The 72089-nt window shown below is 43.1% G+C and overlaps 1 protein-coding gene across 1 annotated transcript; it reads left to right on the top strand.

Annotated features, from left to right (window-relative positions):
* Positions 1 to 17195: 17195 nt before the first annotated feature.
* Positions 17196 to 64167, top strand: LOC149452881 (phospholipase A2 inhibitor gamma subunit B-like). The gene is made up of 5 exons (XM_089688869.1): positions 17196 to 17357; positions 49541 to 49660; positions 51562 to 51714; positions 60138 to 60281; positions 62865 to 64167. The coding sequence occupies exons 1-5, from the start codon at positions 17306 to 17308 to the stop codon at positions 63050 to 63052; spliced, it is 657 nt and encodes a 218-aa protein (XP_089544995.1). The 5' UTR covers positions 17196 to 17305; the 3' UTR covers positions 63053 to 64167.
* Positions 64168 to 72089: the final 7922 nt, after the last annotated feature.

The following is a 72089-nucleotide window of genomic DNA, read 5'->3' as shown; positions in this document are numbered from 1 at the left end:
AACTACACCCCCCCCGGGCCAGATAGGGGAAGGAGCACTCTGGTGGCAAACCAGATTAGCAAACCTGCTGGGACTGTCTCTTTTAAATTGGCAGAACTGGATCCCTTGTCCAGGGATTTCCTTCAGGCAGCCAGATTGAGGCGTTTTTGGTGTCTGGAAAGGTACACTAGGAGATGCTGGCTAGCTCTCCAATGGAGACTGTGTTGCAGTGGACTTGTAAATAGTTCCAGGAAGTTGTTTTCAGTTCACCAGTTCCATTGGGTATCCCATATACCACTTTCCCCATTCAAGTTGATATACCTTCAATAAAATATCAAAAACAAGCTCAAGGACTGATTTATGACTCCTGGATGCAAGTCTGTGAGAAATGTGTGTTGCCTGGCTGTGCAGGACTATAGGGGGACCTAATGGGGATCGTGCTACATATTTAAAGGTTTCAAACATGTCCCTCCATTTCTTTCTTTCCTCATTGCTCCACATCAAGTTTCTGCAGTCTCTCTTTATATCTTTTGTGCCTCAAACCTTTACAATTTTTGTTGCATGTTCCTAGATTTGTTCTGTCTTCTCATTATCTTTTTTGGAAGTGAGATCTCCTGAACTACATGTAGTGCTACCCCAGTAGGAGCTGCTGTATGATTGCCCAGGGTTTTTATTTTCTAATAGTTGCACCACAGCCAAGCACATAGTTCCTCTTCAGGCTTATTAAACAGTCTAGGCTAGGGGTATGTTTTTTGATGCCTTATTGGAATATTAAATTTGGATAAGTAGAGGGTAACTGTAGGTTACTCCAGTAACTCCTAGCAATGAACTTGAGGACACTACTATTCCTCTTAGAAATGTGAGCATGAGTACTTGCTTGCAACAAATACTGGACTGCCCTTTTCAGGAACACTATAATAGTGCATTCCCTTTAAGTAGAACAGATATAAGCTGACTCTAAAGATATAGCAGCAGCGCACAGTCTCAGGGATCTCTCACACAGGTCTGTATTCACTAATGTACTTCTATAATTGGCTGTCTCCTTCCAATATTTTCCAGACTTATTTTTTAGTGATACCAGACTAGATCCCCGAGGAGAAAAATCTTATTGGTCATCTTCAGCAAAGTAACTGTAGAATAGGTCCCCAAACCAGCAGGGCTGGGACCCTGATGAGTAGCAGAAAGCAGAAGAACATGCTGTCTGCCCAATAGGGCAGCATGCCCTATAGGCTGGACTTCCCCTCTCCAGGACAAGACATTTATACAGTTTCCCACAACCCATCTGTGCAATCTTCCCACAGAGATAGTATAAATAATAATGCTGCTCATTGACCTTGCTCCACACCTATGTTCCAGTACCATCGAGTAGGTTCTAGAATATAGAAGAGTAATCAAATTTGCAGCCTGTGAAACATAAAACAGACTCAAACAATTTCATGCAGCTGTACTGATTAGTCAGCTAGAACTAAAATTTCCTAACCCAGAAATTGCAATCACACTGGTTATAGTGAGCCAAACTGAATTTAACTAACTGCAAGAACACAACTCCACTGGATACAGTCAGCCAGAACTAAATCTGTCTGCTCCTAACACCTATCTAGGAGGGTTCCACATATGTAGCGCTTACACCCGTAGGAGACGTGGGAATTTTGCCCAGGTTCTTCCTCAGTGGATTGCCCTGCAGCCAGGAACTTAAACACAGTCACTCTTTCCCTCAATAACCAGTCTAGGGGTGTTCTTTTTATTTTTGGAGAATTGGGATAATGATGAGGGAGTTGAGTGGGATACTCCAAAAACAAAAACTATGTACAGATTAAGGATGGTGAACTCCTTTCTGTAAGGCTGAAGTAGTACTCCTTGCGTATAGCAAACTGTGGACTTGGCTTGTAGTAAAACCAGTAAAAGCACTCAGACCTCCTTCTTAGAGCAACAAGATCAGTAAAGCACACAGGCTTCTTTCTTTAGAGCAACCAAGAGCAGAGTCCCTTTACTGTGAACGTGACAGACTAAGCTCTGCAGGGCACCAGCTGATGTCCCTTTTAACAAACACACAGCTCACTCTCTAGCACAGGGTTTCTCAACCAGGGTTCCTCCAGAGGTTGCTAGAGGTTCCTTGAGCAACAAGCAATATCTGCCTCTCAAATAGGTTCCCGCTGACACCATTGATGTTTTTAGCTATCTATAAGGGGGTAATTCTTCTCAATGACCACTAATGTAAGGAAAATTCTTCCCACTGACCATCACACGAATGTATCATGAGCTGTAGATACAGTAATTTGTAGCAGGGGTTCCCCGAGACTAAAAAGTCATTTCAAGGGTTCCTCTGTGTTGAAAAGGTTGAGAAAGTCTGCTCTACAACATCAGGGGTGGGGTGGCAGCAGCCCAAAAAGTCTCTAAGACCTCTCAGCAGTCTGTACTCAGGTCCAAGGACAGTTGGTCGCCTCCTTCCAACTTCCAAGCGATACTTCCCTCTAGAGATACCAGACTAGATCTTCAGCAGACAGCTGCTTAGTCAGCTCTTAGCAGCCTCAGCATCCACACCCTCAGTTCACCCACCGCTCGCTCACCAACAGCAAGCACATGGCAGAATAGCCCAGTGGAGCAAGCAGCCCCCCTTCAGCTGTGTTCCTCTCCTGCAGGAAAAGACGGAGAGCTCAGTGTGCTCAAAGAATATATACTGTTACCCAGTATCCTTCAGGGCCCAGCTGCCAGTGATTGGCCAGGGCTGTATAAATATTCATGCTATGATCTGCATACACACCTATAATACAGAAGGTTCTACTGATTTCTGGAAAGCAGAGAGAGCTATTAGACTGGCAGCAGCTGGGAACATTGAACTGACCTAATTAATCAATTGCAGGCACACTGAGTACAGTAAGGCAAGCTAAATTTACCTGACAAAAATACACAGAGCTCCACTGAACACAGCAAGTCAGCGCTAAATGTATCTAATGCTGGCACCTCTAGGAGGGTGCTACACATACATACAGTATTCTAAATGAGATCTAACTACAGATATATATAGGCAAATCAAGACCTCTTTCCTCTTGATGAGTATCTCTCTAGAGATAAATAAAGATCTGTTCAGAATAATCAAGACCTCCTTCTTGCTGCTGGTGATCCATCTAGTGGTAAAAAAGAATCAGGTCCTCCTTCCTCCTGTTGATGGGCAGCACAGTGGGTAAATGGTTAGCACGTCCACCTGGCAACACTAGGGTTGTTGGTTGAATCTCAACCACTATACCACCTGCACACAGATTTGTGTGGCATAATAAATCCCCTAGATCAATGGCTTCCAAACTGTGGCCCTGGGGCCAGAAGCGGCCCTTTTCTTGACTTTATCTGGCTCTGGGGCACTTAGTCTCCCACTGACATGAACGATGGTGTACTATTCCTTCCACTGACACCAATGATGGGGCACTATTCCTCCCACTGATGCCAATGATGGAGCACTGTTCCTTCCAGTGATACCAATGATGGGGCACTATTCCTACCACTGACACCAATGATGGGGCTCAATTCCTCCTACTGACACCATTGATGGGGCACACTATTCCACCCACTGACACCAATGATGGGGCACTATTCTTTTCACTGACACCAATGACGGGGCACAATTCTTCCCACTGACACCAATTATTAGACACTATTCCTTCTACTGACACCCATGATGGGGCACTTTTCCATCCACTGACATCAAATATTCCTCCACCTAATACTAAATATAATGTGTTGTTTACTCTCTTTGATGCCAGGACATTTTCTACTCCCGCAGGCCATGGTCTGTCCCCTCAAAAGTCTGGAGGACAGTAAACTGACCCTTTGTTTAAAAAGTTTGGAGACTCCTGCCCTAAATATTCTAAAACTATTTTATATCACTCTCAGAAAAGTGGAAGTTTTTGATTATCACAAATTTAGCTATCTAATTTTTGGCTTCTCGATTCAAGGGTTCCGTGACTTAAATGTGAAAGTAATGCTATTTTCCCATATTATCTACCCAGTCTGTTATGGTCTGTTATGGTCTACAGGACCTTCAGTACAGGAATTGCTGAAACGTAACTTATCAGTAGGTCAGACACTTAAACTTTGGCATCTCTATAAAGATAAATAACATTTGATCTCTAAAGTTTCTCCATGGTCCTCATTCTTGGGAGTTCCAAGATTTGCAGCAGCATTCTCAAGACCTAGTGACTTTCTTTGGTGGCAGTCCCATGCAGTAACCAACCTTTCACATTTCCAAGAAGGTTCCTTGTTAATATCCTTCTCTCAGCTTCAACAATTGAATGCTACCCCCCCCCCCCCTGTTATTTATGAAGAAGACATTTTTCTGCCACACATTGTGCACTCTCTCCTTCAAACTCTTATACTATGTATGAAAATATTTGTCAGATGTGCCCTCATAGGAAAGGACTGATATTGTCTCTATATCAGTCTCTTACTTCAGACAACACTACTTTATAAGGTTTCCTACATGGTTAAATGGGAGGAGAAGCTTGGTGAGCAATTCATGGAGCAAGAGTGGGATACAATGTGGACCAGCCTCAGAAAATATACCAAATTGTTGATGGCCCGAATATGGCACCTAAATTGTTCACTAGGTGGTATTATATCCTGCTGAAACTTTCTATCATTTATACTCAGATACTGCCTCACTGTTTCCGTGATAGCTCTCAGGCTGGGTCATTTTTGCTTACAGTACGTTTTGGACCTGTGACAGAGTAGTCCTGGTTTGGGCTGAACTTTTTGACCTTGCCTCCAAACTAGCTGGTAAACAAATCACGTTAACTCAGACCCATTGCTTGTTACTTTCCACTATCCCTGAACGCCCATGGCCCTTGTAGAGATGAATACATACTTTGTGTGCATTGGGTTATTGCATATCAATTGAAGTCATTGTCTGTACCCTTTACGCAGATCATCTCCAGAATGGATGCGATTGTGTTGATGGAAGAAATTTTTTATGAAATTCAAGAATCAAAATCCCATTTTGATTCAAAATGGGATCCATGGTCTACCTTCAACAGAGTAGTACTATTTAGTTATTCTGTAGTAGGCGTTCTAGGTACCTGACATACCTCATGCTATGTCTCCTTTTGGTATAATTACCTATTTTAAACCTTTGTGTGCATTTATGTGGTCGCATACAAGCACCTGGAATGGACAAGAGGGGAACAATGGAGACACTCCTTGCTTGCCTGGTTTGCTCTGAATGCAGGGGGAAATGATAGGGAAGAGTGGGGATGCAATCTACCCATTAGCTGCCTGCAATTAATGGATAGAATGCGATGGAACCTTTGGTGATCCATCTAGTGATAACTAAAGATCTATATAGGGGAATCAGTACCTCTTTCCTCTTGCTGGCGATACTGATGGTGATAATCAGGATCTATATAGAGGAAAGAAAAGAAAATGAAAAAAAAAACAGACTAAGGCTCAACCTCAATATATAAAGTATCTACTGTATCCCTGAGATAACTATGTATATAGTGGACCCAGAAAGCTACGTGACACATGCATATATAAAATATATATCATTTATTGAAAACCTAGAATATACCAAAACCCACATTCTAACTTGTGAAACCATAATTGGCCAATTATTAAAAATCCCAACCAAGCAGCTGCAGGAAAAATATTGAAACTTCATCCCCAAAAAAAGACATGTATGAATAAGCAGATATGAGCCCCAATAGGGGGCATCATTCACCTGTACTATATGTTTATACACGGTAAACGGACCTCTCCCCCATATTGATGTCCACAATTAGACCTCTCCATATGTCCAAATGAACCCTTAGAGTCCATCAGGGATTCATAGGATGGAATATATCGTAAAGCCAGACCACACAAAAGCAATATAAAGCTAGAGCAACTTATGGCAGCTATTATGTTGTAAACTCATACCGCACATAGGCAATATGGAGACAGAGTAACTTATGGCCGTTATTTCAAAGATCACTGGAAGACTCCAAGGAAAAAAAATGTCCATATTAGAACATTTATCCTTATATATGGTTGATAATATAACACATTGAATATTTCTCTACTGGCAATACATCTTCATATGAAGGATTTCCAAACTGTTTAATGCATAGCTTACCATTGTCATATTAAGGGAGTCAGTAGTTATATCAATTAATGTTCCAAGCCATATAGCATTCAAATAACGAAGAGATACTTAGCCGTCCATGTCTGTCTTGAAAAGTCCCAGTGGTTTCCAAAGGTGGTGTGGTCTATAAGTGTATATTCAATATCTTCTGTGAGTGGAGGAGGTCAGGGGAGAAGATTCAAGGAGGCTGGCATCATGGGAGGAAGGCTGGAAACCTAACCGGTTTCGCCTGTCACGCTGGCTAATTTTCTTTTTCTCTTTTCTTTTCTTTCTTCAAGTATATAAAATCTGGGTTCCCTTGTGTTAATAAGAATAATTTCTTTTTTTTCTGGGTCTTCAGAACACATTTTAGCTCAATTTAGTTTTGATCTAGAGTATATACTGTAGAGGAATCAGAACCTCCTTCTTCTTTCTGGTAAACCATTTAGTAAAAACTAATAATCTAGATAGAGGAATCAGGACCTTCTTCCTCCATCCCTCTAATGATAAAGATCTATGGAGGGGATTCAGGACTACCTATTGGTGATACTTCTAGAAATATTTGAAAAATATTTGCCAAGGTAGTCATAGACCATACATGTCTATTGATGAATCTAGAGATCATGATAGGTATATAGCCACTGGCAGACACACACCACCAGGTGGAAAACCAGAGGAAGAAAAGCAATTGGAGAGGTTACAGAAGGAGGAGTAATCTTCATGTAATTTCCACCTGACAGCATAAATATGAATGCTTGGGCAAGCTGAGTGCTTTACATCTGAAGCTGGTCCTAAACAATTATTTTGGGATATAATACCTTCAACAGCCTATATGCTTCAGGAATGTGAGCAATATTTAGTCATGTTTGTTAAAGTGACACAGTCCCAGTAGGTGCATTGTGGTGCCACGGTAGTAATAACACAAATCCCAGTTGCAGTAGGACTTGTAAACTTGTATTGAAGAGAATGCCAAACTACAAACAACCCCAGTGGGAGAGCGCCAATTAGGGTATAACTCACAGCTCAATTCAATGCTGAAGGGAAAGTGATAGCAGTATGGAAAGATTCCAGACCAGTAGGGACAGGCTAGGGACTCGCAATCCTGCAATGAAGCCTACCCTTTGGGACTGGACCGGCCAGGCTGCATTCCACCGTCTGAAGACAGATGCTGTTGATGCATCTCTCCCTGCTGCATCTCTATAAGTGTATATACACATCGACAGATGTGTATATTGGAATTAGCCTGTGTGAAATAGTGTGATGCATTTTTAAATGTGAGTGCATAATTGGAAGTTGGTTTTATGGATAATAAATTGCTTTTTAAAAGTATAAAACACTATGTTTGGTGGTTTTTCTCTCTTTATTCATGGCTGAGGAGGATTGCTAAGTGGAGTTGGAACAACATAAGAGTGAATAATATCTAAGGAGAAGAAGTGAATTCATCTATTTGGGTATGCTATGAGTCCTATTTTTTTTTTTATCCGTGCGCAAAAACAAAAACCTGATACGTGTACAATAAAGGCGCAAGTTCAAAAACACCAACACAAAAAAGTGCACTTAGGGGTGTGTTTTTAGTTCACCCCCCGAAAGGGTTAGAACCTCTACCCTGATCCCCCAGGGTGCAAGGCTCCCAACAGGGACAAAGGGATTCTGACATGGTCCACATTGCCAAAAGCCAACCACTAAGTACTTGGTCACGGGGCTCTCCCAAAGGGAGACCCCCCAGGGATCGGGGGAGGAAGAAAACTAATGGCCACACATCCTCCCTCTAGACGTCAAGGTAGGCCCAAGGACCCACACCCTCCATCCAGTGAGGAAAGAAACACACACATAAGTGAAACAAACATGAGGAGAAAAATAAATAAATAAGTGGTCATGCAATTGTGCACTGGCTAGGCCCTGAGGTCTGTAGCAAAATAATTGCCCTGTACTTAGCCAAAAGGCCTTGCCCTAAAAGGCACAGTGCAGAAAAAGTGTTTGGATCAGTGACCATGTGCACTTTTCACACGTGGGATCACATCTCTATGTATACTAAGAGCACCCCTAGGGCGACCACTCCTAGGGGGCACTGCTCCGTGGACTCTCTGCCTTCTTAGCCCCTGGTCAGACAAGGTAGACTCATTCAAATCGCGAGGAACTGGGCCCCTCCGGTTTTCCCAGGGGAATTACTCCCAGGCCCCAACAGCCTGTGGTCACCATGGTTTCTCTTCCAGCCGGTACTAACCTTCAGAGCCCCCATCATACCAGCAGGGATACTATATAGCCGACCACCAAAAGGCAAGAATGATGGCGGTGCACCCCTACTGGACACTGATAAGAACAGATACTACACTTGATCTTAGCGAAAAGGCTGACTATGAGTACTATATGAGGGACACAAGTGTTATATGACCTTACTTAATAGTTCAGTCATATACTCCAGGTGAAAGTACAACCGGAGGAGGGTATTCACATCACTTATAGTATTTTGGCACGAAGAGGTGATGGAATAACTGAAGGAGTGACGCCAGTTTAATATCAAAAATAAGAAGTGGCAAATTATTGGGTGGTGGATGGTGCACATATAGAACTAATACTGGAATGAGTCACTTATATTTTGTATTTGTCATTTTTTGCACATTTTATGTAAAATCTGTTTTGTTTAGTGAGTGAAGAGTGGCACTTTTTGAGAAAAATTTGTTACAGAAAATACCTGCCTTTTTAAAGAGCAGTTTCTAACGTGGCCTGGGTCTTGAAATGCTGCCACTTCAGCGTTTCCTGTCTGTTGTAGGTTTACCACAATTCCCGGTGAGTGAATACCTGCTCCTCCCATTGCAGTCAATGGTTCCTTCCTCTTGTATGTCACTACAGGATAGATTAGCCAGCAGGAGGAACCATTGCATGTGGCAGGGGGAGCAGGTATTCAACCTATTCGACTGGTCAAATACCTGCAGTAATTGGAGAGCAGCGGTGTCTAAAGACATAGACCGCCAGGAAGGTAAATATGTTGCCTGTTCTTTTTCCGACTTGTAGTGATAGGGTCAATTTAAGAAAAAGCATGCGTGGGGTGAAAAGATAAGGACCTTTTAATCTCCAACCTAGGCTGAAAGTAGGAAATATTGGCCCTCTATGGTAAAACTACAAATCCCATCATGCGTCTGCCTCTAGGAGTCATGCCTGTGGAATGCCTCATGGTGCTTGCAGTTCTACAACAGTTTGTTGCCTACCCCCCATCCTTGGGAGTCTAGTAATCCTCATCAGCTTTTATAGAAGTAATGCCATCCCGGTCTCGGAGCCAGAGGCAGAATCCACATCGAGTCTACAATGGGAGAAGACAAGAATATTCAGTTTGCACTTTAAAATGAAGAGGAAGATTTCTGCCAGATCCATGCATCGGATTAAGAGAGCAGCTGCTAAAATACCATTACATAGCAGCAAACAGATATTTGAAGCTGCTGGTGCCTCTGGAGTCCCACAGACATCAAGATGTAGAGTCCTCCAGAGTCTTGCAACTGTGCATAAACCTTCTATTCAACCACCACTAACCAATTCTCACAAGCAGAAATGGCTGCATTGGGCAGAAAAATACATGAAGATTAATTTTCAAACAGTCCTGTTCACTGATGTGTGCCGTGCAACCCTGGATGGTCCAGATGGATGGAGTAGTGGATGGTTGGTGGACGACCACCCTGCTCCAACAAGGCTGCAACGTTTTGTCTTTCCTCAGTCAGAAAGGCAGTGGTGGAGTCATGTTTTGGGCTGGAATCATGGGGACAGAGCTGGTCGGCCCCTTTAGGGTCCCCGAAGGTGTAAAGATGACCTCTGCAAAGTATGTGGAGTTTATCACTGACCACTTTCTTCCCTGGTACAGAAGGAAGAACTATGCTTTCCGTAATAAAATCATCTTCATGCATGACAATGCACCATCTCATGCTGCAAAGAATACCTCTGCATCAATGGCTCCTATGGGGATATAAGGAGAGAAAGTCATGGTGTGGCCTCCATCCTCCCCTGACCTCAATCGTATTGAGAACCTTTGGAGCATCCTCAAGCAAAAGATCTATGAGGGTGGGAGGCAGTTTACATCCAAACAGCAGCTCTGGGAGGCTATTCTGACATCTTGCAAACAAATTCAATCAGAAACTGTCCAAAAACTCACAAGTTCAATGGATGCAAGACTTGTGAAGCTGCTATCAAATAAGGGGTCCTATGTTAAAATGTAACGTGACCTGTTCAAATGTTTAAAAAGTTAAAATGTTGTTAAAAGTTTGATTAAAATAGCTTTTGATTTCAGTAAATATGCTGCAAACACAACAAATGACAATTTTCAGTTCTTTACAACCTATAAAGTGTTTTGAAACTTACTGTGCGTAATAATTTGGAACAGAGCATTGGAAGTGTTTTATGTTTAACAAAAATCCTGTTATCATTAGGAGGTTTGTTCAGTAAAATGTGAATTGTACTCTTAATAGTTGATAACATGAGAATTATGCTGACTGTTATTTACATCAATTATTTAGGTAAATGAGAAAAATATAATTTGCATAATAATTTGGAACACGGTGTATTTAGGTTTTGTGCTGCCCTAGGCAACACACAAATTGGATGCCACCTCCCGGAGAGAGGCTGACACCAACCAACACCAGACTCCCTAACCCCCCTCCCATTCCCACAGAGAGAGCCTGACAGTGACCAAGAACACCCCTGCCCCATCCCCCCCCACCCAAGAGAGCCTTACACGAGCACCCACCAACACCATCTCGGGTTCCACCTGGTCCTCATGAGGCATATGTCCCTTCTTCCCGGGGACAATGATGCCCCTCTATAAAAATGCCGCCCTAGGCAATTGCCTTGGTTGCCTTTTGGTAAATATACCCCTGCTGGGAGGTGGTAGCAGGGGGAGATAAGCTGCTGTGTTAATGCTGGGAAGGGGAACAGGATGAGCTGAGCTGCTGAGTCACTGTTGGGAGGAGGGATCAGGGGGAGCTAAACAGCTAAACAGATGAGTTACTGCTGGGAAGGGGAACAGGGTGAGCTGCCAAGTCACTACCCGGAGGAGGAGCATAGGATGCTGGGATTATGAATTATGCTGGAAGGGGGGAGCAGGTTGAGCTCAATTGCTGATTTACTGCTTGAAGGGGGAAGCTGGGCTGCTGAGCCACTGCTGGAAGGTGGGAGCAGGAGCAGCTGAGTTGCTGGACAGACTTTAGTTCTTCTGCTGTGAACTATGATGAATTGCTTCAGAGTGTCTTCAGCTACAGAGGTCAGTGAAGGTTTGTTATAAGCAGGGCCTTTTTTCTCCTTGTCCCCTCCCCCTACCCACCTCCAAACACTGTCCCTTGGTTCCACCCCCTACCCACCTCCCAGTACCATGCCTTTCAGAGAATATGAAGCCAAGTATCGTTTTGTGGTGCTAAGTAATTTGTAAGGAATGTGTTCATGACAGCAAGAAAAGCAGTAAAATAGATCCCCTGCAGCCAGCAGCAATAGACCCTCCCTCAGCAACAATAGACCTCCCAGCAACAGTGGACCCCAACAACAAAATACCCCACAGCAACAACAGATTTCCCAGCAGCCAGCATCAACAGACTCTCCAGCAGCCAGAAACAATAGACTCCTTCCAGTAACAATTGACCCCCTAGCAACAATAGATCCCCATCAGCAACAATAGACCTCCCCAGCAACAATATACCACCATGCAACAATAGGGCCCCCAGCAGCCATCATTAATAGACCCTCCAACACACCCCAGCTCCCCATACTATTACATACATTCATCGCTGCAGGTGTCCGAACTGCTTTCCCCAGCGTTCACTTTGAAAAAAAGCCCTGGTTATAAGTAAATTAAAACCCTAACAGTATGATATTTAGTTTGCTCAAATACTATATTTATTAAATAATTGCCATTCCCTTTATAGAATACTATTTTAACCTTTTTATCCTTTGTTGCATCTTAGTGCCACTGCATCCCTCTTTGCATTCACTATAGGCACAGTGGACCATGCTGATGTATATTTGGTGTTTACAATGGAAACTCATGTGACAGGTTGACAATGCAGGAGCATATTTGGAAGACATGGACACAAGAAATGACCTTCATGGCAAGATAACTGGGTATTATATCAAATGGCTTCCCATTAAAGCCTAAGTGCAGCCAAAAACACAAATAGAAAATTCAGTACAAAGGACATAATTTGCAGTTAGTAGGATATGTCCCTTGTGCTAATTCTCTATTATTAGGAATCTTTCTTGGTCTTGCCCCCTCCATTTCTTACTACTGTCATCTACTGGTGCAGCTGTCAGGAGCTCCCATAAAGAGAACGCAACTATGCCCGTCCTTTCCTGGCAGACCTGTCATTCATAGAAACCATACTACAGCTTCTATGAATGACACGAGATCTATGAATAGAGGATGGGCAAGTGATTGATAGTTCTGCCCAGGGATGGACTGACAACTCATAGGGCCCCGGGGCAATAGAGGATCATGGGGCCCCTGTGTCCTCTTCCACACCCAAACAATCCTATGAAAAAGACAACGAAAGGTACCAGGGGCATCTCATGGGGCCCCCTACTGACCCTGGGCCCTCGGGCAGTGCCTGAGTGCTCAAATGGTCAGTCCACCCCTGGTTCTGCTCCCTCCATTCAGAGATCCTGTGTCATTCATAGAAGATGTAGCATGACTTCTATGAATGGCAGACTAGGCAAGAAAGGGCATGCATAGTTGAGATCTCTTTATGGTAGCTCCGGACAGCCCCTTAGCTGTATTAACCCCTCCGCTCCAGTAGATGACAGCAGCGAGAAGGGGGGGGGGTTCCTAGTAAGAGCTTCTGACAGACCTTTAGCTGTATTAACCCCTTCTGCACTGAAAGATTATGATGGTGCAGGCGGGGGAGGGAGGCGAAGAAATGCAGAACAGAGTAGAAATCTTATTAAGGGCCAGTTCACACTACAAGCATTTTTTTCTGCATCCAAATTGTAAAGAAAGTAGGTTATATGGTTCAGGGGCGGACTGACCATTGGGGAACTTGGGCACTGCCCGAGGGCCCGGGGTCAGTAGGGGGCCCCATGAGATGTCCCTGGTACCTTTCATAGGCTTTTTTGGGTGTGGTTTGAGTGTGGGCGAGGACACAGGAGCCCCATGAGTTGTCAGTCTGCCCCTGATATGGTTGTCAATTCCATAGTTCACATCAGTGCTTGCAGTTCCAGTGCGTCCCGAGTGCAGAAAAAAAAGTAGAATAGGCTGCATTTTTCCTGCACAGAACTGTACTGGAACGCAGTAAAATGCATAAAAAAACACACCAAAAACTCACTGGAATGCACTGGAATGCACATGTCCCTATTTAAATTAAAGAAAAAGAAAGGGGGAAAAATTAACCAGAACAAATCAAAAACGCACCGGAACATGTCAAAAACGCATCAAAACCGCACCGAAACGCTTCCAAAACGCACATGCGGAAATGCATCTGGATTGCATTTCTACAGTATGAAAAAAAAAGAAGAATCAGCACCACAAGGGACCCATCTTACTAAGTGTTCATTGTAACACTGCTTCCTATGATGGTGTGGCAAAACTACAGGATTCAGAGCAGTTGTCATTCTCATATAGGCTATCCCTGCTTGCACGACAGTGGGAGGAGATGATGTCGCGGGGGGCGTGGCTATCGGCATTGTCAGTGCTAATCCACCAGCCTGTAGCTTGTCAGTTGTCACCCGGCCACACCTAGTCCTGCCCACTGCTTCCTGGATTGGAAGCACTTTAATTATAAAGTATAATATATAGCAGGTCTGGCCAAAAATTTAATTTGAATGAGACTCCTGACGAGGTTGATTGTGATGATGAACGATTTTGCTACAAACGTGGAAACAAAAATGTTACTGTGTATGGCCAGCTTAAGGCTAGATTCACATTAGTGCAGGTTGGGAACGTGAACAAGATTGTGCACTTACCAGGGGCGGACTGACAACTCATGGGGCCCCCAGGCAATAGGTGATCATGGGGCCCCTGTGTCCTTGCCCAAACTCAAAAAAGCCTATGAAAAAGGTACCAGGGGGCATCTCATGGGGCCCCCTACTGACCCCAGGCCCTCGGGCAGTGCCCAAGTTTCCAAATGGTCAGTCCGCCCCTGGCACTTACCATGCACAGAAATGTGCTGCCCTTTAGCATGCGCTCGGCGGTAACATCAATACTTAATGGCACTCCAATGCATCTGCTAACCACAGCACCATGCATTTCATTACGGCATGATTTTGGAAAAGGGTCAAGAACTTCTTTTCAGCCTATCGGAATGAATGGGCTGCCCGACATGTGACAGAAATGCAAATAAAAAGCACCGAAACGCGCACACTGTGCCGCACCCAGTACTGTGAACCAAGCCTAAGTCAGACAGTCAAACAATGGCACCTTCCAATGGGAGCCTCTCTGTTGTGCCTGGTAACTGCTGTCTAAACAGGTCTAAAAGACTGGAAAAAGAGCAGACAGGTGGGGCACACATCTAGTGCATTATTTAAGATTTATTCAAAGATATAAAAGACAAAAACATACTCACAGACAAAGCATGTATAAAAAGCTTTTGCATAATGGAGATGGCCGCAACAGCGGGCAAGGTGTTCCAACTGTCAGTGCGGTCAGGAGGCTGACGTGTTTCAGGGACAAGTCCCTTTCCTTGAGCAGCTCTGAGCTTCCCCGAAACACGTCAGCCTCCTGACCGCACTGACAGTTGGAACACCATCTCCATTATGCAAAAGCTTTTTATACATGCTTTGTCTGTGAGTATGTTTTTGTCTTTTATATCTTTGAATAAATTTTAAATAATGCACTAGGTGTGTATGCCACCTGTCTGCTCTTTTTCCAGCCGTTGATTCCCCCATCTGAAGAGGGCTGCACCCCTAAAGCATTATCTTTAGGCCACCTCTGTCCTGGTCCCCTTTGCTTCCCTTTGGCAATTTATTTCCTGGAGCGATGGAGAGTACACATGATATCAGGTCTAAAAGACTACTATGAGCAATAGATGTGGTCCTAATAGTCTTTTTTGTGCTATATTGAGGTTCCAGGACCACTTCCTAATGGATGAGACTGGAATAAGTTGAGCCTTGTTAAAGTGTTACTAAACCCAAAGCAGTAAAATCAGTCTGTATATGCAGTAAAGCATGCTTGTTATACTCACCGTGGAACCTACGGGGTTAATTCTCTGCATTGTGTAAAAAGGCTCTTTGATCCTTTCTTCTCTGTTCCTCTCCTTTTTCAAGTGACCACCTCTTATCTCCTGATAAGACAAACTGAACCATAGGCTTTTTGCACATGTTCAGTTTGGTGTGTATTGCTAGAGAGTCTTTTTTTTCTCCTCCGGAGAGTGCATGTGATCATCACAGAGCCAATCAGCACTGGTCAGAGATCAGGGGTCCTGAATCCTCCTAGAACAGAAAGAACACTCCTTCTACAAGCTTTAGATAGTGCTTGGCTGAACACTAATAGAAGTCACAAGACTGCTCTAACTGCTGAAAATGTACTTAGCAGTTTGTATTTACTAAACGAATTGCATTTCCATTTGTGTGTACTGTGGGAGACCAGATATAGTGAATGCAGGGTCCAGGCAGACCAGATATAGTGAATGCAGGGTCCGGGGAGACCAGATATAGTGAATGCAGGGTCCAGGGAGACCAGACATAGTGAATGCAGGGTCCGATGAGTCAGATATAGTGAATGCAGGGTCCAGGGAGACCAGATATAGTGAATGCAGGGTCCGGTGAGACCGGATATAGTGAATGCAGGGTCCTGGGAGACCAGATATAGTGAATGCAGGGTCCGGGGAGACCGGATATAATGAATGCAGGGTCCTGGGGAGACCAGATATAGCGAATGCAGGGTCCGGGGAGACCGGATATAGTGAATGCAGGGTCCTGGGAGACCAGATATAGTGAATGCAGGGTCCGGGGAGACCAGATATAGTGAATGCAGGGTCCTGGGAGACCAGATATAGTGAATGCAGGGTCCGGGGGATCAGATATAGTGAATGCAGGGTCCTGGGAGACCAGATATAGTGAATGCAGGGTCCAGTGAGACCAGATATAGTGAATGCAGGGTCCGGGGAGACCAGATATAGTAAAGGCAGGGTCCGGGGAGACCGGATATAATGAATGCAGTGTCCGGGGAGACCAGATATAGTAAAGGCAGGGTCCTGGGAGACCAGATATAGTGAATGCAGGGTCCGGGGAGATCAGATATAGTGAATGCAGGGTCCGGGGAGACCAGATATAGTGAATGCAGGGTCCTGGGAGACCAGATATAGTGAATGCAGGGTCTGGTGAGACCAGATATAGTGAATGCAGGGTCCTGGGAGACCAGATATAGTGAATGCAGGGTCTGGGGAGACCAGATATAGTGAATGCAGGGTCTGGTGAGACCAGATATAGTGAATGCAGGGTCTGGGGAGACCAGATATAGTGAATGCAGGGTCCTGGGTTTAGTAACACTTTAAAGCCTTGCTGACACTCTGAAAAGCCATCCACCACGACTGGCAGCTGGAAAGCGATATGTTGCCACCTCACCACCTGTTTTAACCCTGAAAAGGCTGAACCACCGTTCCACAACCAAGTGCATTGCACGTAACTGCAGTTTGGCCCCATTCACTTAAATGGGTCAGGTTTGACGGTGGTACTGCCAGCTAAATACGACAAGGGGTTTAAGGGGGGCCACGATGCATAAAGCCCCTTTACACCGCCGCCTTGCAGCTGCCTGCCTCCTCCATTGCTCTTTTCACGCAAGGGGTAAACCCACCATTCCATCTCATTGCTCAGCAGAATCCTGAGTCTGCTCATCCATGCTAACAAAGGCACTGAAACTGTTAACTTTTTGGGGGGTAATAAAATAAAGTCCTACTGACAGCCATTGAAAGGGCGGCCACGGCAGCGAAAGAGTTATCCGAATGCGCATAAAAATAAGGGGGTCTTCAGTTCTTAAAACTGGGGCAACCCCCCCCCCCCAACCACCTCCTTTTTTATAGTGTCTTGTAGGAGGGGACATAAAGCGATCCAGGCCCAATGATTCTGCTACTAAGGAGGTTTTGCATTTTGTAACATGACGCACAAATCTTCCCCTGGCCGAAATCTTATTGGTCTGCTCCCCTCCTCCCCTGTTCTGCCTGTACAAAATCCGTTCCATCTCCCCCCTTGCATTCTGCGTATAAAATGCCACACCCTTTAGAATGGGATGATCGAGAGCATTGAAGCAGCTTCGCAGTAACCCAAAGCTCTGCAAGCACCATGGCTGCGTCTGTGACCGTCCTCTGGCTCGTAGCTGCTTTTCTGGGAGGAGGTGAGGACATTCTTTGCTAGCTGAAAATCCATCCATCCATTAACATCTGTTCCTTCTATAGACACCTGCATGAATCTTACAATATATATGACCTGCAGCATGCACCTGCCCAGGACATCAGCGGGTAGCTTAGATTAATGTGTACATGTTATTAATTAGCCATCAATGCAACCCCCCCCCCCAAAAAAAGAAAACCCAACAGGTTAATGCAGTGCATACCTCATTCAGTGTTCTCAAACCAAAGCTACTATTAATGCAGAACTTAAAAAAAACGCTCTCTAGAGAACTGATCATTATATTCCAAAAGAATTTCTGGCATGATTATATAAACTGAATAAAAGATCGCAGAGGAATGACTATTCCCAAAGTAATTTGTAAAATTTTGAACAAAATGTGGTCACAGACATTTTTCAGCATGAGGGGTAATTTTTGTAACAGATCCTGCGACGGCGCCGATTGTTCCTCATTCCTTGCAGAAATGGTAGCGATTATGGATGGCTTGCAAACAAAAATCTGGCAAATTTGTTGCATGTGGGGTAATCGTTGAATATAACTGCCATTGTTTTTATATTAATACATTATGTATAGTAAGACTTGCACAAGAAATTGTAGCTGGAGACCTGCTGCAGCCAGCATGCTGATGGGGCATGCTGTGACCTGTAGTTCCTTCCCAAAAACAAACACTCCACTGGAAGGAAAAGGAAAATTGGGTGTTGCCTGAATCATAGTCTTCCTTTCTCTATGGTATCTTGAGATATGGTATCTCAAATGACAGTTGAGATCTTATTGCTTAGGGCATCCTTTCCCCCCCTTTTTTTTTTTTACAGAAACATAATTAAACAATTTAAAGAACATACAATAGGATCAAGGAATATATAACAGACGTGAGGACTGTACAATAGGATCAAGTGAACTGGTCAAAGGAGCTAACAATCTGCAGTGAACAGGTGACAGGAAGAGCCAAAGTGATCTGTAGGATGGGTGACGATGGGAGGCTGAGGGTTATTATTCCCCTATTGAAATAGGATCAATGAATCTACAATAGGATCAAGCGAACTGGTCAAAGGAGCTTGCCATCTAAACTGATGAACAGGAGACAGGAAAAGCCAAAGGGATCCGTAGGATGGGTGATGACGGGAGGCTGAGGGTTATTATTCACCTATTGAAATAGGATCAATGAATCTACAATACGATCAAGTGAACTGGTCAAAGGAGCTTGCCATCTAAACCGATGAACAGGTGACAGGAAGAGCCAAAGGGATCCGTAGGATGGGTGATGACGGGAGGCTGAGGGTTATTATTCCCCTATTGAAATAGGATCAATGAATCTACAATAGGATCAAGTGAACTGGTCAAAGGAGCTTGCCATCTAAACTGATGAACAGGTGACAGGAAGAGCCAAAGGGATCCGTAGGATGGGTGATGACGGGAGGCTGAGGGTTATTATTCAGGTATTGAAAGAAATAGGATCAAATAGAATCAAATAGGAAATAGGTCAAATAGGATCAATGAATCTACACTAAGATCAAGGAATGTACAATAGCATTAAGTGAACTGGCCAAAGGAGCTTGCAATCTAAGCATTGAACAAGTGACAGGAAGAGTCAAAGGGATCTATAGGATGGGTGACACTGGGAGGCTTATGGTTATTATTCAGGTATTGTAAGAAATAGGATCAATGAATCTACACTAGGATCAAGGAATGTACAATAGGATTGAGTGAACTGGCCAAAATAGCTTGCAATCTAAGCAATGAACAGGTGACAGAGCCAAAAGAATCCATATGATGAGTGATAATTGGAGGTTCATGGTTATTATTCCTGTATTGAAAGAAATAGGATCAATGAATCTGTAGTAAGATAAAGGAATGTACAATAGGATCGAGTGAACCCGTCAAAGGAGCTTGCCATGAACAGGTGACAGGAAGAGCCAAAGGGATCCATAGGATGGGTGATGACAGGAGGCTTAGGGTTATTATTCCCATATTGAAAGAAATAGGATCGATGAATCTACAATAAGATCGAGTGAACTGGTCAAAGGAGCTTGCAATCTAAAGTGATGAACAGGTGACAGGAGAAGCCAAAGTGATCTGTAGGATGGGTAAAGACAGGAGGCTAAGGGTTATCATTTAGGTATTGAAAAAATAGGATCAATGAATCTTTGCTAAGATAAAGGAACATGCAATAGGATCAAGAGAACCGATCAAAGGAGCTTACCATTTAAAGCGATGAACAGGTGACAGGAAGAGCCAAAGGGATCCATAGGATGGGTGATGATGGGAGGCTTAGGGTTATCATTCAGGTATTGAAAACAATAGGATGAATGAATCTGCACTAAGATAAAGGAATGTACAATAGGATCGAGTGAACTGGTCAAAGGAGCTTGCAATCTAAACCAATAAACAGGTGGCAGGAAGAGTCAAAGGGATCCATAGGATGGGTGATGACGGGAGGTTTAGGGTTATTATTCCCATATTGAAAGAAATAGGAACAATGAATCTACAATAGGATTGAGTGAACTGGTCAAAGGAGCTTGCAATCTAAAGCATTGAACAGGTGACAGGAAGAGCCAAAGCGATCTGTAGGATGGGTGATGACGGGAGGCCTAAGGTTATTATTCAGGTAGCTGGGTCCAATCCCACTTCCAAGTTTGTAAGTGCGCAGTTTTCAGTGTCTGGGTTATGTCTGGTTGTGACGCACATTGAACAGGCTTGCTGGATGTCCTCACTGCAGGGATACGGAAAATGAGACAGATTATCACAGGGAGAGCGAGGAGAAGAAATAAAGAAGGGGGAGAGATACAGACAGGGTGATAGAGACAAAGAGAATTTAAGGGGCAGACATACAGAAATGGTAACATACTAATATATATATATATATATATATATATATATATATATATATATATATATATGAAAATATTATATCATGCAAAAATATGCCACCTACATATTAGACAGCCAAGGTTCCTGTCCGGATGTGCCGAGTACATGAAGTACAGCAACCAACAGCCCCCCCCCCCCTTCCCTGGAGACTGCAGGTAGACGATAACATCTAATTGAGATCTCATCCCCCAAAAGAGAGCCCGCTGACCTCACAGCCATTAGCGAGATAGCAAATGAAAAGTCTTTTGGCAATAAACCCCGTCAGGCTGATAGAATAATTGACTTGCTGAAACCGTTCCAGCTGCAGACCGGCTTATTTTATTATTTATTGTTCTGCATTTGCTACTTTACTAATTTTTTTAAAAAATGTTTAAATTCAATTATATAGAAATAGTTTGGCAGCTGAACTCCCAGGCAGATAGAAAAGACAAAATCACTATACGAATGAATGCAAAATGAATACAGCAGCCTTTTCTAGTCCTTATACAGCAGAGCTCAGACTGAAAGAGGGAGAAGCAGCACAAGGAGTTAATCAGTTTATTATTATTATTATTAATATACAAGATTTATATAGCGCCAATAGTTTGCACAGGGCTTTACAATATAAAAAGAGATGGTACAGCTACAATACATTTCAAGAACACAGGGTTTGGAGTTTGAGTGCTATCAAGAAGTATGCGGATAGAAGAAGAAAACACAGTGGCAGAGAGATAAGCTCACCACTGGGCTGCTTCACATTTCCCAGCCTGGTTGCAAACTGGGAGAGGTCCAGGACAGCCTGGGCTCAGAGGAAGTGTCTTCAATTATGTTGACCATCAGACTGAGGACATCCTGTGGCAGAGAAAAGTACTGCAGAGGAAATCTCTGGATTAAAGGTGAATATTTCAGAGAAAGATGGTTTTGTTATGTTACCTTTTACCAGTCTATTCATCTTTATTTTGTTTTTGGCTGGAGTTCTGCTTTAAAATGTATAAGTTTGCTGGTACAGTTTTAAATTTAAGAATAAATGGACAACACTGCAAAGCAAGGAATGGGTCTTACTTACTGCACCAGCGAGGAGAGGAGGAAAATGTGGAAGAGAGAAACAAGGTAGTCCTCATGAAGGATCTTTAAGGGGCCACCCAAAGATGACATTTTACAATTGGGTGGGTTGAGGTAGCTTAGAGAGTGAAAAAGTTTCTTCTGAAGGTGAAGACTTCTGCACTGTAGCTTTCAAAGCAAGGGGTTCTCGCTTTAACCTCCCTAGCGGTCTGATTATTTCAGATTTTTGGTGCTGAAAGCGGTACCATTATTTTGCATGGAAATATGTAGTTTTTTTATTGTAGGCTGTAATTTTTAGGAATAACTCACTGAAATCTGTCCGAACAAGAGTCTATTAAACATCCCGGGTATGATAAAACTTGAAACACAAAATCATAAATTATAATTTAATAAATAATCCTAAAAAATAATAATATAATAATAATACATTTAATTCAATAATATAATCAAACCAAAAACACTGAAATTTGAAATAGAGCGCACATCACTGAGCAAAGTCGCAAAATCGTTTTCAGTGTCTGATGACGAATTTCCCCACGAATCATTATCACTCAATTCTGCAAGTGGTTCTGATTTACTATCGCTGTTCTCTAGCTGATCTAAAACCGCTTTTGACCTAAAGGGACGCTTTTTGGATGCCATGGACGTTTCTCAGTTTCTAGGTAGAAAGAACAGACAAAATGCAGGCAGGGGACAGGACAAAGCACTCGGGACAAAATGTATGTGAAATGGTTTGATACAGGAATGTTTTACTATGTAAAATTTGTTTGGAAAAAAATTACATTTTATAAAACTTTCAAATTTCCCGCCGCCGCCCGTACATCCCAACGTCACAGGGACCGGATGCCGGAATCGGCCGGAGGAGATGGCCGGGGACGCTGCAGTGGACACATCGTGGGAGCGAAGGACAAGGTAAGCTCTGCAGGGACTCCCTATGCAGCGCCGCATGGTAAGCCCGAGTGTAGCTCGGGGTTACCGCTTTTGGTACTGACATTTTACCCCGAGCTACACCCGGGAATACCGCTAGGGAGGTTAAATGTTTGAATTAGAATACAGCAGGAGGAGTGAGACTATGGCTATGGAGGACCTGTACTGGGAACTCAGGCATCCTATCACTTTGGTTTCTGAGCTATATTAAATGCTTGTCATTGGTTCAGCGGCCAAAGTCCCAACAGACATACACAAAAGTGGGCATAAGTTTTTTTTCTTTTTGCTAACTTACATAGGTTTTTCAAATTTCACATGGTGGTAGAGTAACTCTTCCTCTATAGTAACTCTTCTTTTTCTTTTTTATTGCAGGTAAATATTGGATTCCAAGCAGAAACAACATGCTGTCATTGAGTTCTTGACAAAGGAAGGCTGCGGGTTGTCCGATATCCACAGAAGGGTTCTAAGTGTTTATTGAGATGACACCATTGACAAGGGTCACCAATGACAAGACATTGCTACCAATCTCTGCAAACATTCTGTAGCCTTCTGTGGATCTCGGCCAGCCTGCACCCTTCATTCATCAAGAACTCAATGACAGAATGTTGCTTCTGCTTGGAATTCATTATTTATCTGCAATGAAAGGGCTTTCCTTCAGACTTAAGGGGGGCCAGACTGTGGCCATTGGGAGAAGAAAAGGACCAGACATCAGTGGGAATAAACAACGCCCCATCTTTGGTGCTCATGGGAGGAATAGCGCTCCATCATTGTTGCCAGAGAGAGGAATTGTGTAGCCATTGTTTTCATTGGGAGGAATTGTGCCCCATCATTGGTGTCATTAGGTTGGTGTCATTGGGAGGAATGGTTTTCCATCATTGGTGTCATTGGACCCCATTATTGGGGTCATTGGAAGGAGTTGTGCCCCATCTTTGGTCTCATTGGGAGGAATTATACCCCACTGTTGGTATCGGTGGGCCGCATCAGGCCACAGTTTGGAGACCACTGTTATAGAGGAGGAGTTACGCTACCAACACGTGAAATCTGAACAACCTAAGTATGTTAACCCCTAGGTGCCAGCACCTCACGGCCCTCTAATGTGTTTAGATGCCAGGAGGCGGGGTGGAGTTAGTAATCATGTGACCACCGTGATTGGCTGACTTAGCAGTCACATGATCGGAAAGCTCCTGATTGCAAGTACCGATCGGGAGCAGGTAATTGCTCATTTTCAGCACAGTTCTGTTTATTTTGGGTGCACATATATGTGGCCTCTGGTGTTAGCCGCCCCCCCCCTTCCTCGACGAGAAGCCACATATATGTGTGCAGCCAGCGGGAAGGAGTTAATATTGAAGTTATGCCCACTTTTGCGTTACTTTTGGTACAGCCTTCGTAAAAACAAAAAAGGATTTGTACCAAAATCAGCCTGTTATGGACAACCTGATACTTAAAGCTTGTTTCCTCTTCAGTCGAAAAAAGGTTGGAAAATATCTAATTATATATTCCTCTTTTATGGCAGTTCTTAGCTGCAGCCTGAAAATAGCATCACTTTGTGGCTGTCTTGTATGAAAGCACCGCCATGAGGTCTTGCCTACGCATGGTTTTCACTGGGACTGCAATTAGCTGACTGTAAAGCATTCCTCAAGAACTATCATGAAATTTAAGAAATATCATTTGGTTTTGAAATGTTTCAAATCCTTTACTTTTTGCTGTTTGAAGGTCTTTTCTTGAGTATAATCTCCATGGGTTCCTCACTGTTCAACTGTCCTTTGCTTACAGGTGCAGATTAAAATCTACAAGGGCACAGCCCCCTCAATCTGCTGTCTAAAGCTGGCCATACATACACTAGGAGAATTTTCTTCAAAGATTTTTAGAACTTTAACATGGTTGTAAAGGCTAAAGATGTTTTACCTTCATGCTTTCTATGCTTGATGGTAAAAAAACCTTCCCTGTGCAGTCTCCCCCAATACTCACCTAAGCCCCCTCATGATCCAATGATGTGCACTGGAGTCTCAGCTATCCCGCGACTCCCTCTCCTCATTGGCTGAGGCAGAAGTGGGAGTCATTGGCTATCACAGCCAGTGAGCCAATGAGAAGAGAGAGGGGGTGGGGCCAAGCTGCGGCTCCATGTGTGAATGGATACACGGAGCAGCAGGTGCCCCCATAGCAAGCTGCTTGCTGTGGGGGCACCCGACAGGAGCGGGGGCCAGGAACGCCAACGGGGGACCCAAGAAGCGGAGGATCCAGGCTGCTCTCTGCAAAACCAATGCACACAGCAGGTAAATAAAGACATGTTTGTTATTTTTTCTTAAAAAATAAAATGTAAACAAAATGAGCCTTTAGAATCACTTTAAAGTGGTTGTAAACCTCAGATATGAAATATGAACAAAGCATATCCCTCTATAGTGTGTGTTTGTCTCAATCCAGAGCACTAAGTGTTATTTCTGTCTGCTGCTTCCTTCCTCTGCTATCAGCATGAATCACTTCTGACGCATTTTCCTGACACCAAGAGAAAGATGGTGACAGGGGAGGGCGCTCCAGCTGATTGACAGCCTCTGCTCTGTTCCTGTGTGCTGTGTGGAGGAGGGGTGTGTCCCTTCCCTCCAATCAGCTCTCAGAGCTCTCCTCAGCTGAGCTCTGCAGAGTTTAGCTCTCCACACCCTTTTTCTCATAGCTCAGGATGGAATTTTTTTCTTGAATGAATGAACGTCTGACTGTGAATATAGTTTTCGTTTGGAAAAGTCTGTTCACTCCAAAATCAAATATTAAAAGCAAACGTTTTTTAAGTACCCATGAATGACATTCGTCATGTCATCAAATGTACTGATGAGAATTTTTGTACAAAATGCTCTACTACCAGTGTATGGCCAGCTTTAACTGTAAAGATGAAGAAAGAAGCAATTTAATATTAGGACTCACTCACAAAAGTGGTTGGGGGGTGGTTAATACCTTTAGTTAAGCCACAATTTTACCCCTCCAGCTGCTCCCCCTTTAGCTGAAGAAGCAGCGGCCGGGGGTGTACAAATGCCATGGCCAGGATGCTTTGCTTCACAGCCCCTTGTCACTTTCGGAAGAAGATACCTCCCACCAATCATGAACCACTCTGCAACCACCCCAGAACCATGTGCAATGCATGCATTTGTGGCGCACTAGTGCAAAGTCCAAGGTAGGGTTGCCACCTCATCCCTTTAAAGCCAAACACATATTAATGACACAGGTTCTGAGGCTAATTTAATGCAGATAAGGCACTAGGTGAGTTTAATTACCACCCTGATCAGCCACGGAACCCGGGTAATTAATATGTGTTCGGGTTTAATGGGATGAGGTGGCAACCCTAGTCCAAGGGGTGAAAGCAGGCAGTGAGGAGGTGATACAACATCTTCTCACCGCCAGTCAAATCCTATTTGAAGAGTGTTCCAAATATGGATCTCTCTTCAGACAGCAATATTAGTGTGAATGAACCCTGAAGGTCTCTATAGACAATGCAAATGTTAACCAATTCCTGCTAAATCGGTTTGAATTTAATGGGTAGCCCTGCAAGCACCATCTGGCTCGATAAAAGTCAATTTAAAAATTGACTGACTGGGTAGAAAATGATCAGCTGAACAGTGACTACATCCTTTTATCCTCTGCATCCTCTAGACCAGGGGTCTCCAGACTTTCAAACAAAGGGCTAGTTTACAGTCCCCTAGACTTTAGAGGGGCCGGGCTGTGGCCAGTGGGAGTAGAAAATTCCCTGGTGTCAGTGGGAGCAGACAATGTCTCAGGCTTGGTGGTCAGTGGAAATAAAAAAAAATACATTGTGCCTGTAGTCTGTAGGAGGAGGAATAGTGTCCCATCATTGGTGTCAGTCAAAGGAAAAATATCCCATCATTAGTGTCCATTGGAGTAATGGTGCCCCATGATTGGTGTCAGTGGAAGAAATGGTGCCCCACCTTTGATGTAAGAGTGAGGAATAGTGACCCATCATTGTTGTCAGTGGGAGGAATACTTCCCCATCATTCATATCAATGGAAGGTAACATATCCCATCATTGGTGTCAATGGGAGGAATGGTGCCCCATCATTGGTGTCAGTGGAAGGAATGGTTCCCCACCTTTGATATCGGAGCGAGGAATAGTGACCCATCATTGTTGTCAGTGGGAGGAATACTTCCCCATCATTCGTGTCAATGGAAGGTAACATATCCCATCATTGGTGTCAATGGGAGGAATGGTGCCCCATCATTGGTGTCAGTGGAAGGAATGGTGCCCAACCATTGATGTCAGTCGGAGGAATAGTACTCCATCATTGGTGTCTGTGAGAGAAATACATCCCCATTATTAGTGTCAATGGAAGGAAACATACCCTATCATTGGTGTCAATTGCAGGAATGTTGCCCCATGATTGGTGTCAGTGGAAGGAATGGTTCCCCACCTTTGATATCAGAGCGAAGAATAGTGACCCATCATTGTTGTCAGTGGGAGGAATACTTCCCCATCATTCGTGTCAATGGAAGGTAACATATCCCATCATTTTGTCAATGGGAGGAATGGTGCCCCATCATTGGTGTCAGTGGAAGGAATGGTGCCCAACCATTGATGTCAGTCGAAGGAATAGTGCTCCATCATTGGTGTCTGTAAGAGAAATACATCCCCATCATTAGTGTCAATGGAAGGAAACATACCCTATCATTGGTGTCAATTGCAGGAATGGTGCCCCATGATTGGTGTCAGTGGAAGGAATGGTGCCCCATCCTTGATGGCACAGGGAGGAATAGTGCTCCATCATTGGTTTCAGTGGGAGGAATAAAGCCTTGTATCAGTGGGAAGAACAGTGCCCAAGGACCGCAGTTTGGGGTCCACTGCTTTAGATCTTTGGGTGCAGGGTGTGCTGCAGCTGCCTAAATGCAAAAGCTGGCTGTCTTTCTCTTGTTTCAGCCTTGTATGGTGGCTTTTATCCCTTTTATTGCATTTGTCATGCATGAGGCAGTGGGGGGTTATAAACACACTGGGTACTCTTCACACCACACATGCCACATATCGTTGTGCATGCCAGAGTGTGTGCAATGATTCCAGGACCAATTATAACGGTCACCTTTAATGTACTGATCTGTAGACCCAAAAGTGGGCAGTTGTGTCACATTTTTACCTCCCTCCGAACCCCCTTCTTGAGTTGCAAAGGCTGTTGGGCGGGGTTGTACAAATGCCAAGACTACAATGCTCTGCTTTGCAGCCACAGGCAAAATGTATCCACTTGCAGACCATTACCCGTACATCGCTGGACTACGAGTGGTTACCCAGGATGATGCCTGCAGCTGCAGGCATTATCTCATTATTGTTTTTTTGAGCTAACGGTCGGCTTTCTTTCTAGCCACTGGATTGCTTTTAAAAGCAGCAGGAGGGGTCATCTGCTTTCTCAGGCTCTCCCGTCCCACCAGGAGATCCTCCTGCTGACCAAGGAGCTGATCAGAGACCAGAATGGCCGCAATAGTCTCTATGGTCTCAGAAACCGGAAGCGATGAGCAGGGTCTTACTATCCCTCAACTTGTGTGAACAAGCCCATAAAGTGACACTAAACAGTCTCTTTATTTTTCAAAAACAGTCCATACACCTCTACTACTTAATGGCCCTGTAATCATCATTCTCGTCTTGGTGAGTATGAAGAAAGTGGGAACGGATACCTGCCAAAAAAAGTTACCTTCTTCACACAAAAAAAAAGTAAAGTAAAAATTTGTTAGAGGCGGGGGGAGGAGGAGAGTACACCATGCTTTTATTGTTGGGTATGGATCTTCTTTAGGGCCTACAGATTTTCAAACTTCTAGTGTGGAGCTCCTGATGGAGATAGATCAAAGGCTGACAGTTCAAGGGGGCCATCCAAAAATTGTTCTGGAGGTTGATGTTGGTAGGGTGTATCAAATAGGGAATTTTGACTTTAGATCCTTGTCTCTAATTTCCTTTGATAAATACGCTCCTGCTCCATTATTCTGGAAATAGTGGTTGAGTTTTAGGCTTGTGGTTTAGAGTTTGTAGAGTTCAAAGAGAGCAAAAAAAAAAGTACTAGTACTTAAAACCAAAACAGAGATCTGTAGGGGGCTGTGTGTGATTTCCCACTTCCTATTCTTAAATTGTATTTAAACCATACCAAATCTATAATTTTAAACCCCTTTTTGGTCTGTTCCATTCCATACCAAAGAAAAAAAACTGTTCCGTTTCATTCCGTTTCCATTCCAAAGCTTTATGTTACATCTATTCTATAAAAAAAAAAAAAAAATTCTGATCTCTCCCGATGTTTTGTGATCTGATAACTTCCTGTGCTGTACACTAATCAGTTACAATCAGTTATTTTAGGCTATGGTCACACTTTTTGCATGTTGGGAATGCACGCAAAATTGTCTGCATTCCTGCAACACGCAGAATAATGCTGCCCTTTAGCATATGCACGGGTGTACCCCCCATGCATCTGTTAGCGCACGCCAAGTGGTTCTACAAGGCACAATTTTGCAAAATCATCAGGGACTTCTTTTGTGCGTCTTGCACATAGGGTAGCCCATTAAAAGGAACGGGATGCCCTATGTGTGATGCCCGGGAACGTGCGTTTCGCTGCAAGGAGCCTTGGAGGACTACAGAACACCACCCCTCTGGGGTTTGGAGATTAACCACTTGCTGCCCTTATGTCCTCTGGTTTCAGTGGTTATACCAGGAGCTGGCTACATCTGCAGTGATGACCCTGAAGGTTTGTTTCAGCTGGTAATGCTCTATAACAGGGTTTCTCAACAAAGGTCCCATTGAACCCTACGGTTCCTTCAGAGGTTGCTAGGGGTTCCTTGAGCAATGAGCAATTTCTACCTCTCAGACAAGTTCCCACTGACACCATTGATCTTTTTAGCTACCTGTAAAGGGGATAATTCTTCCCAATGACACAAGTGTAAGAAGCATTCTTCCCACTGACCATCACACTAATGTATCATGAGTTGTAGATATAGAAACTTAGCAGGATTCCTTGGGATCAAAGAGTAATTTCAAGGGATCTTCCATGTTGAAAAAGGTTGAGAAAGGCTGTTCTCTAATGTAAAAGTGATCCAAGCAGCTATACAGCCACTGGATCACTTTTACACGTGGTGGCAGCTGTTCCCATGACATCTTCCACCACTTCCCTGGGCTCTCCTGTTCTACTGGGGAGTCTGGGATTGAAAACAGCAGTCACGCTGCCGGACCGTAGAGGTCCCCAAATTATTATTATTATTAATATACAGGATTTATATAGCGCCAACAGTTTGCTCAGCGCTTTACAATATAACGGGAGACAATATAGCAGCAGTACAGTTCAATACAAGAGGGATAGGAGGGTCTGATCCTTGGAGCTTACAATCTAGGAAATCATCTCTATGGTCTATGAAACCAGATGTGACTCAGTTTCGGTTTGCCATTTACAAGCTGTTATCAGCTTGTACAGCATCTGATCAAACCGATCTCAATTTGATCAGATGCTTTTGGGGACAGAGGAGAAATCTGGGGTCTAATAGACTCCAGGGGTTTATTTACTAAAGCTGGAGAGTCCAAAATCAGACTCCCTTCTGCATAGAAACCAATCAGCTTGTTCAATGAAGCTTTGGCAATGAAACCTGGAAGCGGATTGGTTTCTATGCAGAAGGGAGTCTGATTTTGGACTCTCCAGCTTTAGTAAATAAACCCCCAGATGTCTAAGTAAAGAGTATCTGTTACTGTTCATGCCATTGTGGATGTTCTTCTTCCCTTTTGATAGCAATAAAGTTGATCAAAACTTTTTTCAAAAGACAGTGTTAAAAAAAAAGAAATTAAACAAATAAGAAATAACATTTTAAAAAATATAACGTGTCACAAAGGTGAACGCATACGTAGGTCCTGGATGCATATGTGAACAGTGATCGCACCACACAAGTGAGGTATCGTTGCAAATGTCATAGTAAGACCAATGATTCTAGCACTTGACCTCATGTGTGACTATAAACTGGTAACCTGTAAAGGCTTTTAAAGCGTTGTCTATGATTTTTAGGTACTGTAATTTGTCACCATTCCACGGGCGCAGGGGTGGACTGACAACTCATGGGGCCCCCAATAGAGAATCATGGGGCCCCTGTGTCCTTGCCCAAACTCAAAAAAACCTATGAAAAAGGTACAAGGGGCATGTCATGGGGCCCCCTACTGACCCCGGGCCCTCGGGCAGCGCCCGAGTTTCCAAATGGTCAGTGCGCCACTGCACGGGCGTACGCAGTTTTAAAGAATGACATGTTAGATATCTATGGACTAGGTGTAACATCATCTTTTATGTTTTACAAAACAAATTATATTGTATAATATTGTGTGCTTGTGCATTAAAATTAATAAAAAATTAGAACAAAGGATAGGAATGGGACTTTTAGTCTCGGTTCACAATACTGCGATTTGAAAATCACGTGACTTACATTGTGACTTTGCCAGGCAACTTGTGTACTACTTTGAAGCAACTCTGAAGCTATTTCAGGGAATGCCTGGGTAATCTTTCTGTAAGGTCAGATCCAAATCACATCAATATAGATGAGGATCCGACTTGGAGGCGACTTCCATGTCGGATAGAAGTCACTTTGAATTAGTACAGAAACCTTTTCTAAAATTGGAGTGACTTTAGTAGTGCTAATTAACTAGTTGCCGACCGCAGATAGCCGAATGACGGCTTCACTGCGGCCGGCCAGTTCTGGGTGGACGTCATATGACGTCCCCCCAGAACGCGCTCTCCTGGCGCGCACCCGGCGATCTCCGTGATCGCTGTGTCCTACGGACACAGCTGATCATGTGATGTGGTAAAAGGCCGATCCCACCGGCCGTTTACCACGTGATCAGCGGTGTCCAATGACACGCTGATCACAGGGAAATGCAAGTGCCGGTTCTCGGCTGCACTTTCCTCACGCTGTCAGATCGTGAGGAAAGTACTGCCGAGAACCGGCAGTTGTCACAGCGGGGATCGGCACCGATCATCAGGACACTGATGATCAGTGCCCTGATGATCGGTGCCCAGCAGTGCCACCCGCAAGTTCCGCCCACCTGTGCCCAGCAGTGTGCCCACTAGCTCCGCCCACCTGTGCCCAGCAGATCACCCACCTGTGCCCAGCAGTGCACCCACCTGTGCCCAGCAGTGCACCCACCTGTGCCACTCTGCAGTGTCACCCACCTGTGCCCAGAAGTGCCACCTACCTGTGCCCAGAAGTGCCACTCACCTGTGCCCACCCACCTGTGCCCACCAGTGCCACCCACCTGTGCCCACCCACCTGTGCCCACCCACCAGTGCTGCCCACCAGTGCCACCCACCAGTGCAGCCCACCAGTGCAGCCAGTCAGTGCCACCAGTCAGTGCCCAGGGGTTGTGCCAGTCAGTGCCGCCAGTCAGTGCCCAGCAGTGATGCCAGTCAGTGCCGTCTATCAGTACCCATCATCAGTGTCACCTATCAGTGCCGCCTATCAGTGCTGCATATTAGTGCCACCTATCCGTGACACCTCATTAGTGCTGTCTATCAGTGCCGCCTATCCGTGCCACCTCATTAGTACTGCCTATCAGTGCCCTTTAGTGCTGCCTATCAGTGCCCATCAGTGCCGCCTATCAGTGCCCATCAGTGCTGCCTCATCAACGCACATCAGTGAAGGAGAAAAAATACCTGTTTGATAAATTTTATAATAGAAACAAAGAAAAATTTATTTTTTTTTCAAATTTTTTGCACTTTTTTTATTTATAGCGCAAAAAGTAAAGCGCCCAGTGGCGATTAAATACCACCAAAAGAAAGCTCTATTTGTGAGAAAAAAATGATCAAAATTTCATATGGGTACAATGTTGCATGACTGCGCAATTGTCAATCAAAGTGCGGCAGCGCTGAAAGCTGAAAATTGGCCTGGTAAGGAAGGGGGTATAAGTGCCTGGTAGGCAAGTGGTTAAGACAGCTCTCATTAACTAACATGGGATTTTACATTTAATGTGACTTCGGGTCTAAGAAAAATCGGATCCAAAGTCACGGAAGTGTTAACTGAGCCTAAAGGTGCAATTAATGTAACCAACAATATACAACTATTAAAATGTACCAAATATTTTATTGACATAAATATTTAAATCCATAAGATAAATATGCAGATGCAATGATGTGCATGCGTTTATATATTGGTGACAGAGTCCTTTACACAAAATCTTCTACATGTTTCGCTATCATGGCTTCTTCAGGAAGTTGCACGCGCAAAGGATACTAATGAAAATACAAGATGAATAATATAAAGCGGGGAAAAACAAAAAAAAAACAATTTGCACATAATATAACATTCAGCACAGAGTTCTGCAGGCGGGCATAGAAAATGAGACCCACCCTAAAGGTTTATAACCGAACAATAAAAAAAAAAAAAAAAATACATACATACATATAGTATATCTATTTTTTTTTTTTATCATTTTAAAAACACTGCAAGAACAGAGAAATACCAGTAGATATGTCAGAAATCCATAGAGCGTCTAACTTCCTGTTTGAGCTGACAACACTGCCTCTGCTGTACTAAAATCTCATTCAGTGTTGTCTCCCCTGCTGGACTACTAAACTCATTCCTCTTGTGTTATGGAAATGAGAAGAGGGAGACGTGTTCTGTAGTCCAGCAGGGGAGAACTGGCCAGAGCTGACAACACTGCTTGGGATTTTATTACAAATAGGGGCAGTTGTCAAATAGGAAGTAGGGTCACTTTCACATGGGCTTAGCTGCTGACTCGTGATCCGCAGTGGATCGTGTTTGCAGCAACTGTTGGCCTGCAGACGGCAGGCAATTGGGAAGCAGTATGCCGCCTATTGCATGCTCATGTGAAGAGGGATTTCACTTTTGACCACGCCGAAACCTTCCAATGTAAGCAGTTGCAGCATTGTCTTTTTAAATGGGGCACAGTGGCAGTTGGTACCACCTGCCAAAGATGGCATACCCAAATTGTTTGGCTATGCTTTGTGGCCATGGTCATTGCTGCCCCTGGAATGACAGTCACTCTGTCAGTTTTTCCTCCAAAACCTGGAAAATATATAACCAGCGTGGTCATTTTTCCCATTTAAAAGGGGGTGGGGGGGCCTTAAAAACATGCAATTGAGCCTCATTTTTATCACCCCTCCAACTGCCCCACAAAGGCAGCGGATCGGGGGGTTCACATGCTGCAGTCACAATACTCTGCTTCACGCCCGCAGCACAATATATCACCCGTCACATTCAGCGATCAGTACCACTGCTGAATGAGGCCCATTCCAGCGAATGGGGAGATGCCTGAAATGTCCCATAACCATGTGCAATGCATGGGGTTAAAACAGGCAATAATCAGGCATCATATCACCTCCTCACTTCCTGTCAAACACCTCTGAAATGCGATCCATATGAAGATTGACAGTTTAGATGTAGTTCTAAACTTCACCTTAGTCTACTTGTGGGTGTTGTAGACTACAAACTAGTCATTTCATACAGTGCAAGTCTATCCAGAATGAACCCCCCCCCCCCACCCCCATCAATAATCAGAGAGCGAACGATGTATTTACATCTACCCATAATGCCTTGCTTTGATCTACATTCGCCAGATGGCGAGCACCACTTCAAAGTGAGATCAATACATTGCTAAAAGGAATGTGATATCAGTTCTCCGCGTTCTCTTACCAAATCCCCATCGGACCTCGAAGCTGCTTCATTTTACATGTTTTCAGCATTAGCGGGCGAGCGCTGTGTGAAGGACAGTTTTTTTGCGCACTCATCAACAACACCTTGCATTAAGGTGACAGTTCTTGAAGCAATCATATTTAAAGTTGAAGTTTAAACTGCTTACATTTTGCTTTCCCTGGTTCCTCCTTTCTCCTCTACATTCTAATGAAAATGTAAAATACAATCTTTTCATTTTTATTTTGTCTTATTTTGGACCCAGTGACATCATCACTGATATCATTACTGGGTCTCTGTTCTTATCTATGCAATGCAGGCAGATCATGGCTGCTGGGAGGGGCTGGAAGGGCACTGCACAGGGCCCCTGCCTCAGTACTCCTCTAAAGGGCTCTCAGCCCTGATGTAAGCAGTGTTTTGGGAAGTACTAGAGCAGGTAGGGTGCTTCAGCTTAATAGAGCAACAAAAGTAAGATATGTAGAAGATGGTAGAGTTTTAGGCAGATGGGAGAAGTTGGGGCAGTGGAGGGGGTTGCATGCAGAGGTCAGAGCTGAAGAGAGGTGAAAGTGAGATGTGGATGGGGGATTCAAAGGTAAGCATCTGTAGAAGGGGGCTGAACTCTGCACTCTGTACGTAGCGTACCTTGAACTCTGCACTCTGTACGTAGCGCACCCTTGAACTCTGCACTCTGTACGTAGCGCACCCTTGAACTCTGTACGTAGCGCACCCTTGAACTCTGCACTCTGTACGTAGCGCACCCTTGAACTCTGCACTCTGTACGTAGCGCACCCTTGAACTCTGCACTCTGTACGTAGCGCACCCTTGAACTCTGCACTCTGTACGTAGCGCACCCTTGAACTCTGCACTCTGTACGTAGCGCACCCTTGAACTCTGCACTCTGTACGTAGCGCACCCTTGAACTCTGCACTCTGTACGTAGTGCACCCTTAAACTATGCACTCTGTACGTAGCGCACCCTTGAACTCTGCACTCTGTACGTAGCGCACCCTTAAACTATGCACTCTGTACATAGCGCACCCTTGAACTCTGCACTCTCCACGAAGCGCACCTTGAACTCTGCACTCTCCATGTAGCGCACCTTGAACTCTGCACTCTGTACGTAGCGCACTCCTGAACTCTGCACGTAGCGTACTCCAGAACTCTGCACGTAGCGCACTCCTGAACTCTGCACTCTGCACGTAGCGCACTCCTGAACTCTGCACGTAGCGCACTCCTGAACTCTGCACTCTGCGCGTAGCGCACTCCTGAACTCTGCACTCTGTACGTAGTGCACTCCTGAACTCTGCACGTAGCGCACTCCGGAACTCTGCACTCTGTACATAGCGCACCCATAAACTCTGCACTTTGTACATAGCACACCCCTGAACTCTGCACTCTGTACATAGCGCACCCCTGAACTCTGCACTCTGTGTGTAGCGCACTCCTGGTATTAAATGCCCCTTTACAACCTTTCCACTGTTAGTGAAATTTGGCCACACCTAATATTGATGAGGTTTGGAGGGTGTGTGCGTGTGGTGTGGGGATTGTAATGGAATTCTTGCACCTATTCTCTGAAAGAAAAGAACAAAAAAACCCTGGTCAGGACAGACAGACAGACAGACTAAACGGTTAGCATTTCCGCCTGGCAGTACTTGGGTCGCTGGTTCGAATCCCAACCACTGCACCACCTGCCTGGAGTTTGCATGTTCTCCCTGTGCCTGCGTGGGTTTCCTCTGGGTACTCCAGTTTCCTCCCACACTCCAAAGACATGCTGGTAGGTTAATTAGCTCCTGTCTAAATTGTCCCTAGTATGTGTATGTATGAATGCAAGTTAGGGACCTTAGATTGTACGCCCCTTGAGGGTTAGGGACTGATGTGAATGTACAATATATATGTAAAGTGCTGCATAAATTGACAGCGCTATATAAGTACCTGAAACAGATAAATAGATATTGACATATAAATGAAAGGTAGAACACCGTGGAAAATTCCTGTCCTATATAAAAATTACTGTACTAAAGTACACTACACTCTGGATTTCCCTCTGGTGCTGACTTGGTTCAGTGTGTTCTGTGGTCAGATCACAAGGACGGTGTACATCACAGCTTGTTCCTGAATTATCCTCTAAAAATAGTCATTGTACACCAGATCTACCTATCATGAAATAAGGACGTTAGAGGTGAACGCTTCTTTCCACATCTGCATGATATTATAGTGTATCACCATTAGGGGACAGGGACAATGACAATAAATCCCTCCTGTGTATTTAAAGGGTGTTTCTGTGTTCTGGTGAAAATCTTAAAAGAGAAGAGTACAAAACGTGTGTGAAAATATACACTATATCGCCAAAAGTATTGGCCTGCCTTTCCACGCACATGAACTTTAATGGCATCCCAGTCTTAGTCCGTAGGGTTCAATATTGAGTTGACCCCGCCCTTTGCAGCTATAACAGCTTCAACTCTTCTGGGAAGCCCGTCCACAAGGTTTAGGAGTGTCTATGGGAAGGTTTGACCATTCTTCCAGAAGAACATTTGTGAGGTCAGGCACTGATGTCGGGGGAGAAGGCCTGGCTGGCAGTCTCCACTCTAATTCATCCCAAAGGTGTTCTATGGGGTTGAGGTCAGGACTCTGTGCAGGCCAGTCAAGTTCCTCCAACCCAAACTCGCTCATCCATGTCTTTATGGACCTTGCTTTGTGCACTGGTGTGCAGTCATGTTGGAACAGGAAGGGGCCATCACCAAACTGTTCTCACAAAGTTGGGAGCATGAAATTGCCCAAAATGTCTTGGTATGCTGACGCCTTAAGAGTTCCCTTCACTGGAACTAAGGGGCCAAGCCCAACCCCTGAAAAACAACCCCACACCATAATCCCCCCTCCACCAAACTTTACACAATGCAGTCAGGCAAGTACCGTTCTCCTGGCAACCACCAAATCCAGACACGCCCATCGGATTGCCAGACAGAGAAATGTGATTCATCACTCCAGAGAACACGTCTCCACTGCTCTAGAGTCCAGTGGCGGCGTGCTTTACACCACTGCATCCGATGCTTTGCATTGCACTTGGTGATGTAAGGCTTGGATGTAGCTGCACAGCAATGGGAACTCATTCCATGAAGCTCTCTACGCACTGTTGTTGTGCTAATCTGAAGGCCACACCAAGTTTGGAGGTCTTTAGCTATTGACTGCAGACAGTTGGCGACTTCTGTGCACTGTGCGCTTCAGCATGCGCTGACCCCGCTCTGTCATTTTACGTGGCCTACCACTTGGTGGCTGAGTTGCTGTTGTTCCCAGTTGCTTCCACTTTGTTATAATACCACTAAGAGTTGACCGTGGAATATTTAGTAGCCAGGAAATGTCACGGATGAATTCATTGAGCCTCTGAGAGCAACCCATTCTTTCACAAATGTTTGTAGAGGCAGTCTGAGGGGTGTCCCATTACTCTTGGTAATGGTGTGTGTGTGTGTGTGTGTATATATATATATATATATATATATATATATATATATATATATATGTATATATAATACACCGTATCTCCCAGAAGTGAGCGCACCCCTCACATTTTTGTAAATATTTTATCTTTTCATGTGACAACACTGAAGAAATGACACTTTGCTACAATGTGACGTAGTGAGTGTACAGCTTGTATAACATGTAAATTTGTTGTCTCCTCAAAATAACTCAACACACAGCCATTAATGTCTAAACTGCTGACAACAAAAGTGAGTACACCCCTAAGTGAAAATGTCCAAATTGGGCCCAGTTAGCCATTTTCCCTTCCTGGTGTCATGTGACTCATTAGTGTTACAAGGTCTCAGGTGTGAATGGGGAGCAGGTGTGCTAAATTTGGTGTTATCACTCTCACTCACTCATACTGGCCACTGGAAGTTCAACATGGCACCTCATGGCAAAGAACTCTCTCGGGATCTGAAAAAAAGAATTGTTGCTCTACATAAAGATGGCCTAGGCTATAAGAAGATTGCCAAGATTCTGAAACTGAGCTGCAGCACGGTGGCCAAGACCATACAACGGTTTAACAGGACAGGTTCCACTCAGAACAGGCCTCGCCATGGTTGACCAAAGAAGTTGAGTGCACGTGCTCAGCGTCATATCCAGAGGTTGTCTTTGAGAAATAGACGTATGAGTGCTGCCAGCATTGCTGCAGAGGTTGAAGGGGTGGGGGGTCAGCCTTGCTCAGACCGTAAGTCGTACATTGAATCAAATTGGTCTGCATGGCTGTCGTCCCAGAAGGAAGACTCTTCTAAAGATGATGCACAAGAAAGCTCAACAGTTTGCTGAAGACAAGCAGACTAAGGACATGGATTACTCTGATGAGACCAAGATAAACTGATTTGGTTCACATGGTGTCAAGCGTGTGTGGTAACAACCAGGTGAGGGGTACAAAGACAAATGTGTCTTGCCTACAGTCAAGCATGGTGGTGGGAGTGTCATGGTCTGGGGCTGCATGAGTGCTGCCGGCACTGGGGAGCTACAGTTCATTGAGGGAACCATGAATACCAACATTTATTGTGAAATAATGAAGTAGAGCATGATCCCCTCCCTTTGGGGACTGGGCCGCAAGGCAGTATTCCAACATAACGACCCCAAACACACCTCCAAGACCACCACTGCCTTTCTAAAAAAGCTGAGGGTAAAGGTAATGGACTGGCCAAGTATGTCTCCAGACCTAAACCCTATTGCGCATCTGTGGGGCATCCTCAAACAGAATGTGGAGGAGCGCAAGGTCTCTAACATCCACCAGCTCTGTGATGACGTCATGGAGGAGTAGAAGAGGACTCCAGTGGTAACCTGTGAAGCTCTGGTGAACTCCATGCCCAAGAGGTTTAAGGCAGTGCTGGAAAATAATGGTGGCCACACAAAATATGGACACTTTGGGCCCAATTTGGACATTTTCACTTAGGGGTGTACTCACTTTTGTTGCCAGCGGTTTAGACATTAATGGCTGTGTTGAGTTATTTTGAGGGGACAGAAAATTTCCCCTTTTACAAGCTGTACACTCACTATGTCACATTGCAGCAAAGTGTCATTTCTTCAGTGTTGTCACATGAAAAGATATAATAAAATATTTGCAAAAATGTGAGGGGTGTACTCACTTCTGGGAGATACTGTGTGCATATATATATATATATATATATATATATATATATATATATATATATATATATATATTTATTGAGGGGGAAATCACCTTCCCTGGGAGAAAGGTAGTCCAGACGGCAGGTCTTTCTTAAAAATCTGACTTGTAGCCAGTTTTATTTAAAAGGTTGCAAGCATCATAAATAAAAACAGAACAGAAAATAAATCCTCGCCATCGAGGCACTAACTAAACAGAAGGGATTCCTATCTCACAGGTGAAGGGCTTCTCCCTTTCACCAACAAAACCAAACGGTGTGCAAACCTTTTCCTTTCTTGTACAAAGCATACTCTTTCATCCACAGCTCCCTTAGCTATGGCTCCCTGAGTCCCAGGCCAAGAGCCCCCTCTTGCTCCAGTCCTGCTTTATTTATACCACCAGCTGGTGGTCATCAGTGGACCACAAATTTGGTCCGGAACCAACTCTGCCAAAGTGGCCTGGAAAACCCAGACTAGACTCCACCTTAGTCTCCTAGATATGAATGCATGCGCGGTGACACATAGCGCCCATCAATCACCTCGCCTTTCAAAACGTCACAATATATACTTTAAAGTGGAACTATAGGCAAAAACAAAAATTTCAGTTTGGATAGAGTAAGGGAGGGTTATAACCCCTGTTATTTTTTATTTTGTTTTTTTTGCCATCTGTGTCCTACTGGTGGAGATTTACCTTCACTTCCTGTCCCATAGTCAAAACAGGAAATGAGAGGAAATCCCTACAAATTAAAGGAATCCATTGTGACCCCAGGTCACCAGAATCAGTGTTTCCATTTGGAAGATTTCCCCTCTATTTTTTGGGGACAACCCAAAATTTGGGATTTTTTAGTTTTACATAGTTACATAGTTAGTCTGGCTGAAAAAAGACAAAAGTCCATCCAGTTCAACCATTAAAAAAAAAATAAAAAAGCTATAGTGCTATATCGAGAATGGATCCAGAGGAAGGCAAAAAACCCAGCAAAGCATGATCCAATTTGCTCCTGCAGGGGAAAAAACTCCTTCCTGATCCCCCGAGAGGCAATCAGATATTCCCTGGATCAACTTTACCTATAAATATTAGTATCCAGTTATATTCTGTGTATCTAGGAAAGAATCCAGGACTTTTTTAAAGCAATCCACTGAGCTGGCCAGAACCAACTCTTGAGGGAGTCTATTCCACATTTTCACAGCTCTCACTGTGAAGAAACCTTTCTGTAATTGGAGATTACATTTCTTTTCCTCCAAATGTAAAGAGTGCCCCCTTGTCCTCTGTTATATGACCTCAGGGTGAATAACTCTACACCGAGTTCACTATATGAACCACTGATGTGTTTATACATGGAGATCATATCCCCCCTTATGTATTATGCATCGAGAGCATATCCCCCCTTATGTATTATACATGGAGATCATATCCCCCTTATGTATTATACATGGTGATCATATCCCCCCTTATGTATTATACATGGAGATCATATCCCCCCTTATGTATTATACATGGTGATCATATCCCCCTTATGTATTATACATGGAGATCATATCCCCCCCTTATTTATTATACATGGTGATCATATCCCCCCTTATGTATTATACATGGAGATCATATCCCCCTTATGTATTATACATGGTGATCATATCCCCCCTTATGTATTATACATGGAGATCATATCCCCCTTATGTATTATACATGGAGATCATATCCCCCTTATGTATTATACATGGAGATCATATCCCCCTTTATGTATTATACATGGAGATCATATCCCCCCTTATGTATTATACATGGAGATCATATCCCCCCTTATGTATTATACATGGAGATCATATCCCCCCTTATGTATTATACAGGTTGATCATATCCCCCCTTATGTATTATACATGGAGATCATATCCCCCTTATGTATTATACATGGAGATCATATCCTCCCTTATGTATTATACATGGAGATCATATCCCCCCTTATGTATTATACATGGAGATCATATCCCCCCTTACATATTATACATGGAGATCATATCCCCCTTATGTATTATACATGGAGATCATATCCTCCCTTATGTATTATACATGGAGATCATATCCCCCCTTATGCATTATACATGGAGATCATATCCCCCCTTATGTATTATACATGGAGATCATATCCTCCCTTATGTATTATACATGGTGATCATATCCCCCCTTATGTATTATACATGGAGATCATATCCCCCCTTATGTATTATACGTGGTGATCATATCCCCCATTAATCTCCTCTTCTCAAGAGAGAATAAATTCAGTTCCTCTAATCTTTCCTCATAGCTGAGCTCCTCCATGCCTCTTATCAGTTTGGTTTCCCTTCTCTGTACTTTCTCCAGTGTTGCCTTCAGTTATACTTTAGGGGTCATTTCACACTGGAGTTCTTTTTGTTTCATCAGTTCAGTCAAAAAAACGAATTCAGTTTACGGATCAGTTTTTCATTAGTTTTTTTACATCCACTACCAATGCAAAAAAGGACCGTTTGTCCATTCACATGTGTTTTTCATCCATTCCATTTAATTTTTTTTTGCAACGGAACAAAAATAGGGCTTTAATCCATTTAAAAAAAAACAGGTGTTGATGGATGTGGATGTAAATGGAGGTAAACATATGATGATCCATTTTTCCATAGACATGCATCCATTTCCATGTTTCATTCGTCAACCGATTTATGAAGAACGGACAACGCCCGTGCGAAAGGGCCCAAAGGCTATGTTCACTCCTATGCACTTTGCATTTGATCTGTTTCTGCAGTGCGTTTTGTGGTGCGTTTTGGCACATGCATTTTTTATGCGCTTTTTTTCTTGTTGTTAGACAGATTTTAAAAGCAAACGCATCAAAAATGCATCAAACCGCACTGCATGCTTTTCTGCATGGTTTTCATTGAAGTCTATAGAACAAAAAACGCAACTTTTTGCATTTAAAAGAGTCCCTGACCCTTTCCAAAAAACCGGGTGCAAAAACATGGAGATGTGAACCTGTCCTATAGGAAATCATGTTAAATGAACTTCTGTGTGTTTCCACAACAGGCAAAATGCTGCGGAAAATGCATAAGTGTGAACCTACCCACATGGAAGAAAAATATATTTGAAATAGATTTAAAAAATATTCTTCCCAAATATATTGACATTTATTTGAAATGCTAAAATTTTGGCCATATTCAACATATTTCAATAAATATATATATACTGCACATTGAAATGCGTTTTTATTACAAAATATATGAAAAATATTTTTAAAAATACATATTTATATGTTAAAAAAATCTGAAGAATATATTTAAAAATATATATATTTTTAAAAATATATTTTTTTAAAATATATTCTTCAGATTTTTTTTACATATAAAAAAGTAATTTTAACATATATTTGTAAATGCATTCCAAAAATGTAGATTTGTATTTTTAAAGACATACAGTATATTTTAAATGTATTTTTAATAATATTTTTAATATATTTTGCAATAAAAACACATTTCAACATGCAGTGTGTATATATATATATATATATATATATATATATTGAAATATATTGAATATGGCCAAGTTGTAGCATTTCAAATATATGTCAATATATTTGGAAAGAATATTTTTTAAATATATTTCAAATATATTTTTTTTCCAATCCCTCCTTTCAGTAAAGTGTGCAATTCCACCTAATTCTTTTTAAGCATTTGTCTTGCATTTGCATTTTTTGTCACGTTTTTGGTATATATTTTTTATGCGTTTTTTTTTTTTTTTTTTCAAAGTTGCATTTACATATTTGCAGTTTGTTCATGGGCATTCCGTTTCTAGCACATTTACATGCAAAATGTTATAAATTCTGTATATAGCCATACAGAACAGACATTGCACAGTCCACAAGTGCTTATCTGCTGCTTCTCTGCAAACATGAATTTTATTTCACAGAAAAGACATAGAGTTTACCATAACCATAAACCTACTACAAACCTATAAATACTGCCATCTACTGGTTGGAGAATATATCTCTACTGAACACGGACAACTACACTGATGTAGTTGTTGCACGCAAAATACATGAACATAGCATTCCAACACAAAAAATGCAGCATGCTGTCCTTTTTAAAAGCACACAGGAAAGCATGGTGTAAACTAGGCTCACTGAAATACATTCATTTTTGATGCATAAAAACACGTTCGACTTGCATCTGGAGTAAGTAAGCCCCAAGGCTTCATTCCCATAGACACCAGCTTCTTTGTGCTTAGGTAGAAAATCCTTTCTGGCACCCAGGGACCCGCAACTGTCATATAGTGAATGGTTGTAGGACTGAGCTTGGATAAATGCTGACGACCTCTGTATCATCGATAATAACAAAATGCAGAGCTCTTAATAAAGTGAGATAATGACATATAATGCGCAATCTTATGCGCTAACAGGTGAACAAATAAGTGGTGTCTTTAATAAAGACAATAATTGATAAAACGTGACATCATCTCATGGTGACATATCAAAAGCGACACAATAAATATATATAAGAGTCCTTGAAATATCCAAGTAGGATGCGTCAATTTTCTCAAAATTGGAAGATATCAACAATTCTCATGGAAACTTGCATCAATGGTAGTAAGTGCTCGTGACTTCAGTGATATGAAGAAAAAGGGTGTGCTTGCACTCACCAGACGTATGATAATATTTTGCATGTAATATAAGGGCACTGGTAGCCTTCACGGACCCGGTAGGTTAAAGGCACTCTAACGGTACTGGTTACAACCTGGGAAAGACCTCCAGACCTCTCGGGGGACCCTCTTAGTGGATGGGGACTGCTCATTGTTAATATCCAGCAATCGATGAATTCAGCAGAAACACCACCTTTAGTAGCTCAAAGTAAGCCACCAAGACAAAGGGCTGATATAGTGTAGCAATTTTTCTTATGCCAATGATGGTACATAAATTAGGGCAGCATACTGTGTTGAGATGATCTAACAACTGTCAGTAGCCATAAGTAAACATAGGTGGGTAGCAGCAGCTACAAGCAGGTGGATAGTAGCATAAGTATGGTCAGCAAAAAAAGACTAATCATGCATGAAAGTCAGAAACCAAGATGGCCGCTGGCCTAGCACATGGCACATGGCTCTCAGCAGCTGGTAAGGACGTCGGTGCGGCAAGCTAATATCCTGATGCGTTTCGTGCAATGGCATATTGTCAAAGGACCTTGTCACGATCGCACGGTCGCCCCCACCAACATGTGACAATCGCACGACTGCGACTAACAGTAATACGTCACGCCCACGGCGTCAGACCCCAGACCTTCTCACCAAGCTCATGACCGAAGGACCGGCCGATCTAAAACCGCGGTGTGACGTGCGTAACAAGGCCACACCCAGCTGCACCCAGCACAGCGATTGCCCAGCTAATGGACTACAATCGGTGCCTGCAGCCTGAATGCGCTTGTTACTGGGTCGGGTTAATTACGCACTAACCCTTTTAAACTGCCACCACCACTTTTTAAAAAAGGAGATTGGGAAACTCCCGTTATCAAATATTCACTATAATGATTGAAAAGTCACCTTCCAATATGGTCACCTACAGGCCAATTGGGCAGGGAGTAAACAAACACAGTAGCGTCTCTTCAAAAGGCAGGAATTCGTGAATTGCAGGTAAGCGCTTAAAAACAGTTTAACACTTTCAGAAAGAAAGATTTATTACTAAAAGAGTCAAACAGGTGCAATAAAATATTTACAAAGAGATGTCACAAATATATATATATATATATATAAAGATACAGCAAAGGGATAATAGGAAAGAAGTTACAGGGCTAAGTTACTTGCCAATTTAAGCCTTGGTTTGCAGATCCAAGTTGCAGAGCAGGAAGGTTCTTTGATCTCCCTCTGTTACGATGTTCAGCTGAGGAGATCTGTTACACTGTAACTCGCAGGCTTGCTAGCCTGTCTCTTTTTTAAAAATCCCTCTGAAAGGGGGGTTGCTCTGACTACGCTGTTTTGGGAGGAGTCAGTGGGGAACTCTGAATTAGAGCCAACATCTGTCATAATCCATGACATGAAACATCGGGGGGAAAGCCTGACTTGAGAAATGTTCAATTTTCTTTCAAGTCCAGAGAGAAGCTATCTTATCTTGATTATGATGGGGGAGAAAGTTTACACTTTCCCAGACTGCTGGCACCAACTAGGGATGCCTAACCTGTGGTTGACCCCCCCCCCATCTGTCAGGAGAGGAGATAAGTTTGCCTCTCAGGAAGGGAGGGGGTAGGGAGTGTGAGGAATAAGGAATACTTCCCTTAAAACAAAAAGGGGAACTCCACGTCCAACTCTGATGAGCTAGTTTGCTACAGACCACTGTATCATTGTTCACCTGTACACAGGGCTGTGGATATGGGGGTACCACCAGTCCTCCTGTACGGGGCCTAGGTCAGCAGTGGGGCCAAGGCCGCTGGGTGAATCAGATGTGGGCAGGGAGGGTGATTGGCACGGCAGAGGGGGGAGTACTGAAACCAATCTCCTGTATGATTCTCTCTGCAGCAGCTGAAAGCTGGCTGATCAGTTCCAGTATTTTAAGCCATCACCCTCCCTGTGTACCATATGTCCGTCCTCCCCCGTCCCCGTGCGCCCCCACCCCTGCAGTGCTGCCTGCTTTCCTCCTCTTCTTCCCACCGGCAGCTGCAAGCACACAATAGAATCCTTCAGGATGGAGAGTGGGGGAAGGGTCCAGTAAACATGTTCACATTTACCAGCCTGATCCTTTCCTGAATGAACACAATGAGTGATTGCTACTGATCATTCACTGAGTACATTCATAACTGAAACATAGTAAAACTGTGGGGGGGTTTTTTCCGGGGGGGGGGGGGCCTGTCAGGTTGGCTGTATGGGGCCCTGTGGTTTCTAACAGCAGTCCTGTCTGCACATGCACATACTCCTTGGGTTTCTCTCTGGGATCGCTGTACATGCATGCTGGATAAATCCTGATGCTGAAGCCATCAGCATTTTCAGCACGACCTGGTACTGCCATTCTTTTGCATTGGTGCCGGAATGTGTTGGGGATTTTACACCTCAGCACACAGGAGCTGGCAAGCATTCATGTGCACGAGGCCTAAGAGCAATGATATATACAGAATATGTACATGTAGAGGAGTTATAAGGAGGAGAAAAATGCAAATTCTAAAAAATTGTCAGTTGTTTCAAAACAATGGTTGTGCTTTACTGCTCCATCTCACAATGCAAAACTATCAGCCAGCTCATTTAACCACTTCAATACCGGACACTTTTAGCCCCTTCCTGCCCAGGCCAGTTTTCAGCTTTCATCGCTCTCACACTTTGAATGAAAATTGCGCGGTCATGCAACACTGTACCCATATGAAATTTTTATCATTTATTTCACACAAATAGAGCTTTCTTTTGGTGGTATTTAATCACCACTGAGTTGTTTTTTTTGCTAAATAAAACAAAAAAAACCTGAAACTTTTGAAATAAAAAACACATTTTCTTCATTTCTGTTTTATTATTTTGCAAATAAATAACATTTTTTCATAAATTTAGATCAAAATGTATTCTGCTACATTTCTTTGGTGAAAATAACAATAATAATTGAATGTATATATTTTTTCAAATGTTTATGTTATTTTTTTCTATTTTTATTATTTTTTTTTTATTTTTTTTACGATTTTATTTTTCAGCACACTGTGACCAAAGCAATACAATGTTACCATAGTAACATTGAACTACTCTGGGCAAGTGGTCAGGATTGTTTCTTTTTTTAACACATTATGATTGCTAATACCAATGTATTTCATTGATATTTGCAGTCATTGTTACTGAACTAAACTGATTCAGTCTTTTGTTGTGATTAGCTGTGATTGGACAAAGCTGATCACATGATACAGATGGGCTGTGATTGGCCCTGTCGGTATCATGTGACTGCCTTGACCAGTCACAGCTAACAACACAATTGTATACACTGGATGGCATGACAGGAAGCCATCCATTGTATACAATCGACATGTGATCTGCTGTGGTTGGTCACAGCAGTCACATGACACTGGCAACGGGCCAGTGTAGTGATATGTCATCGGCTGTGTGGACACAGCCGGTGACAGATCGTGCAGCTGAATGGCCCCGCGGCCGCGTGAATGGCTCATTTTGACAGGACGTCATATAATGGCCAGTCACAATGGTGAGTGTCCCACCCGGCCATCAATCTGCTGTAGACCAGGCAGGAAGGTGTTAACCCATTGCCTATAGCCAGATGGCGGCCGGGCGAACAGCTCGTCCCTCCAGGTGGACGCCATATGGCGTCCTTTACATTACGTATGCCCGCAGGGCCGCGCTGTGGCACGATCTGTCACCGGCCATGTACCTTGGACACGGCCGATGACAGATCTGTGTGCCGGCCCCATTGCCAGTACCATGTGACCTGCTGTGACCAATCAAAGCCAGGTCACATGACAGTTGTATACAATGGATGGCTTATTTTCATGCCATCCATTGTATACAACTGTGTCTAGCTGTGAATGGTCACAGCGATCACATGCACAGACTGGGCCAATCACAGCCCAGCTGTGTCATGTGATTAGCTGTGGCCAAATCACAGCTAATCACAAAAAGAAAAACCTGAATGAATCGATTTCATTCAGTTAAATGCTTACTTATAGCTTGCTTATAGACGCCTTGTCTCGGACACTCAGGGAAGCAGAAACATAGATCTCGTGAACCGTGCAGTATATAATTTCATAATTCATATCTAATTAATCCTCAGACTTGTCTGCATAATAATCTACCCGCGGGTGGACTGTCACTTGTGCAGATGAAAAGTTATAGGCAAATATGATTTATGGGAGAGTTTTGCTCTAGTTGAGGCATCCACCCATATTTCCACACCTTAAGAGGAGATTGGCTCTTGACTGCAGAGCCACCCCCCTGCTGAGGACTTTAAAACAGGCTGTCAGGCCTAAGAGGAAGGAAGTTGAAGAATTCTCCGATTTTTTTCCATCGTACCATAGGGAGATCAAAGCACCCTTCTGCTCTGAAACTTGGATCTGCTAACCCAGGACTTTGGAAAGTACTTTAACCCTTTCACCTCTCTCTGATACCTCTTTGCTGTGCTATGGTTCTTTGTATATGTATATATATATATATATCTTAGTTACATCTTTGTTCTGTAAATATTTTTATTGCTCCTGTTTGACTTTTTAGTAATAAATCTTTCCTTCTGAAAGTGTTGAACTGTTTCTATAGCTCTGTATTGCAACTCATGAATTCCTGCCTCTAAAGAGACGCTACTGTGTTTGTTTAAACCTCTGTATAACCGGCCTGCGGACCGTTTTATACAGATGATTATCTCAATCATTATAGTGTTATAGCTGATAACGCCGAGTTTCCTCTTTCTCTGTACAAAAAGGAGGTGGTGGCAGTGTGAAGTATTAATTGCATAATTAACCTGACTCAGTAACAATCGCTCAGGCTGCCGGTACATCGATCTTTATCCATTAGCTGGAAAATCATTGTGCAGGGTGCAGCTGGGTGTGGCATTGTTAAGCATGTCACATCGCGGTTTTAGATCGCCTAGCCCTTTGGTCACGAGTTTGGGTGAGAAGGTCTGGGGTCCAACGCCGCGATCATGACAGGGGTCACTAGTCCTTTCGATAACCAGGGATTCCTTCAGTGTGGAGGAATTTCCTCTCACGTGCTGTTTAGGCTAGGGGACAGGAAGTGAATGGAAATCTCCGCAGCCCAATGGGACACAGCTTTCTTGTATCTTGTTAAATCACTTAGGCTAGGTTCACATATGTGCGGGTGGTGCCAATGCGGATCTGCACAAAAATCTGTGCAGGCGCACCACCCACACAGAAGAACGTGGACCCGCGGGCGGGTGCCATTAATTCTAAATTGACGCCTCATGTCGAGTCAGGAGTTGAAGCCTCCCATTCAAGTCTATGTAGATGCTCCTCAAAGCGCCTGGCAGGCATTTGAGGGACATTTGTGAGGTGGTTGCGGAGCGTTAATATCAATAAACTTCATTATAGGCATTTGTGGTGCAGTTGTAATGCTTGGCAAACACCTATCAAACGCCTCAAAAACATGCATAGGGCATTTGGGGGGCATTTGGGGAGCGTTTGAGGAATGTTAAAACCACACCACAAACGCCTATAATGAAGGGGCGTTTTGCAAGCGTTAGAAATTAGTCAAGTGTGAATGAGCCCTTAAGGATTTTTTTTTTTACCAAAGATGTAGCAAAATACATTTTGGTCATAATTTATTAAGATTTTTTTTTTTTTTATTGGATAAGTTTTATAGCAGAAAGCAAAAATTATTGATTTTTTTTTTCTTTTATCTAATCAAAACTTAAAACCCCAGTGGTGATCAAATACCACCAAAAGAAAGTTCTATTTGTGTGAAAAAAAAAAGATATAAATTTAATTTGTGTACAGCGTTGCATGATCGTGTAATTGTTAGTTAGTAGTGCAGCACCGCATAGAAAAAAATGGCCTGGTCATGAAGGGGGGCAAATATTCCAGAGGGAAAGTGGTTAATAAAACATATAAGTGGTCCATATGTAACAACTTTTTTTTGTTTTTCAGCTTTCTCCCTGACTTGCTTTCACTGTAACACCACCACTGGAGGCAACTGTGAAGAAAACGAGAAGACCTGCCTACCACCGTATGACACATGTATTACTACGCTCACTGAGATTCAGCAAGGTTAGTTGACCTGCACCCATCCTCCCACCACACATGTTATATTTTTGTGAATGTGAGGACACACAAAAAAAAAAAAAAAAAAAATCAACAAGATATCTGATCTTCTACTCAAAGAGGACGGCTGAGGAGAGAAGACGCCGAACGTGGAGGACAAAAGAGCAAGGGCGGGGTGTGAAGCAGTAATGGGGACGGTGGAGCTGACAGCTCTGAAAAAGGACAAATATGTAAGAAGCAGTTCGGCCACATTTTTACCACCCCACAACCATCCACCAAAAGCCTAACAAGTCAACTAAAGTGGACAGTACACATGCCATGGCAAATTTCACTTTTCAAGTCTGACAGGCAACACCGCCTGTCACCCCATATGGAAGAGAAATATATTTCCAATATACTTTGAAAGAAAAAATTATACATGCAACATATATTTACAATATATTGGCCTACATGAATATATTTTAACATGCATTCCAAAAATATAAATTAAAATTTTTTAAAATTTTTTTAAAAATTCCAAAGGCATATATTTAAAAATATATTTTTAAAAATATATTTTCCAGATATTTTTGAACATCTACAAAAATGCATTTAAACATATATTTTTAAATATACTTGTAAATGCTGTCCAAAATACACTTTGAAATATATTTCAGCATGTGTTCTGAATATATTTTTAATATATTCATAAATATATTGAAAAATATTTTTGAAATATATTGACTATTTGTAAATTGTACTATTTGAAATATATGTCAATATATTTGGGAAGAATATATTAAGAATGTATTTTTAAAATATATTTAAAATATATTTTTCTTCCATATGGGAAACTTGGCCATTGAAGTCAATGGGACTGTGCCGCAACTGCAAGTTGAACAATTGGTTCGCAGTTGCTGCGCCTTAGTTCCCTGCAAAACTGCCATTCTATAAAAATCAATCAATAAAATATGCATTCAGGAGGTCCTGTATTCCTCCCACTGACACCAATTATTGGGCACTATTCCTCACACACTGACACTAATGATGGGGCACCATCGTTGGTGTCAGTGGGAGGAATAGTTCCTCATTGTTGATGTTAGTGGGAGGAATAGTGTCCCATCATTGGTGTCAGTGAGAGGAATAGTGCCCCATCGTTGGTGTCAGTGGGAGGAATAATGCCCATCCTTGGTGTCAGTGGAAGGAATAGTGCCCCATCCTTGGTGTCAGTGAGAGGAATAGTGCCCCATTGTTGGTGTCAGTGGGAGGAATAGTGCCCATCCTTGGTGTCAGTGGGAGGAATAGTTCCCCATCGTTGGTGTCAGTGGAAGGAATAGTGCCCAAATCTTGGTGTCAGTGGGAGGAATAGTGCCCCATCCTTGGTGTCAGTGGGAGGAATAGTGCCCCATCCTTGCTGTCAGTGGGAGGAATAGTGCCCCATCCTTGGTGTCAGTGGGAGGAATAGTGCCCCATCCTTGGTGTCAGTGGGAGGAATAGTGCCCCATCGCTGGTGTCAGTGGGAGGAATAGCGCCTCATCGTTGTTGTCAGTGGGTGGAGCTCTAATAAGAAGAGGTGGAGCCTAAATAGGAAGGGGTGTGGGTTTACAGATGAAGGGGTGGGTCTTACACAGGAAGGGTGGGGCAAATTTAGATGCAGAGGGGTGCCCGATTTTAGTCTTGCCTAGGGCAGCACAAAACCAAAATACACCACTTATTATGGCCACTACTGTAGGTGGAGATGATGATCACAGGAAATAAACATATTAGGTACATTATGCTGATTATTCATTTTAGAAAACTAGGCCCTTAGTTGGGTTTTAAACCCCCATGAACTATTTGCATATACTGTATGCTGAGTCTAACAAGGGAAAACTGTTTTTTTTTTTTTTTTTTTTTAACAACCTATTCCATGTTCTGTGTTTTGACAGACAAACAAAAGCTGCCCATCAAACACCTGGTGAAATCATGTGGAGAAAGGAATCTCTGCAATCAAACTTACAGCATGTCATTCAACGCCACCAGGTTATATGCATCAGTCACATGCTGCGACTCAGACAAATGTAAAACAAATATTCCTGTAGGTAAGTCTGAACATAAAGATATATTTTTAGCTCTTATAGCACTTTTTCTCAAAATTCTTCCATAAAGAATTCAAAATATTAGAGCAGAAGTCGGCAACCTTTTCTCCCCTTCACAAGCATCAGACACACGGCGTGCGAGTGAACAATAGAGTGTCAGTCTTAGATTGTTTCAATTCCTTGCACAGTAGTTGTACTGCTAATGGAAAGTTCTACTTATTCATTATTTTATACTATGAAATGAGATTAATTTGTCATTAGCAGTACAACTATGAGTACAAAAACTGATTAAACACAAACATGGATAGCCTCAATGCATGAACTTGACATCTCAAATCAAACCAGACACGTGCACACCGGAAATGTTTGCTTCGTTTAGTTTCGGATGCATTAATTCATTGAGGAATTTGTCATGTTGAACCAATTTTTTTTTCGTATCTTCAGCATTTGTTTTGTAAATTTGTTAGTCTGGGTGAATCCGAACAAGTTTGCAGTTTTTCCGGAAGATTGCTTTATATTGAATATATTATTGAATCGGAAGGAGTTGATATTGTTGGACGCTAATGCAACCCATTAAAAGAAATGGCAAGAGCTGATTGGACAATATCAACTGGTATCCTGAGCATCCGAATTAACAAACGGAATGAAATTTGGATCCATTTGGTATCCAAGTATCAATTATCAAACAAATTTGAAAATGTAATTCATTTCCCCATGGGCCCGAACTACCATCACGGCATGTGACGTCAAATGAATGAAACTAATACATTCGTTAATTTCATTATAACTTTTTCAGATTCATTGACTTTCGTCATTATATACATCCAAATCTCCAAAAATGAAATTTTAGTCTGAGAAACAAATGGTAACAAAACGAAATGCACATGCATAGTCAGCCCAATGCAAGAATTTATAGACCTCAGATCAACCCCAATGCATGCACACCAGACCTCAGATCAACCCCAATGCATGCACGTCAGACCTCAGATCAACCCCAATGCATGCACGTCAGACCTCAGATCAGCCCCAATGCATGCACGTCAGACCTCAGATCAGCCCCAATGCATGCACGTCAGACCTCAGATCAGCCCCAATGCATGCACGTCAGACCTCAGATCAGCCCCAATGCATGCACGTCAGACCTCAGATCAGCCCCAATGCATGCACGTCAGACCTCAGATCAGCCCCAATGCATGCACGTCAGACCTCAGATCAGCCCCAATGCATGCACGTCAGACCTCAGATCAGCCCCAATGCATGCACGTCAGACCTCAGATCAGCCCCAATGCATGCACGTCAGACCTCAGATCAGCCCCAATGCATGCACATCAGACCTCAGATCAGCCCCAATGCATGCACATCAGACCTCAGATCAGCCCCAATGCATGCACATCAGATCTCAGATCTCCTCCAATGTTTAAAACAGCTAAATACATTCCACATGCATGGCGTAGAAAAGGTGTGGGTGTAGAAAAGAATTGCCCCCCTTTAAAATATTTGTCACATTGTTTTGTGTTGCAGCCTGATATGAAGACAGATTTACTGCAACTTCTACATTCCAACTAAAAGAAATAATACCATGTCAGAAAAAAACTAAACAAATTCAAATAGAATCACTGAGTTGGAAAAGTATCACCCCCTTGTGGCAGTATTTTTTTTTTTTTTAACCACATTTTGCTTTAATTCCAACCTTTAGTTTGATGGGATATGTCTACTAACTTTTCACATCTAGACTGCAATATTTGCCAACTCTTCTTTGCAGAACTTCTCTCGTTTAGTTAAATCTGACGGTGACCGTTTGTGGACAGCAGTCTCCAAGTCATTCCACAGGTTCTCTAAGCACTGCGTGGACATGTTTGCTGTGTTCTTTGGGTCATGGTCATGTTGGAAGGTAAACCTTCTTCCCATTGACAACTTTATGGAAGAGGGCAGAAGATTTTCCTCAAGAAATTACTGAATTTATTCTCTCTTGAGAAGAGGAGATTAAGCGGGGATATGATCTCCATGTATAATACATAAGGGGGGATATGATCTCCATGTATAATACATAAGGGGGGATATGATCATCATGTATAATACATAAGGGGGGATATGATCTCCATGTATAATACATAAGGGGGGATATGATCAACATGTATAATACATAAGGGGGGATATGATCTCCATGTATAATACATAAGGGGGGATATGATCTCCATGTATAATACATAAGGGGGGATATGATCTCCATGTATAATACATAAGGGGGGATATGATCTCCATGTATAAAACATAAGGGGGGATATGATCTCCATGTATAATACATAAGGGGGATATGATCAACATGTATAATACATAAGGGGGGATATGATCTCCATGTATAATACATATGGGGGGATATGATCACCATGTATAATACATAGGGGGGGATATGATCAACATGTATAATACATAAGGGGGGATATGATCTCCATGTATAATACATAAGGGGGATATGATCTCCATGTATAATACATAAGGGGGGATATGATCTCCATGTATAATAGATAAGGGGGGATATGATCTCCATGTATAATACATAAGGGGGGATATGATCTCCATGTATAAAACATAAGGGGGGATATGATCTCCATGTATAATACATAAGGGGGGATATGATCTCCATGTATAATACATAAGGGGGGATATGATCTCCATGTATAATACATAAGGGGGGATATGATCTCCATGTATAATACATCAGTGGTTCATATAGTGAACTCTGTGTAGAGCTATTCACCCTGAGATTATCACAGAGGACAAGGGGGCACTCTTTACATCTGGAGGAAAAGAAATTTAATCTCCAAACACGGAAAGGTTTATTCACAGTAAGAGCTGTGAAAATGTGTAATAGACTCCCTCAAGAGTTGGTTCTGGACAGCTCAGTGGATTGCTTCAAAAAAGTTCTGGATTGTTTCTTAGATACACAGAATATAACTGGATACTAACATTTATATGTAAAGTTGATCCAGGGAATATTCGATTGCCTCTCGGGGGATCAGGAAGGAATTTTTTTCCCAGCAGGAGCAAATTGGGTCATGCTTTGCTGGGTTTTTTTTTTGCCTTCCTCTGGATCAACTGTGGGTATAGGATTATAACTTTTTTTTATGGTTGAACTGGATGGACTTTTGTCTTTTTTCAGCCAGAATAACTATGTAACTATAAGAATGTGACAGTATTTTGCCCCATCTATTTTGCCTTCTATCCTGACAAGTGCTCCAGTCCTTGTTGCAGAGAAGCCCCCCATAACAGGATTTTCCCACCTCCGTGCTTTTGTAGGAATGGTGGTATTTGGATGGTGAGTTGCATTGGATTTCCGCCAGACATACCATTTGGGGTGGAGGTCAAATCATTAAATTTTAGTCTCACCTGACCATAATGCCTTTTTCCATGTGGTCTCATAATCTTTAAAGTGTGTTTTGGCAAAGCTCAGTCGTTACTGCATGTAGCCTTTCTTGAGGAGCGGCTTTTTTCTTGCAACCCTCCCATACAGGCCACATTTGTGGAGAATTTGTGATAATGTTGTCACATGTACACAGTAACCACTCTTTGTCATCAATTCCTGCAACTGCTTCAGAGTTGCTGTAGGCCTCTTGGTTGCCTCTCTGGCCAGTTTTCTCCTGGCTCTTTCATCCAGTTTGGAGTGATGGCCTGATCCAGGGAGGGTCTGTGTTGTACCAAATACAGTACCTTCCATTTCCTAATAGACTGCACTGTGCTTCTAGGCATTGATAAAGTCTTTGAAATGTTTTTGTGTCCACCTCCTTATCCCGGAGATCTTTTGACAGTGCCTTCCCACCCATAGTTGATTGTTTGCTTCAGTTGCACTACCTGGGACTGAAATGCTCCAGGAAAGCTCTTTTCATGCTGAGCCAATCAAAATGACCACAGCTGATCACAGCTGAAAGTCAAATGGCTTTGTGTGCCATTGAGAAGGTTATTAGCTACAGTTGACTGAGTTTACAACTCATTTTTAGGAGGGGGTGATCCTTTTTCCAACACAGTGATTATGTTTTTGACATGTTGGTGTTATATCGTTAACTTAGATCAGGGGTCCTCAAACTTTTTAAACAGGGGGCCAGTTCACTGTCCCTCAGACCGTTGGAGGGCCGGACTATAGTTTTAAAAAAAAAACTATGGTCATCTCCTGTACTGTGTCTGCATTTGTTCAGAGACTGCGGACGTACAACGGCAGTGGGAATACTGGGCCGGCCGCTCTATAAGACGCACAGACATTTCCCCCCAAGTGTGTCTTATAGAGCGAAATAGTGTTCCATCATTGGTGTCAGTGGGAGGAATAGTGCCCCATCATTGGTGTCAGTGGGAAGAATAGTGCCACTATCATTGGTGTCAGTGGGAGGAATAGTGCCCCATCATTGGTGTCAGTGGGAAGAATAGTGCCACTATCATTGGTGTCAGTGGGATGAATAGTGCCCCATCATTGGTGTCAGTGGGAGGAATAGTGCCCCATCATTGGTGTCAGTGGGAAGAATAGTGCCCCATCATTGGTATCAGTGGGAAAAATAGTGCCCCATCATTGGTGTCAGTGGGAGGAATAGTGCCCCATCATTGGTGTCAGTGGGAAGAATCGTGCCCCATCATTGGCATCAGTGGGAGGAACTAGCCGACCCCTGTTCCAGCATGGTGATGCTGCAGCCAGCATACCTGATTGCAGCAGTACCATCTGCACGGCACACTTACCAGGCGTTCAGCTGTCCTCCTTCCTTCACTCCGGCCTCTCCCTCCCTTGATTTTCGCGGGGCCGCTCGGCTCCGCCTCCTCGCCGGTGATTGGCCGCCTGTGTGCCTTTCCTGAGCTACAGTACTGGCGCCCAATCACCGGTGAGGAGGCGGAGCCGAGCGGCAGCGCGGACATCGAGTGAGGGAGTGGCCAGAGTGAAGGAGCAGCGCATCCTGGACTGGATCATCGTGGGACAGGGACTGGAGCCAGATAAGAGACAGCAGCCCCCTGCCCGCCCCTGTACTTAGTGTCCCCTGCCGGCGGGCTGGATGAATGTACTCGGCGGGCCGCATGTGGCCCGCGGGCCGTAGTTTGAGGACCCCTGACTTAGATGTTATAAGTTGCACTGAGTAAATACAGCTGGATAAAACAAAAACTGTGACTGTCTTCAATTCAGGCTGCAAAGCAACACAATGTGATTATTTTAAGGGGGGGGGGATTCTTTTCTATACCCATTTTATACACTGTTTTTAATGTCACGCAGTATTTGTGCAGAAGTTTTTCAAACTGAATTTTTAAATTCAATGAATTTTAGTGCATACATACACAATATACCGCTTGATTGGTGCATCCCCTCCCACCGCTCTCCTGAGCCTTCTGGGGCTCTCCCTGAGACTGAAGCTACAGCTTCCACCGGCTTACCTTAGAGCTGAACGGGGACTGGAATGTTCTTGGTCTCCGGTATGGTATTAGAAACCAGAAGAGAGGAGTATTTTGTGTTTTTCGATTTTGACAGATGTAAAGCAGGCCTTTTTTGGCTTGGATGGCATCTGATCACTCCAATCTTGGTGTGATCAGATGCTTTTAAGGGCAGAGGAAATATATGGGGTCTAATAGACCCCATAACTCTCAGTAAAGAGTAGCTGTCACTGCTTTTAGCTATTACAAGGGATGTTTACATGCCATATGATAGCAATAAAAGTGATAAAAAAATAAAGGGACATATTCAAAATAACAAATTCAATAAAATAAATAAAAATTTAAAAAATTTGCCAGATGTAAAGCAGGCCAAAAAAGGCCTGCTTTACATCTGGCAAAATCGAAAAAGACAAAATACTCCTTTCTTCGATTGATGTTCCACTGTGTCCGGAGGATACAGAGGGCACCAGATCGCGGTGCTCTGTGCTCCCAAGGAGCGCGCACAGTCCATAATGGTGGGCGCCGTTTATGAACGGCGACCTGACCCTGGACTGCCATCATTCCCGCCATTTATATACAGCGGCTGGAAGGCAAGTGGTTAAGAAACCAGCAACAGCCTGAGTAGAAATGCCTGTCCCCCACCAGCATGTTGCAGAGATGCCCTGCTCCACTTCTCCACCTCATCCAATCAGAAAGCTCTTTGCATTCATTGAGAAAATGAAAAGCAGCCCAGACCAAACCACCAACCTCCTGTGTTCACAATGCAGCAGGGCAGCCGCTTGGCACATGACCTGGAAGCTAGTGGAGATCACTGTGATTTCCAGCATCTATAGGGATCACACAGGTATGATATATGCATTGTTATTAAGTGCTTGTCACCTGCCCACAGTAGTTGAACTGTGAGCAGGAATCAGTTGCAGGCTGGGCGATGCGCTGGTAGGTCGCAACCTTTGCGCATGTTGTGTACGTGCTCGCACCCTCTGCCAACCCGTCCTGTGATTGAACACGGCAGAAGTTTGGCAGCTGATTTCAGTCAATGATTTTGGCTGAAGTCAAGCAATTGGCTGTAGCTAATCACACACAAAGTTCTGTGTTTACAAAAACACAGAACTCTGTATACAAGGAACAGTGATCTGTCTGTTTCGTTTCCCTGCAAAGCAGTCATAAATAGCAGATAGTAAAGTAAAAGCAGCACATATTACACACATTACATATTGTTAACCCCTTGCCCTACTGAGGATTTACCCCCCTTCCTCACCAGGCCATTTTTTGAGTTACAGCACTGCGTTACTTTAACTGACAATTGCGCGGTCATGCAATGCAACACCCAGATGAATTTTTGTTTCCCACAAATTGAGCTTTCTTTCGGTGATAGTTGATCGCCTGTGCGTTTTTTTAGTTTTTGCGCTATGTGCAAAAAAAGACCAACAATTTTGAGAAAAAAAAACAATAATTTGGTTTACATGAAAGTTAGAGCGTTGACAAATGGTGGTACAGATACTGGGATTTTTTTTTTCCTACTAGTAATGGCGGTGATCAGAGACTTTTTAGCGGGACTGGGGGACTGGGGCAGGCATTCTGAAACTGGGGGGAACTAACTTGGTGTCACTGACATCCCCAGTGACTCCAATACAGTGATCAGTGCTACAAAACAGCACTGACACTCTACTAATGACACTGGGCAGAAAGGGGTTTTTGTGAGGGGCGATCAAAGGGTTAACTGTGTGTAGGGAGCGTTTTACTAGGGGGCGGGTGTACTTCACTGTAAGTGCAAGTGCGCCCCAGCTGACAGGGAGGAAGACTGTTTGTTAACAAAACCGTCTTCCTCCCCATCGGTGATTGTTGGTAATCACCAGGTGCCGGCAGGTACTCACTGGCCGGGACCGGGTGATTGACATGGCGGCGTGGGTAGGGCAAAGTCATGTATATATATATATATGTGATTTTGCGCACCTGTGCCACTGTGTAGCAGTATATCTGCTATATGGCGGCAGGTAAGCCGTTAAGCAATCAATTAACCCCTTAATTGCCCCTAGATTGAATTTCCCCTTCCCAGCAAGTCTCATTAGTACAGTGTCAGTGTACAGTATTATCACTGATGACTGTATTAGTGTCACTAGCGATGTCAGTGACCTGCGCAGATAGTGTCCCTTAGCGCCATATTGCCAGCCACACTATCACAGTCACACTGTAAGACACTGGTCACCACCAATACCAGTATAGCTCTATAGCTGTGTAAATTCCAGTATATATACCTTAGTTTGTAGACACTATAACTTTTGCACAAACCAATTAATATACACTTATTGTGATTTTTTTTTTTTTACTAGGGACATGTAGCAAAATTCATTTTGGCCTAAATTTAAAAATTTTGGGGGGGGGGGGGGTTATTGGATATGTTTTATAACAGAAAGTAGAAAACATTTAAAAAAAAAATCTGTGGTCTTTTTTTTTGTTTATATTGTAAAAAGTAACAAACCCAGTGGCGATCAATTTCCACCAAAAGAAATCTCTGTTTGTGTGAAAACAATGATATTTATTTCAGTTGGGTACAGTGTTGCATGGCTGCACAATTGCCTGTTAAAGTAGCGCAGTGCTAAATAACAAAAAAATGCTCTCGTCATGAACGAGGTAAAACCTTCCCAAGGTCTAGTGGTTAACCGTGTAAAAATGCCATACTTGGGATTCTTGAGGTCACTGAGCTGGAACAGGCTTGCAGCTAGAAAAGTATTAAAAGTCTAAAGCTGTGTCCTGTAAGTTTGCTCCGGGTCAGTCCTGGATTCTGTCTTCACCTGTTTCTCCATAAGAATGATGGGAAATGTTCACTTTACATGCCTCCCCTGTAAAAATTCAAATATCCTTTGTTATCCAATTGAATTGCCCAATCCTGCAATCAACGCTGGAGAAAAAAATTAACAGGAAGTGATTGGTTGTCATGAGCAGGCCAGATGGTTCTTCTTTCATCAATTCAGGGTGGAAACAAGTGGTCCTACCTGTCCCGGCATATCTGTCTGTATTTTTTTTTTCAGTTGATGATCCGAAAAAGGAGAAGGATAAGGAGAACAAACACAGGTGCCCTTACTGCAACGAGCTTCTCACTAAGTGCAACGATCCAAAGACAGTCAGCTGCTACGGAAAAGAGTACAAATGTGTGAGCTTCAAGTCTAAAGATGGTAGGTACAACACAGGCAACTTGTCTGGATGTCTGTGGCTACACTGACAGCTGATCAGCTATCGACCGTTAAGGATGCGGCGGCCGGCTGACAAAGGGCGGGGCAATCTACATTTAGTAACAAGAGGCACACAGCAGACACCCCCCACCAAACCAATAGACAAACATATACATTCCATAATAATAGTTTGCTCCCAAGCAAGACACACAATAGAACAATGGGATTCAACCACATGGCATGAAACAATGAACAACCCCCACCTATCTCCTAGACATGTCTACACAATATTAGGACATTTCACCCTGCACCTCCTAACAGGCACAGGGTGACTTACACATAAGAGGGATATGGGGAGCTGAGATAGGGGTCTCCCCACCTCTCCAAAGTGAGCTGTATTCCATGGGCCCCCCACCCAAAGTGTCTCCCATCACAACCGGTGACTGCATATACCTGATGGAGCAACCTATCCGTATGCCAAAACCAAAAACAGTCAATATATTTAAAAAAAGGAGAAAAAAAAAATAATAAAAAAATAAAAAATATGTAAAAGAGAAGGAGAAAAATAATGGTGTGGAGGGAAAGGAAGTAGAGGTGGGGTGAGATGGTAATGGGATGGAGGAAGAGCTCCTTGTAGCCATGTTTGGTCAGGTCAGATGTCTGCAAACACATGTGGCACATTGCAGGTAAAGTTATACCTGCGATCCTAGAGTATCCCGATATTTGAAAGAGCAGGTAAACTTGCTCCAGTAGTACCATGTTTTATGAAAGCATTCTTTCCTGGAATTGGCTGATGCTATAAATGATTCTATTTGGTAAGTTTTGCTTATTTTGGTGAACCACAGTTTCGGGGGTGGCACAACTGTTTGCTTCCAATATATGGCCTCCACCCACCAGTGCCTTCTACCCTCCAAACCCTTCCAACAGACCGAGCTCTTTACCCCAAGCCTCATACACAGACAGGATGTTGAGGTAAAATCAAAGGAATAACTATTTATTAAAACCCAGACACATACTTTATACCCCAGGAGGTCATTCCCCTCTTGGGGGTATTAGCATAAATAAGACAAGATGTACAACCAGTAAAAACATGACAACTCAACCTTTTAATTAATCGAATTAACATCTAGGCACCTAGACAAGTCTTATCAGTATGGCTAATAGTCACATAAATTCCCCATCCGGTCTCCCTTGTCTATGTGCTGGAAAACATGTCGACAATAAATCTTAATTAGCCAGGGCATGCCCACCAGGATGACCAGAAACAGTACAACAGCCCCGATACATGAAGCACATTACATCATTCGTTTCTAAATGGCCCACCCCAGATCCAGCTTGGATCTAGGTTACCAGGAGGCACATCTTCGGCGGAAATAGTATAAAAAGGTAATAATACACAGTTTATAGTAGCCGGGCAAAATGGGCAAATGCTGCATTATGCAGCTCTTGAGGACCAGCTAGGGCAAGATAAGAAATATGCCCAAGAAGAGGTCTATATCCCCGGCTGGTGAAGGTACATCTGCATGATCTGTCCGGCACAGTCAGTGGTGAGTTTGTCCGCAGACTCACCACTGTTCTGGGGACTTCCTGGCAGCATAATCCCGGTAGATACTCCCGGCCAGTCAAAGGGTTTCAGGACTCGGCTCTATGCTGTGACCGGGAGAAACAGACAAAATCCCCAGTCTCTTCCATGGGCCATAATCAGTAGGTAGAAGGTTACCCCAAAGTCTCCTCGAAAAGCCCCTGTCCTGGTTGGGTCTGTCACACGTGCCTTCGCTGCATTTAGAAGGTGCAATAGCAGAGAGCATTTATAGTGTTTCAAAGACACAGGGGTCAGATGGAGCAGAAAAAATAGCAATTGGATGTCTGTCAGCTTGAAAATATAACATCTAATTTGGGTCCAAAAATCTGAGAGTCTAGGGCATGAACAAAAGAAATAGAGCATAGTGCCCTCTTCCTCTCCGCACCACCAGCATTGCAGGGAATAATCTGGGAACAATTTGTGTACGGTCGATGGGACTGTCTCTTGGGTCTTACGCGAAATAGAATCTTTATGGGACAGGATCCTGTGTCTTTGTTGTTCAGAAAAAGTGACACCAGGAAGGTTTTTATTGCTGTCTGTGCCACTATCAGGGAGATTCACTCTCTCTGTTTGTCAGGCTTACCATTATTATCGAAAGTGAAAGTAAAAGAAAATTCCACATTTTGGATTGTCCTTAGAACAGTTATAGTCAGGATATCTTCCAATGGGGACACTAGTTTTGGTGACCCTGGTGACACACCAGGATTCCCTTACTTTAAAGGGATTTTTTCTCATTTCCTGGTTTGGCTATAGAACAGGAAGTGAAGGGAAATCTTTGCAATGGGATACGGGTGGCAAAAATAGAGGTTATATCTTTTCCTTGCTCTATCCAAAAAGAAATAAAAAATGTTTGCCTTTAGTTCTATTTGAACTGTCTTTATTATACGGTATATGTACAGTACAATAATGACATGGGATGGTAGTATTATTTGATGGGTGGGGGGGGGTCTATTTTAATCATGAGTGCTTCTTCTTCACCCTTTTCTTTCTGTTTTTACCGCTAGACTCAAACCAGGTCTATAAATGGAATGGATGCGCTACAGATAATGTGTGTTCAATGAATACTGTGGCCACTCTACCAATGAACCAAGTTTTCTGGACAAAGTTCCAGTGCAACCATGCTCCATCTCTGCTGCCCGGACTGTTACTCCCTGGAGCATTCAGCCTAGCCATGCTGAAGCTCCTCTTGTAGTCACCATCTGAGGGAACATCGTCTGGAAACTGATCCTTCCCTGGGGCTGGACCAGCCGCAATGCATTGCAAAGATGTTCTGACCATCTACACGCAGGGCAATGCATGTTTCTACACTGTATATTTCCAGAGCCATGTCTATATAACAGCTCCGATTAATTTATGTATGTATGTTCATCATGTGCAGAATTAATATTTATCTATATCCACAGGCAAAAAACAAACAAAAAAATACCCTAACCTTGTATATCTCATACACAACGAAAAAAGGGAAAATATGATACGGTATGTGTGTATCAGCAATGCATGGCTACCTTAGTAACAAAAAGAATAAATAAATAAGTAAATGACATGATCCATTACACAGAAACACATACAATGGAAGGCCAGAGGTCATCTTGGATAGAGGAAGAAACATTCGGGATAGGGTTCCATTTTAGTAGGCTAGCTCTTTTTCATTACGTAAGTCCACCTTTTTTTTAAATTGACATTTCTCAATGCCAGTACAAAAGTAGCCATAAAAACCTGACATATACATATAAAAATAAGCATAATGCAAATAGCTAAGGTGTATAGTAAATTCATAACCACCAAGGAAGACAACCCAAGAAAAGATGATGGTTACCAAGGGTAAGTGCTCCCTGCATACCGTTCTTTGCCTTATTAAATAAAATGCAGTGTGTATATTTTCCTGGGAAGATATTGGAATGTTGTTGAATTTCGGCCCATTGTACATAATAGGGTGAGGTCCAAGAAATATTAAACAAACTGGGTCTTTAGGCCTTGTTCACACGGGCTTACTACAGTGTACACCCGTGCGGGTGCTGAATTTGCCTGCATGTGGATGCACTGGTGTTCCATGCATTCCTGTGCAGGTAGTCTCATCAATTTAAATTGGGGTGCAACAGACGCACGGACACATGTAACTGTAAGCGCACAGCTGTCAAATTGGGAGCAGTGGCTGAGTTCCAACTGACATCTATGGGACTGCCTACACATAAATGCAAGGAACACCTGTATGTCCCCATGCAGGTAAACATGACCCTGACACAGGTGTGCTACATGCAATATTCAATATATTTCAAAATATATTTCAATAAATATATATATACTGTATGTTGAAGTGCGTTTTTTTTACCAAATATATGAAAATATTTTTAAAAATACATTTCAAATATACTGTATGTCTTTAAAAATAGAAATCTACATTTTTGGAATGCATTTACAAATATATGTAAAAATATACAGTGGGGATCGAAAGTTTGGGCACCCCAGCTAAAAATTTGTATTAATGTGCATAAAGAAGCCAAGGAAAGATGGAAAAATCTCCAAAAGGCATCAAATTACAGATTAGACATTCTTATAATATGTCAACAAAAGTTAGATTTTATTTCCATCATTTACACTTTCAAAATAACAGAAAACAAAAAAATGGCGTCTGCAAAAGTTTGGGCACCCTGCAGAATTTATAGCATGCACTGCCCCCTTTGCCAAGCTGAGACCTGCCAGTGTCATGGATTGTTCTCAATCATCGTCTGGGAAGACCAGGTGATGTCAATCTCAAAGGTTTTAAATGCCCAGACTCATCTGACCTTGCCCCAACAATCAGCACCATGGGTTCTTCTAAGCAGTTGTCTAGAAAACTGAAACTGAAAATAGTTGACGCTCACAAAGCTGGAGAAGGCTATAAGAAGATAGCAAAGCGTTTTCAGATGTCAATATCCTCTGTTCGGAATGTAATTAAGAAATGGCAGTCATCAGGAACAGTGGAAGTTAAAGCAAGATCTGGAAGACCAAGAAAAATATCAGACAGAACAGCTCGCAGGATTGTGAGAAAAACAATTCAAAACCCACGTTTGACTGCATGATCCCTCCAGAAAGATCTGGCAGACACTGGAGTTGTGGTACACTATTCCACTATAAAGAGATACTTGTACAAATATGGTCTTCATGGAAGAGTCATCAGAAGAAAACCTCTTCTACGTCCTCACCACAAAAATCATCGTTTGAACTTTGCAAATGAACATATAGACAAGCCTGATGCATTTTGGAAACAAGTTCTGTGGACCGATGAGGTTAAAATTGAACTTTTTGGCCGGAATGAGCAAAGGTACGTTTGGAGAAGAAGGGGCACAGAATTGAATGAAAAGAACCTCTGTCCAACTGTTAAGCATGGGGTTGGATCAATCATGCTTTGGGGTTGTGTTGCAGCCAGTGGCACAGGGAACATCTCACGAGTAGAAGGAAAAATGGATTCAATAAAATTTCAGCAAATTTTGGATGGTAACTTGATGCCATCTGTGAAAAAGCTGAAGTTAAAGAGAGGATGGCTTCTACAAATGGATAATGATCCTAAACACACCTCGAAATCCACGGGGGATTATATCAAGAGGCGTAAACTGAACGTTTTGCCATGGCCTTCACAATCTCCTGACCTCAACATAATTGAAAATCTATGGATAGACCTTAAAAGAGCAGTGCGTGACAGACAGCCCAGAAATCTCAAAGAACTGGAAGACTTTTGTAAGGAAGAATGGGCAAAGATACCTCAAACATGAATTGAAAGACTCTTGGCTGGCTACAAAAAGCGTTTACAAGCTGTGATACTTGCCAAAGGGGGCAGTACAAGATATTAACTCTGCAGGTTGCCCAAACTTTTGCAGACGCCATTTTTTTGTTTTCTGTTATTTTGAAAGTGTAAATGGTGGAAATAAAATCTAACTTTTGTTGACATATTATAAGAATGTCTAATCTGTAATTTGATGCCTTTTGGAGATTTTTCCATCTTTCCTTGGCTTCTTTATGCACATTAATACAAATGTTTAGCTGGGGTGCCCAAACTTTCGATCCCCACTGTATGTTAAAATTACTTTTTTATGTTAAAAAAAAATCTGAACATATAAAAAAGTCATTTTAACATATATTTTTTATATATTTGTAAATGCATTCCAAAAATGTAGATTTGTATTTTTAAAGACATAAAGTTATTTGAAATGTATTTTTAAAAATATTTTTCATATATTTGGTGATAAAAACGCACTTCACCATACAGTATGAAATTTATATTCAACATTTATTGAAATATATGTTGAAATATATTGAATATGGCCAAAATTGTAGTATTTCAAATATATGTCAATATATTTGGGAAGAATATTTTTAAAATATATTTCAGATATATTTTTCTTCCACATGGGTGGTAAGGCCTGGTAGGGTCTGGTAAGGCCCCTGCTCTTCCTAATGGCTGAGCATACTGGGACTTTTGACTCTCCAACACCAAGACACCCCAACATCTCCTATCCTCACATTAGATTATAATCAGCCTCACCCTTTACACAGTTGTATAAAGAGCAGCGTAAGATCGTATTTCTCAAATGTGACTGCGATTGCATTTTGCTTTCTTTCTTTTCCTTATGGAAACAATAAATTATTAATTAAATACATTTTTAAAGAATGTCTACATATATCTTTTGCTGGAACCTAGCTACTGCCAGAATCACATTGCTAGATATGTCAACCTGAAAGTGCAGGCTATAGGGTGTCATGTGCCACAGCAAAAACAGGATGTGGATAATTAAAACAGGACTCCATTCCCCCAAAAAATCAATAGCTCCATTAAAACATAAAATAAGGGGGAAAAAAGCAGCTTTTGCTGAAATACTCACCTTCAATCTGGAACTGCCCTTGTAGTAATTCTTTTCCACCACTAGATGTTCTCAGTCTTTTAGGCTGAATGATGAACTACAGCATTCAGCCCACTTTTGTTGAGCCCAGATTGTCATGCTCCTAGTGACTAGCCCCCAACCCCAGTAACTGGACACAAGTCTAGTCCTTGCATGCAATGGTGGCTCCAATGGATGCTGCACGAGAAAGGAGCCACCTTGAAACATGACACCAGCTCAAACTGGCACATAGGCAAGGATTAAAAGATAAAGAAGCTGCATAATCAGTAAATGAATAAATCAGCTGCTGAAAGTGCATAAAAACGTAGGGTTTAATGTTATTTTACGTGGTGTAGGAAAGTGATATTTTTTAGCCACGCAATCAAGACTGCTATCATACTTTTGTGCAATAGTATAACTAAAGGCAACACTTTGTTTTTTACAATTTTGAATAGAGTGTAGAGGAATTAGAACACCTGTCAATTTTTATTACTGTCTGTACCCTGGTTATGGAGATTCACCCTATTTGTCCTGCTGACCATTATCACTGAAAGCAAAAGAAAACACATATCTTCAGTTGTCATCAGAACAGAAATAGAGGAAAAATCTTCAAAAAGGACACTAGATCTGATGATCCTGATGACAGCCAGGGATTCCTTCACTTTAGGGCAGGGGTGTCAAACTCCATTTCATCGTGGGCCGTATCAGCATTATGGTTGCCCTCAAAGGGCCGGTTGTATCTGTAAGACTAGACGTCCAGAGCACCCCACTCCCTATTACATCAGATGCCAAGAATCCGACACCCTCCCTAACATCACCGTGCACCCCCTTTCGGGGCAGAGCTAGAAAGCAGAAAGTGCAGGGTCTAGAGGAGGACCAGAGGAGCAGCGGAGTCAACTACCAGAGTCTACTGAATGCTGAGACCAGGGGAGGCAGAGATGAGAGGGTGCTGCAGCTGCACTGAGAGGTGCAAGATTTGGCAGAGGAGTTCTATTCACCTCTCTGCTGCCAACTGCTGAGACAAAGTGGGGCAGAGACAAGGGGGTACCTGCAGGAGAGGTGCAAGAGCCACATGAATTGGCCTGGAGGGCCACATTCGGCCCGCAGGCCTTGTGTTTGACACCTGTGCTTTAGAGGGATTTTCTCTCACTTTCCTGTCGTGGCTATGGGACAGGAAGTGAAGGGAAATTTCCCCAATGGGACACAGGGGGAAAAACCCTAACAGGAGTTATAACCCTCCCTTACTCTTGATTTTAGTTCTGCTTTAATGCTTGAGTATAGCTCTTCTCAGACTGTGAAACTATACTTTCACAATGCACTTGCGATGCAGTGCATTTTAGGAGTGTTGTACATGCATGTGCAGATCTTTTTCTAAAACACTACACATGCTATGTTGGGTAGGTGCAGCTTGGTGAGGCAGCAGACAACACACAGAGTCCTTGTTTGCAGAAAATGTTGTATTGCAGAACTTGTATAAATGTATAAAACAACAAATAAAGGAGCGCTCCAAACCCTGTGAAAGTCAATAGAGTCACAAACCCAGGAATAATTCAAATCGAAATTCACTTTAATGTTGGGTTAAAAAGCATGACATGTAAGAGTGCCCATAATGATGCATCACCAAGCCAGTGGAGAGGAGAAACACATCTTCTCAGAAGCTGGAGGTTGACATATAATTCTGGACCCAACAGTAGGTTGCTCAGCCCAGGAGCCTCTAGACAGTAGGAAAGGAGTGTGGATGGCAACCGCTGGGATCACTGAGATGGCACGTCCGCCAGAAGTCACGTGTCCCAGATTCAGTTGTCATGTCATATACATGGCAAGAGACTACCCGAACAAGGGCTGGTAAGGGCAAACTGGAAGTCTAGGAGAGCACTCAAACCATGTCAAACCAAAGGAGAGAAGACGGTCACCATGATAACATGTTTGAGGGACCTTCCTCAGATCAGGAAGGCGAGGTAGCATTCTCAAGTGGGGAACTCATATCAGAGAGTCAGCAATGAGTAGGTCTAAGCCGGAGACAACTCCTATCAAGGAGAGTGGAGTGTGGCCTGGCTGGTCCAACCCAAAAGGGAGCTTGCTGACTAAGGCCCCATGCTTTCCCTACTCTGCTGGAACCTTTCTGGACCACTAGTGCTGTCTCTGACAGTAAGGCTTTCTGTCCCTACACTAACCAACTCACAAAATGCATGTCAAAACCCAGGGCAGGGGCTTATAAAGACTCTGCATGACCCAAGATGGCCACTAGGGTCACCTAGAACAGGGGACAGAGGAATTCATAAAGAGACCAGTTTCTCTTAACTCCCTTCAACTGCAATGCTGATCTGGACAAGTTCCGCCTACAGTGGAGAATGTAGACTGCACCTGCTTACCTTCTATGTCTCTTTTTCAATAAAACACAATACCTGCCTGGTGGAAATCTTCTTTAGAATGTAAACTGAGCTGCACATGCATGCGTAGCTCAGTGAAAATTTTCAGCATACCTTGGTGCTAAAATAAATTAACTCCCATGTGCATGCGGGAAAGTTACCTCATTCCTGTGCTGGGGGTTGTATACACACAAAACAACCAAAGACCACTCACTTGGAAGAAGCCAAGTAGAAAATGTGAGTGCCAGCAAGTGAGCTTGTGGATGTTACTCCACTGGAGCTATTGCAGATATTTCAGTATGTTAGTACCACTTTATGAAAGACTGACCTGTGCAAATCAGGTCAATCAGCAGATGTCACCAACTTCAGCTTATTTCAGAGGATCCAAATTTTTAACCAAAAGGTGTTAGCAAGTGATGTCTGAGGCTGTTCATAGAAAACTCCTAAACTGAACAAAGTTTTCCGTCCTAGGGCCTGTTCTCTTTTGATGGCCAAATGCATCTATAGAAAATGGACTTTACATTAAAGAATTCCAGGCATGGATATTTTATACATAGCTACATTGGTCCAGCTTGGACCAATGTAACTATATATATATATACCATAACTGTAGGATTCTAGAAGCTGGAAATCACTGTAGTAGACATTGCTACTCCAGTGATCTCTATCAGCTTCCAGATCCCATGCCGAAAAGCTGCATTGTGAACACAAGAGATTGGCCGCTGGGTAGTGTATGCTTTGCATTTTCTCAATGATTTCAAAGTGTTCCCTGGTTGGACAAGGTGGAGAGGTGGGCAGTGATGTCATGCTGTCCACTTCATCCAATCACAGAACGCTTTCCATTAAATTAGTTAATTCAAAGCATTCTGTGAATGGTGCCTGTGCCCAGTGGCTGACCTCCTGTGTTCACAATACAGCAGTGCAGCCACTTGGCACAGGACCTGGAAGCAAGTGTAGATCACTGGAGTAGTGATGTCTACAAAAGTGATTTCCAGCTTCCAGGGGCATCGACTAAATATAGATAGTTCCATGGATCCAAGCTGGAGCAAGGTAACTATGTATAAAATGTTGATACCTGGAATCCCTCTTTAAACGATCTACTGCCTGGGTGGTCAAGATGACCTGACCCCCACCCAACTATGTCATACTCCATCCGGTTGACCTGTGGCATGCATCCCCAGCGTAGGGTGCTGCTATGCTGTTGCTTATCAATAAATCAAACAGCACAGGGGATGCAAGATTGGGTTGACTCAGCCAACACTTCATTAAATGGGTAAAAAAATTAGGGCTGTTGGTGACCAACCCAACTATTGGTGTAACTGAAGTCACCAGATTGGTTAAATGATGCAAGGTGTTCATTACTAATTTAACGTATCCTCCCAAAAATGGGTTTATTTTTGTTGGAAATGATCTGTAAGTTCCTGCTATGTGTTGGAGATAATCTGCCTTTAAAGCGGTGCTCCACCCAAAAGGGGATGTTCCGCTTTAAGCCTTTGTCCCCCGCTCCCCATTAAGAATTGGCACCTATAGGGAGCGGGTACCGGAATTTGACAGGTTCCCACTTCCACTGCGATCGCCTAAGCGATCGGAAGCAGAAGTTGTCCTTCCCCCTCCCTCTCCGTAGTCTTCTGTGACACGTGAAAGGATCCAAAAGACTATGGGGCCATTCACAAAGCGCAGCGCTTCTCGCAAATGCGCAGTGGGCACCCAGCTGTGAAGCTGCAAGCTATCACAGCCGGGTGCCCACACTGAAGATGATAGCGCCAGAGAGAGAAGACGGCCGGTGAAACCAGCGGTGGTGAAGACCGCTGGACCGAGGGACAAGTAAGTGACTGTATTTTAAAAGTCAGCCGCTACAGTTTTTGTAGCGGCTGACTTTTATTTTTTTTTTTAGGTGGAACTCCGCTTTAAAAACAGAACTGAATTCTTCAAAAGAAATGCTAAGAGGTAGAGTTTTTGATAGGAGAGCCCGTATGTCTATTCTGCAAAAAAAATTCTTCTTGGGATGATGCAACTCCAGAACGCATTCATGAGAGGTACCTCATCAGTGGCTTCCCAATGGCCACAAAATGAAAGAGTTGGATGTGGGAGAAGTGGAGAGATGAGGGCATCGGCAGCTATGAAAAGGTATTGGGGAGTGTAGTGCTGTGAGCTGGTATTTAATGTGTGAGCTGGTATTGCCATAGTGTGCAGATCTGCTGTGCATATTTGTACATGAAGAAAAGAGCTCCCTCATCCCCTCCCCGCTGTAAGCATTTATGCATGTTCATGCTGACAGCAGGAGCAAGCATAAAAAGTTGTCCATAGTGCATCTCGATTCTACACACGCCTATGTCCTTATGAGCTGAGATAATTACAGGTGGCCATGTGGGCGCTAAACTTTTGCTGAGGCCGAGGTCATTTTGACCCTTCGCTGCTGCCTACACATTGTTGATGTTTACATCTACCCACCCCAGCACCCTAAGCAGGGGCGGACTGACAACTCATGGGGCCCCCAGGTAATAGGGGATCATGGGGCCCCTGTGTCCTTGCCCAAACTCAAAAAAGCCTATGAAAAAGGTACCAGGGGCATCTCATGGGACCCCCTACTGACTCCGGGCCCTCGGGCAGTGCCCAAGTTTCCAAATGGTCAGTCCGCCCCTGACCCTAAGTTCACTAGACAGCAGTGGTTATGCATAGGCTCCATTTATACTTTACACAAGTGTTTGCGTGCACACAGCGCAAACTACAGTCGAAATCAAACTGCTTTTTTTTATTTATGCAGCTAAACACTACAAACCAAAACACAGCTGTACAAATAGGCCCATAGCAGACAATACTGTTGCATACAGGGTTGACAGCACAAACAGTGCGCCCTAAGCGCAGAGTGTCACTGCGCATGCACGGCGACATCATCGACTACTGCTGATGTGAAAATCTCCTAAACAGTGCAGATTTAGGAGATATTCACTTTACCCACATAAGCTTACCTAGAAATACAAGTTCTTTAAAAGAGTTGAATACTGCT

Source organism: Staurois parvus, unplaced genomic scaffold (assembly GCF_062004578.1).
Source record: "Staurois parvus isolate SC_StPar_1 unplaced genomic scaffold, SC_StPar_1.0 ptg000457l, whole genome shotgun sequence".
Classification (NCBI taxonomy): domain Eukaryota; kingdom Metazoa; phylum Chordata; class Amphibia; order Anura; family Ranidae; genus Staurois; species Staurois parvus.
This window is presented reverse-complemented; position numbering and strand designations above follow the sequence as displayed.

Bases quoted from the DNA above. Each gene is read 5' to 3' on its own strand.
- LOC149452881 (XM_089688869.1), top strand. From the start codon at position 17,306: ATGGCTGCGTCTGTGACCGTCCTCTGGCTCGTAGCTGCTTTTCTGGGA. The intron at 17,358-49,540 runs GTGAGGACATTC...TTTGTTTTTCAG, and splicing joins AGCTGCTTTTCTGGGAGGAG to CTTTCTCCCTGACTTGCTTT. The intron at 51,715-60,137 runs GTAAGTCTGAAC...TTTTTTTTTCAG, and splicing joins TAAAACAAATATTCCTGTAG to TTGATGATCCGAAAAAGGAG.